This window comes from Rhinolophus hipposideros, assembly GCF_964194185.1.
Source record: "Rhinolophus hipposideros genome assembly, chromosome: 24".
Taxonomy (NCBI): Eukaryota; Metazoa; Chordata; class Mammalia; order Chiroptera; family Rhinolophidae; genus Rhinolophus; species Rhinolophus hipposideros.
Window position 1 is genome coordinate 13,108,322 of NC_138070.1, and position 63,326 is coordinate 13,171,647.

The 63,326-nt window shown below is 48.3% G+C and overlaps 3 protein-coding genes across 7 annotated transcripts; all 3 read left to right on the plus strand.

Moving 5' to 3' along the window:
* Positions 1-12,047: 12,047 nt before the first annotated feature.
* Positions 12,048-25,935, plus strand: MLEC (malectin). 2 transcript variants are annotated; one of them, XM_081037609.1, is made up of 5 exons: positions 12,048-12,460; positions 18,208-18,386; positions 18,961-19,137; positions 19,243-19,300; positions 20,463-25,935. In XM_081037609.1, exons 1-5 carry the CDS (start codon positions 12,235-12,237, stop codon positions 20,690-20,692), a joined length of 870 nt encoding a protein of 289 aa, XP_080893735.1. In that variant the 5' UTR covers positions 12,048-12,234; the 3' UTR covers positions 20,693-25,935. The 2 variants fall into 2 exon arrangements, with proteins under 2 accessions (XP_080893735.1, XP_080893736.1); XM_081037610.1 differs by lacking the exons at positions 18,961-19,137; positions 19,243-19,300 and having other exon boundaries at positions 12,086-12,460; positions 20,463-25,928.
* Positions 25,936-31,018: 5,083 nt separating this feature from the next.
* On the plus strand, positions 31,019-42,266 carry UNC119B (unc-119 lipid binding chaperone B). Its single transcript, XM_081037665.1, has 5 exons — positions 31,019-31,291; positions 33,934-34,047; positions 36,207-36,315; positions 36,419-36,591; positions 38,470-42,266. The coding sequence occupies exons 1-5, from the start codon at positions 31,048-31,050 to the stop codon at positions 38,580-38,582; spliced, it is 753 nt and encodes a 250-aa protein (XP_080893791.1). The 5' UTR covers positions 31,019-31,047; the 3' UTR covers positions 38,583-42,266.
* Positions 42,267-44,136: 1,870 nt separating this feature from the next.
* Positions 44,137-58,086, plus strand: ACADS (acyl-CoA dehydrogenase short chain). Of its 4 annotated transcripts, none has more exons than XM_081037704.1 (10): positions 44,137-44,284; positions 45,397-45,548; positions 54,667-54,816; positions 55,063-55,174; positions 55,642-55,793; positions 56,052-56,222; positions 56,293-56,430; positions 56,570-56,665; positions 56,872-56,928; positions 57,095-58,086. In XM_081037704.1, exons 1-10 carry the CDS (start codon positions 44,236-44,238, stop codon positions 57,245-57,247), a joined length of 1,230 nt encoding a protein of 409 aa, XP_080893830.1. In that variant the 5' UTR covers positions 44,137-44,235; the 3' UTR covers positions 57,248-58,086. The 4 variants fall into 4 exon arrangements, with proteins under 4 accessions (XP_080893830.1, XP_080893831.1, XP_080893832.1 ...); XM_081037705.1 differs by having other exon boundaries at positions 44,144-44,284; positions 56,332-56,430; XM_081037706.1 differs by lacking the exon at positions 44,137-44,284 and adding an exon at positions 44,784-45,038.
* The last annotated feature ends 5,240 nt before the right edge of the window (positions 58,087-63,326 follow it).

Sequence of the window (63,326 nt, forward strand, 5' to 3'; positions counted from 1 at the left end):
GGAGCAATCTGTGGAAAGAAGGCTTTTTTGGGCATCTCTGTCAGCTGACAGAATGAACCCCTGGGGGTACCCCAGGGAGAGGGTGGAGTTGGGGTTTAGCTAAGATGCTTCTGTCCCCAGTGTCATGGCCTTCTAACATCAGAGACGCAATGGCTGTGATAAAGTCACTTGGCAATATAGCCAGGCCACTGTTCAGAGGAGCCCTCACGCTGGACCAGGGGAGGCCCATGGGCTGGACTTCTGCCTCCTCCAATGCTAAAACTAGAACTCCTCCTCTTGCACTTGTCTTATATTTAGGGATGCCTGGTAAGATCGTTGGAAGAAAGGATTCTGTTACTTTCCAAGGCTGAGACTCATTTTCATAGGTGGACCCTATCGCAGGCAGGAAGTTTCTCTGTGATCTGCAAGCACAACTGCTTTAATACCTCCCTTAGTGGGGAGCTCAGCGTGTGTCGTCTTAGAAGACCTCTCATTGTCTGAAAGGGCTTAAACTGAGCCTGGATTTGCCTCCCCGTGACTTGTAAAGTATAATTCATTCATGCATGCATTCAACTGATATTTATTGAGCACTTACTATGTGCCAGGTCCTGGGCCAGGTTCCCTATATTCAAGAAGCTCAGACTCTAGGAAGGAAAATGAATGAGAACACAGATAAGTATAATGTAGTGATGGAAGCACTACTTACTAGGTTAGTTAGGAGGTTGGCCTAGGAGAAGTGAGGGTACATTAAAGGCACCCAGTGCAATCTGGCTGGGTGGGGGTGGGTGGAAGGGACAGATTTGCTAGGACCTGAAAGATCTGTTCTGTTTAGTCAGAGGAAATGAGGGGAAGAGTGTTTCTGGTTGACAGAACAGCACAAGCAAAAGACCCGAGGTAAGGGAGAGCATGGCTCCTTTGGGAAATGAAGCAGAACGCCATCTGCCTGGTTTACTGGCCTGGAGGACGGAGCAGAGAGAGATGACACTCATCAGAGAGGCAGGGCCTGATCCCACTGCAGACCATAGTGTGTAGAGAGGCTCAGATGGGATCTCTGAGGGGCTGCCTTCTTGTGTGAGCCAGGCCCACGGCTGCAGAAGCCATGATGCCTATAACAAACTCCCCTTGGGGGCAGATCGGTCCAGAGAGTGGAGCAAATCACAGAGCAGCTGAGGGCAGCCAGGAAGCGTCCCTGTAGCAATGTGGTTAAGAGCATGACTCTGATCCTCTGATCAAAAGACAGAGAGAAACAGGCATTCTGTGTCCTTGATAGAACACACCCCTCTGAGTCTTGCCAAAAGGATCCGATTTGAGTCTCATTACGCCTCTAGTTCCAGGGGGCATTTGGCAGGAAATTCAGAGGACAGAGCATCATGTTGAGTTGTTTTGTGAGTATTTCATTAGCAAAAGCCAGACTGGGAAACTCCACAGGTCAAACAGCTCAAGTTCTTCAACAGATAGATTACAAGAAAAAGAAATAGATGGAGGGAAGACTCGCAGATTAAAAGAGACTTAAAAGGTATTGAGTTAAAAAAAAAAAGTCTAGGGATGTGTGCTCAGGTGAAAAATACCATAAACACAAGGAAATTATTCCTATAAAAGTCCAAATAGCAGTTGCTTTTAGAGAGCTGGAGGGCAGAAGCTGTGATTGGAAGGGAGAACAGAGAGGAGCTTCTGGGGTGTCAGGCAAAATTCTACTTCTTGACTCGTGTGGTGGTTACAAAGGTGTTTGCCTTATAATAATTCACCAAGTTGTACATTTGTTCTACATGTTTTTCTGTTTGTCTTATTTTACAATAAAAAGGCTTTGTGTTTTTTTTTAAAAGCGTAAGTTCAGGAGTCTGCTACCTGGATTCCAATCCCAGTGCTGTCAGTTATTAGTTGTGTCATTTTGGGTAAGTTTTAAAACCCCCTGAGCCTCAGTTTCCTCATCTGTAAAATGGGGATGATTTTATAGGCTGTTTTGAAGATAACACAAGTTAGTGTGCTCAAAGCCTTTAGAACATTGCCTGGCACACAATAAGCGTTTTAAAAATGTTTGCAAGTATTATTATTGCATTGTTATCCCCTATTCTTCTCTCTCGTGCTTCTGTTATCCCCTCTCAAAGAAAGGGGAACGGAGAGCCAGCCATGGCATTCTTAATGGCTGTTTTAAGTGACTAGATAATCATAGCTTAAATCTGGGATCTGGCTCCATGACCACGGAGTAACTGTCTGCACAGAATGGTTCTGCAAGGTGGCCCCGATACTGGTGGCTGTGCTGGTGGCTCAGGTGGCAGGGCCAGAATATCCTTTCGCACTTCTGGAGGTGCCTGCCACCTGCTCTTGTCCTCTTGCTGATGCCTGTCTAGAGAGAGAACAAGGGGGCTGAGTATCATGATTGAGGCACAGGCTTCGGTGGTAACATGAACCTGAGTTCTAACCCCAGCTCTGCCACTTAAGGGAGTAAAGGGATATATGTGTTAAGGGATTTCCTCTTCCTTTTTGAGCCTTGTTATCCATTATTAATGATAAAAATTGTACCTCCCGGTGGGGTGGTTGCGAAGAAATAATCCATGCATAATGCTTAGTAGAGGGCCTGGCTCAAGGCCTTCACACATCCTGTTCCCTCTGCCTGGAATGCTTTTCCCTGCATTCTTTGGATAGCTGGATCCTTCTCATTTCTTGGGGCTGGGCTTACATGTCTCTCTGACTTCCTTATTGAAGGAAGAAAAGAAGCCACTGCAACATGTCATTTATATTCTTTAGAACATATACGAAAGTTATGGTCTGACATATTTATGATATATTTTCATTGATCTGCTTATTGTTTGATGCCCCCTGCCTTCACTGGAATATAAGCTCTGTGTTGGCAGAGACCATTTCTACCTTGTTCACTGCAGTATATCTCCAGTGTCTAGTAGCTACTCAGCAATTATTTATTGAATAAATGAACAAAACCCATTAATATATAAATGAATATATTTGTTCACTTCTCTATCGTGTGTCTTCCTTGACTGGCTTATGAGGGACGTAAGTGCAGGAATCTTGTTTGACTTATTCTCTGCTGTGTCTCCTGAAACCCTTGTTCTTGGCCAGGGGTGTACTGCGTGCTCAGCAAGTAACTTAGCAGATATGAGCCTGGGGGTGCAGACATTGGTAGCCATTTGTGACTGCTGCCCTCAGGTGCAGGAAGAGCTCCAGGACCCGTCCCTAGTGGCTTTCTGACCTCAGGTCTCACTCCGCTCGAATGTCCGGTCTTTTGGGACCATTTCCCTTTGGGGACCTCAAGGTCACTGGCAGTGCCATGGAATGGGAAAGAAAGGATTGCAAGCTGGACAGACCTAGATTCTGGTCCCTGATCAGTCATTTACAATCTCTGGGACCTTGAGTCAGTTGGTGCAGCTTCAGTTTTTTCATCGGTTCAAAGGAGATGATAGCCACCACAATAAAAAACAACAACATATCTACCTGGAAGGGATACAGTAATCAGATCAGGTAACAGACATGAAAGCTCAATATGGGTTGAAAAGTCCTATACACACATGTGTTGTCACTGGTATTTGTAGCTACAAATATCTGGTTTTTTGTTCTGTTTTGTTTTATTTGGCTTAAAATAACAGAAATTTATTCTCTCGTAGTCCTGAGGCCGGAAGTCTGGAATCAAGGAGTTGGCAGGGCCATGCTCTCTTTGAAGTCTCTAGAGAATAATCCTTCCTTACTTCTGGTGGCTCTTGGCAATGCTTGGTATTCCTTGGTTTGTAGCTGTGTCCGTCCAATCTCTGCCTGTCTTCACATGGTGTTCTTCTCTCCGTGTTGTAGCTACAAATATAGAGGGTGCCAAAAAATGTATACACATTTTAAGAAAGGAAAAATCTGTATTAAAATTGTAATACTCAATATATACCAATAACAGAAGATGAATACAAGTCACATGTATACATTTTTTTGGCACCACTGGTATTTGAAATGGCCACTGAGAACCAAGTCCTAGGGTGAAAGAGTTCTGGGGAGAGACTGCTGGGTTTCTGTTAACATTCATTCTCCCCATTTTCCTTAGTAGTGATCAAGTGAAACTCTTGATTTCCATGACATTTAGAATCAAGACTACATTTCACAGCCTCCCTTGCAGCTAGCTGTAGCCTTGCGCCCAAGTTTTGGCTAACAAATAGAAGCAGGTGTATATAATTTCTGGTAAGTGTCCTTAAAAGGAGAGACCTGCCTTCTTTTGCCTTATTCCTCTTTCTTGCTGGCTGGAACGTGGCCTTGAGGCTTGGAGCTTGAGTAGCCATCTTGGACCCTGAGGAAGAAGTCAGTACTGAGGATGGGAGAACAACCAACAGAGGGAGCCTGGGTCCCTAACACTTTCTGGAAGTCACCCCCAAAGCCCTGGAATGCCTCACTTCGGACTCCTTCACAGGAGAGAGAGAAAGAAACCTTCTGTGTCCTTAAAGCCATTATTACCTTGAAGTTTTCCCTCAACCAAATTTAAATATAACCGATATACTCTCCAAAAATGAAAAGTTCACACAGACTAGATGAGTTTATTTTTAATTAACAAACACTTGTAACAAGCTATGTTGCTGGCATTCTATAAGCCCTTTCCAAATATGAACTTGTTATTCTCATTATAACTCTAGGAGTAGGAACTACTATTATTCCCATTTTACAGGGAAGTCTTGGAAACTTCATAGCATACACCTCTTTTTCAGTTCCTGCCTCTGTTCTTTCATTCAATAAATATTAACTGAACACTGACTATATACTAGGTCCCTCCGCTGGGTGTTAGGGATATAGGGTAGGGACAAAAAGACAGATTTGATGGCTGGCCTCATGAAGCTTACAATCTAAGCTGTGCTGTCCAATATGGTGGCCATTAGCTACATGTGGCTAAGTTTAAATTCATTAAAATTAAATAAAAATTTAGTTCCCTAAACATACCAGCCATATTTCACATATTCATTAGACACAGGTGGCTGGTGGTTACTGTACTAGATGGTGCAGATATGATGTGTTCCATCATAGTAGAATGTTCTGGTCTAAAGGGACAGCTTACAAGTAAACTAGCCATTCACTCTCCACTGGGCAAGCACTGGCTATCCTATTTCTTCTTGTTGCATCCCTAATTTGTCCAGCTCTAGGGATGAGAACAGGGAAAAAAAGCAGCTGCTTTATTTATGAGGTATTGTTGGTTCTGTGTTAAGTCCTTTTTATTCATCATCTCACCCCATCTTTGCAAGCACCCTATTTTACAGATGAGGAGACTGAGGTTCAGTGAGGAGATGTGACTTACCAAGCTTACCCCTATCATGGATAATAAAGTCTGGTCCTTGGTGCTCCTGGTCTCATAAATTGTGTCCTTAACACAATGAAAAGTCTGGGAGATAATAAGAACAGATGATATACGTGGAGCACTTACAATGGCCGTGTGAGGTAGTCTCTGGAAGTTTGCTTTATATAACTTTCATCTCAACACTAGGAGGCTGAAGGTTCTCATCACCTCATTTACAGGTGAGGAAACTGCAGAAGGGAAGTGACTTTCCCAAGGCCATCCAGATGGGAAGGCACTTGGTTTTCCTATCCTTGTTCTAGGCAACCCTAGGCCTGGCTGGTTTCTTCTCTGTGACTCATATCCTCTTGGGGGAAGTGAAGAAATGCCAAGTCCATTTTCCCTCCGGTGAAGTTGGAGACTCAGCTAGGCTTCTGTTGATTCAGATTGCCCACTTGGGGCCAGGACCAGGCTATACTGTGGGGGGCTGATTCCCTGCCTCTCTGGGTGGTTCTGGTCCCCTAACCCCTAGAGGCCTTGGGCAAGGAAACTTGGCTTTAAGACCAAACCACCTACTTTTGAATCTAAGGGCTGGCAGGGAGGGCTGAGCAGAAGGCAGAGCTGGCCTCCACCCCCTCTCTGTGTTTACCTTTTGAACTTTTATTGTGAGCTTATCTTTAAGGGGGAAATATATTCCATAAACTTAAAATAGGCAAGACTTAATTAATAGCTTGCTTTGTTCTTCTGATCTTTATCTGTACAGGAAGATACACCCCTTTTCAATGTGTGGGTCAAGGTGAAACTACCTCTGGGGGCTCAACAGCTGCTCATTTTCTACTTTTGAACTCTGTTTCCCTTTGGCTTTTCCCTCTCCGGGGTGGAAGGGTTTTCCCCTATCCCTCAGCCTGAGCACTTCACCAAGGTCTTTGCTATTTACATGTTATAATTATTTCTGCTTAGATAATTAATAGCCACTGTGCACTGAGGACCTGCTATGGGCTCCTAACACCCTTATCTGGTGGATCTTCTCATTATTTTCATTTTATAGATGAGAAAACTAAGGCCCAAAGAGGAGAAATTACTTTCCCACGGCCACACAGCTCTGAAAAGTGGAGCTAGGCTTTGAATCACTTCACTGTGGACTCAAGAGTCCCACAATGCTGGCTTTTAAAACATGTCATTTTAATTTTCCTTGTTGAAAATATATCTTTTTATTTTTCACAATCCTCTGAGGTACGTACAATTATTCTATACATTTCGTAAATGAGGAAACCAAGACTCAGAGAGGTGAATTCATTTATCCAAAGTCACACAGTGATTAATGGTGGAGCTGGGATTTGCACCAAGCCCTGTCTGACAGAGAGCCTGGCTCAGAGGAAAAGTAGTAGATTAGAAGCCAAACAGATTTTGGCTCCACATTGTGTGAGCAAATCACTTAACCCTTCTGAACTTTAGCTTCTCATCTACAACTTATGGAAGTGGTTGTGAGAATCAAATGGCTGGGAACCAGTGGTTATTGAGAACCTGTCCATCAGGGCCTGAATTTACACGCCTTATCCCAGTATGTACGGAATTCTGTTGAACTTTATCTCTTAAAAAGTCTCTTCTGGGGTGGCTGGTTAGCTCAACTGGTTAGATCATGGTGCTAATAACACCAAGGTTGCTGGTTCGATCCCCACATGGGCCACTGTGAGCTGCACCCTCCTTAAAAAAAAAAAAAAATCCCTTCTGAGTTTTCTACAAAATGTCTTTCTTCCATAAACAGAAAAAAATATCTATTTTGAAACTATCTCATTTAATCCTTACAACTATGAGGTGGATGATCTTTTTAAATTAAAAAATTTTTTTTAAATTAATTTATTGTAAATTATAATTGACATACAAAATTATATTAGCTTCAGGTGTACAACAATGTGATTCAACATTTGTATATAAAGTACCTTATAAAGTGATCACCACGATAAATCTAGTAACCATCTGTCACGGTTTATAGTTATTACAATATTATTGACTCTATCCCCTATGCTGTACATTACATCCCCGTGACTTATTTTATAACTGAAAGTTTGTATTTCTTAATCGTCTTCCCCTTTTCTGTCCAACCCCGCTCTACCCTCTGGCAACTATCAGTTTGTTCTCTATATCTAAGATTGGGTGGATGATCTTATTTGCATGTTAGGACAGAAGTGACTAGAGAGTCACTTAGCTGGGAAGCCACTGAGAAAGGAACTAAACCCAGTTTTGTCTGATCCCCAAATCTCTGTTCCTGTCATTCCATGGAGGGCAAATCCTCCATCCTGAGTGGGTACTGAAGGGTTTGAAGTATATTTTTAAAATAGATTTTATTTTTTAGAGCAGGTTTAGGTTCATAGCAAAACTGAGTGGAAGGCAATGTAGGAAGTGTTCCCATATTCCCCCACCACACACACCCACTGTCCCCCCATCTACGTCCCCTACTAGAGTGAGACATTTGTTACAATCAACGGACCTACACGGACACATCATTGTCATCCAAAGTCCATAGGTGACATTAGGGTTCACTCTTGGTGTTGCACATTCTATGGATTTGGACAAATGTATAATGACATGTAGCCAGCATTGTGGTATCACACAGAGTAGTGTCCCAGCCCTAAAAATCCCCTGATCTCTGCCTATTCCTCCCTCCCTCGCTCCATAACCCCTGGCAACCACTGATCTTACTGTCCCCACTGTTTTGCCTTTTCCAGAATGTCATGGAGTTGGAATCATACAGTATGCAGCTTTTTCAAATTGGCTTCTTTCACTTCGTAATATGCAATTCTCCATGTCTTTTCATGGCTTGATAGCTCATTTCTTTTTTAGCACTAAATAATAGTCCAATGTCTAGAATGTACCACTATTTATCATTTATCCATTCACTTACTAAAGGGCATCTTGGTTACTTTCAAGTTTTGGCAAATAGGAATAAATCTGCTGTCAGTATCTGGGTGCAGGTTTTTGTGTTGACACAAGTGTTCGACTCCTTTGGGTAAATACCAAAGAGTTTGATTGCTGGATCTCAAGGTAAGAGTATGCTTAGTTTTGTAAGCAGCTGCCAAACAGTCTTCCAAAGTCGGGGTACCATTCCCACCAATAAATGAGAGTTCCTGTTGCCCCACAGATTTGAAGTCATTTTTGCATAAAACCAAACCCAGCTGAAAGGTAGAAATGTCGCTGCTGAAAGTGTCTTGGGTTCTCAGATAAAGACGCCGTTCCACAACAGGCAGAAGAAATCGGAGGCTGGAACCCATTGTAGAGAAGTGGCCTGGGCTGGGGGGCTGACACCCTTCTCAGCCTTCCCAGAGCTCAGACTCTCTGCCTTGTGGTCAGCGAGCCCCAGAGTAGGCCTGAGGCTAGCTGGGGACTCCTGTAGGTCAGTGTCTTTGGATATCATCTTGCCTTGGGGACAGGCCCATCAGGTTGCCTTGGAACCTGGAACCCTAACCCCTTTGTCTCTTGCCTTCATCCCCATGCCAGGCCTGAGTCCTGCTCCTGATATTCCTGCATCTGCTGAAGAAACTTGACTCCCCACAACCCTAGTCACCCCTTCCCCCCAGGAGACTGCCCATGAGACCTACCTTTCAGATGAGTCCCTATTCTGTAGGCACTAACTTCTGCTTGCAGGAGCAATGCCCGCCGTTTGAAAACTGCTGGCTCTTATCTCCCTGGGCTTCAGTATTCTCAATTACAAATGGAAAGAGAAAGTTATGGGGCTTTCATATGGTGTAAGAATCTCATGAGATGAGGCAAGAGAAAGAGCTTGATGAACTAAGGGGCCCAATGCTTCTGTTAGGAAATCCCCTATTAAATGATACCACCAATTTCCCTAGCCCCGGGTGATGGGGTACAAAGGGCATTGTCCCCCTCAAGGGTTACACAGTCCTTCAGTTAGAAAGGAGTTTGAGGAGACTGCAACTTCATGATTTTACTTATTACAAGCTCTGAGCATTCATAAAAGTATAGCTCTGGCAAAGTTTCACAGGGCAGGGTGGTGGTACGAATTGCAGAAAGCAAAAACTCAGGGGACCCTTTCATTCCAGGATAACAATCAGGTGAGTGTTTGGCTTGGGCTAGGCGCTATTCTAATGACTATTGTTTTCTAACGTACATTGAAGTCATCTCCTCCCCCTCTGCCTCCCATGCCTCCTCCCTCTTCCTTTTGGAAACAGCATTATTTGGATATAATTCATATACAATATAATTCACCCACTTAACATGTACAATTCAATGGTTTTTAGTATATGCACAGAGTTGTGTAACTCTTGCCGCAATTTTAGATATTTTCGTCACCCCAAAAGGAAACCCCATGTCTTTTAGTTATCATCCCCTTATCTACCTGTTCTCTAATTTACTTTCTGTCTATATATATTTGCCTATTCTGGACATTTTATATAAATGCAGTGTCGTACAATTTGTGGCCTTTTGTATCTGGATTCTTTCACTCAGCATAATGTTTTAAAGGTTTATCAGTTTTGTAGCATGTATCAGTAATGCATTACTATTTCTGGTTGAATAATAGTCTATTGTATTAGATATTAGATAGATAAAGTACATTTTAAAAATCCATTCATTAGCTGATGGATGTTTGGGTTGCTTCTACTTTTTGACTGTTATGAATAATGCTGCTATGAACATTTGTATACAAGTCTTTGTGTGAATGTTTTCATTTCTCTAGGGTGAAACGGAAATTACTGGGTCAGATGGTTGCATTATCTTCTTTAATCCTCACATCTAGTGTTTGAAGGAGGAACTATTATGTCTTTCACAGTTGAGGAAACTGAAATTCAAAGAGGTATATTACTTGCCCAAGGCCACACAGTGAGGAAAGGGTGGAGCAGGGCTTGGAACCTAGGCAGTCTAACTCAGATCCCAGGCTCTCAGAACTTTCGTGTTACCTAAGAGGTATCCTTATTGACAAGTACCTGAATCTCAAAACTGGGGCAAATCTTCTCCATGCAAGGGTAGCCCAGGTAGGAATGGAACCTGAAGAGCCCAGATGGGGCTAGCCAGGAATCTTGTTCACTTCCTTCAATGACCAAGGACCTGGCAGACTTAGAGAAGTCTTAAGGCCAACCCATAGATTTACCCCATTTTTGTGACAATTTTCTCCTGGACTAGGCTGCCTTGAGGATAAAACAAACATGAGTTCCTGGAGGTAGTGTAGTATGTGGCTAGAACATAGGCTCCGCAGGTTACTTGCTGCCTGGGTGGGTGGGTGTGGGAAGCCCCCATCACCTCTGCTCTGAGGGCTATGCAAGCTGACTTGTCAGGTTCCTCCAAAAAAGATGGTTTTCACAGAGAAAAAAGTAGGATTAGAAACCCCTGTGCAGGGCCACAGAAAGGCACTGGGAGAAGAAACATGGCTGTGGGGGAAAGTAAGTCCAGATCCTTGCAAAATAGGGGGGAAAAAGTGGGACCAGGAGGGGATAGTCCAAAAGTTACTGTCATGAGGTCTTCACATGGGAGCTGGGGAAGGAGGTCTGGTGCACTGAAACCTCCTGCCAATATTCTCCGTTTCGGTACCCCATTTTGTTCCTTTATAGCAATCATTCCTGTTCTGACTAAATAATTTGAGTCATGGGACTGTGATTCTCATGCAGGGTGCCTGGTGTGTTTTTGTTCACTGCTGCAGAAAGCTCATTGCTTGGCACCTAGCAGGGAGGGTTTTCAGAAAAAATGCAAAACGCCCAGTTAAATTTGAATTTTAGACAATGAATTATTTTTTAGTATAAGTATGTTCCATTTGTTTACCTGAAATTCAACTTAATTAGCCTTCCTGTATTTTGTCTGTTAAATTTGACAACCCTGGTAATAGGAGCTTTGTAAATATTTGTAGAACAAACAGATAAATGGGTTTTTGCCTTGGCTGTTCCTAAACTTGCAGTATGACCTTTGAGGCAACACTCCGTCCTTCTCTGGACCTTAGTTTCTCTATCTGAAAAGTGGGAGTTCTGGCAGAGACCACAGCGCAGGGATCGCCACTGTAAGAGAACGCTGCATCGATGATCTGTCACAGAGCAGACAGGGAGGCGGGATTGTGTCTGGGCTGAACAGACTGGACCTCCAGACTGGGCACCGCCCACAACTCCCCTAACCCGGGCGGGGGAAGCCCGGGTTCCGCCCCCTCCTCCGCTGGGGCCAACACGAGGCCGTCGCCATGGAGACATGGGTAGCCTTGAGCCCCTCCCCCACAAGGCCACGCGTTTCCGCTGCGTTGGAGCCTTCTGATTGGACGGCTGTCTGGACGCTACCACCAGCCCCGAGCCCGCTAAGGAGTGGGGGCGGGGGTCTTGTCCTCGTAGGACTATTGCCCTGGCCTCTCTAGGGGACGATGGGTTCTCTGCCTCACGCCGGTAAAAAGACTAAATCTCAGGTCAGAAGAGTGTCCACTGCATCTCTAACCTTACGTTCATGCCTCTCCCAGTGAAAGGAAGAGGGGGCGGGAAAATCGGCCACGCCCCCTCCGGAGCCCATTTGGTCCCAGGATCTGGAGCACCGGAAGTGCTGGCGACGTGTCGGTGCGCCCTACCCTAAACGTTCCTCCCTAGGCCACCTTCCTATTCAGCTGCGGGATTCTGGGGCCGGCTGGGCGCTGCACCCCGGCACTTCCGCATTGAATCGCCGCTTCAACCGAACTCCTAACCTCTGCGCGCGCTCCCTCTCGTACGGGACGGTTGGGCCGGCGCCTGTTAGTAGTCACGCCCTCTCCGCGCCTGGCAGCCAATGGGCAGACGTCTCCCGGCAGGGTGTTGGGTAATTAATGAGGGCCGGGCACTGATTGGCTGCAGGGTCGTGGGCGGGAGCTGGGCGGCGGGATAGGTTGTTCCAGAGGTGGGAGGCGGCACCCGTGGCTGAGAAGGAGGCCTGAGAGCGACATGTCCCCGGCAGCTGAGGCAGAGCGGCCGGTGGCGCTGTTTCTCTGAGTCCGGGGCGGCCTGGAGGCCGGCTGAGGACGAGGGTCGGCGGAGGCTGCCCCCGCTGTGGTGGCCGCCATGCTGGGGGCCCGGGCGGTTGAGGGAGCTGCCGTGGAGCTCCTGCGACTGCTGCTGCTGCTGCTACTGCCGGCGCTCCCGGGGCCGGGGCTCGGCGTGGTCGGCTCTGTGGGGGCCGGGCTGCCCGAGAGCGTAATTTGGGCCGTCAACGCGGGCGGCGAGGCGCATGTGGACGTGCACGGGATCCACTTTCGCAAGGACCCTTTGGAAGGCCGGGTGGGCCGAGGTGAGAGCCCCTCACGGGGCCGCGGGGTACGGGGCCTGCCGTGCCGGGCGCAGCCGGCCGACGGCCGCGGGCCCCGAGCCCCTTCCGCGCCCCGGGGGCCACGTCTCTGGAGAGAAGTTTCTCTCCGCAGTTTCCTCGGGGAATCCGGTCACAGCTCAGAGCCTGGCACTGACTGGCACCAAGAGCCATGGAGGCAGAGAGTTGGCGAGAAGTTATATTTAGACCTCGCACCCTGCGTCTTCTGAACCCCTCGCCTCCACCGCGGCTGGAAAAAAGTAACGACGGGGGTGGCCTGTGGCCACCACGAGGCCTCACGGTTGTAGGACGTCGGTGTCCCTGGCCCAAGGCAGTTCCTGGTCGATGCCTGCCGACCCAGACATCGGCCGCTTCCCTCACTCCTGCCGGATTGGGGCTTGGTTCTTGGCCAGAATAGAAAGGCATCTTCGAAGAGAATGGGCCAGGAAAGTTTGATTGCAGCCTTCTCCCCCGCCCCGCTTTGGAGCGAGGAGTATGTGTGCTTAAAAGTGGAAGCTGCAGGCCGCCCCCGGCGGACGGGTCTGTGGAAGCCGCGTCCGGTGCTGGAGGCCGGTGGTGTGTCAGCCGGGCCGGCCAGGGTGTGCGATGTGAATATGCCGAGTGTGTGCAGAAGCTACCCCGACTGGTCCGGGGAGCTGTGAGTCCAGCTCATGGGAAAAACGGGTTTGGCTTCACTGATGGAGCAACGGTAGTTTTCACAGAGCTGCACGGTTCTCCGAGTTAGTGGAAGACTTGCCAGAGTTGCTGGTTAAAAAATGCAAAACCCCAGACCCGAGACATGAAACGCAGGTTTCTGCAGCAGGGGCTTCTGATGGGGGTCACCCCCCAGAGCACGGGGAAAATCCGCTCTAGACTGTTTCTTCTGTAAGTAAGATTGGAAAACAGGTTTAAGAAGGAGTGTTTTGCTTCATGTGTTGGAAAGAGATTTATGCTGTGTGCTGGGTCCAGAGGCGGCCCAACTGGCAAACTGCCATCTCCAGGGAAACTAGGAGACAGACACGTTCCGCACTCTTTTCATGATGCCCAGATTTGGCTCTTGCCTTGACTAAAGGGTTGAACTTAATTCTTCGAAGTGAATTGCAACGTCCTGGAGTTTGTTGTACGAGGGGAATTTATGGCTTCCATACATGTGAGGGTGCTGGGACACAGGGCTGTTTTCTGTAGTTCTATGTTTGCCTTGGAATTTATTTAGCCCTGGCATGTAGGTCTCTAGCCTGGGTTCAGCTGAGTCAGGGCCCCCGGCTTTAGCAGCTGGAACAGCCGCCAAAGCCAGACTTCATAGCAGGAGGTCACTGCTATCTCCATCCTGGACCCTTCCTCTTTCTTCACAGGCATGGGGGTGGGGGAAGCCCTTGAGGAAACTAGAGACGGTTTGTGGACTTTGCCTCATGAGATAGCTGTGGTGAGGACCGTGCAGATGGCTCCTTTCATTTAATAGAGACCAGGCTTTACATAGGTTACGTTATCCTTTTAGATCCATTGTGCAGAGACGGAAGCTGAGACCACACAGGTTTAATCCCCAGCTACTCATTTTCAGAAATCCTGGTTTGAATTTGCTGGTGTAGGTTTGTTTTTCTTGGCCTGGTCACCGCTTAGCCAGGCTCCCTGTCCGTAGGTTATTGGCTCATGGTGGCAGTTCTCTTGGAGTTTATCGTAGCAGGTAGAAAAATGGCATGAGACCTACCAAAAGCTCGTGTGTGCTGGAGTCCGTTCTCAGACCCTGGCCTTGGGGACACTCTAACAATGGAGGTTCCCTGCTCCACACTGTCCTACTGGGATGGCAGCAGTATTAAGGCAAGGATCAAGAATGGAAGATGGTGGTTCACTTGCAGCTTGCACTAGCCTGTTGCAACATTGCTCTTTTGGGTGCCTGCGAGTAGCATTTTGTTGGCATTAGGACTGGGGCTAAGATGTGATTAAGCGTCGACTCTCAGGAGGCAGCGCTCTAGTTTCTTCTGTGCTAAGGATTGGCACCAGCCAGGGGAGCACAGCTGTTCACGCTGCCGGCCCTTCTCTGGCACTGTTTGGATAAGGCTGTGCCAGCTATTTGGAGACCCTTGCCTCATGTAGCTGTTCACACTGATTGCCGTAGGGAGCTGTGTGTCTTCGAATGAATTCAGGTATTTGTTACCAAGTTAATCCAGATAAGGGTTTGGCTTGCTTTTGAACTTGCTATTTCTCTATGGCGTCTTTGTAGTTCAGCATTTGCGTAACTGTGAGTGGCCCAGGGCATTTAGTGGCTTTTGCTTTCAGAGGCACTTTATAATGTTTATTGAATTTCATTTTCTGCCTTGAGAATAGTGAGTGTTCATAGGAGATACTGACGATCCGGGAAAGGCCTTTTCAACCTGTGTGCTTCAACAGATGGAAGTACCATTACAGAAAAGGCTGCAGAAGCTCTCAATTGGGGATTTTGGCATGCTTGTCATTCCGGGTTCTTTCTAACTTGCTCATTCTAGGTTCCTCTTGACTCTGAAGAGGAAAAGGTCTGGTTATTTGGCCTGAGGGCATAGCACTTGGCTTGAGTTTAGGAGAGGCTATTTCCTCTTCATAGAAAGATACCTGCTAATCATTTGTATTACCTTTAAGAACTGGCTTTATCTCTCTGAGCCTTGCTTTCTTTCTTAATAAACTTCTCATGCTTTAGAAATCAGTGACAGGAATCTGAACACGCTCCTCTCCAGAGTAGGTTAAAGTGTCTCTATCTTTTTCTTTTTTTTTTTTACATTTTTTTTTTTTTACATTTTTTTTTTTTTACATTTTTTTTGCCTTTGTGTGTGTGTGTGTGTGTGTGTGTATGTGTGTGTTGAGAGCCCACTGGCCCATGTGGGAATCGAACCGGCAGCCTTCGGAGTTAGGAGCATGGAGCTCTAACCGCCTGAGCCACCGGGCCGGCCCTCTATCTTTTTCTTTGCTTGATGACCTTTTACATGGAATTAAAAGTAGGTCAGAACATGGCTCCGGAGGGGGAAAAAGCTGGCTAGGGGCCTGAGCCTATCAGATTACTAATTCTTTAGGCCTAAGGAAGATCCTTTTGGGGCAGCCTTCCTTTTGGCTAGGGAAGGATTTGGCCTTGGTGAGATAAAATCTTGAAAGCTGGGAGGCCTCTGCTTTGCTTAAGGCCCCGGGATTTGTTTAGAATTCAGCCCCCATACTGTCACCTGTAGTGCTGTAACCTAAGATGCAGGCTTTATTTGTAGGCCCTCCAAGTAGCAGAAGTTCTCAGAGAATTTAGGTAGATGATATCCCCATTTTACAGGTGGGAAAACACTTAAGAGAAAATAACTTGTTCTGAATCGCATAGTAGGTGGCAGAGCCAGGATTCAGATCCACGCCCATCTTACTCTAAAACCTGGGCTGACTTTTCCAAGTAGCCTGGCTACTCGAGTGTCTAGGGCTGGGAAACAGTGGACATAATGTAGGCCTTTTGGCCCCCTTCCTTTCTGGCTTACTGTCTTAGCTATATTGTGCCAACTTCAGCAGTGTGTTGCGTACACCTCACTGTACTTGAGAGAAATCTGGTTAGCTGTGAATACATAAAGGCAAAAGGGAGGAAAAATCCCTTTTGCTGCTGGATCTCTTGGGACTTAGGAAAATTCAGCTTGCATGCAGCAAATCTCTTGGGAAAGCCACTTGGGTTTTAAAGGGAAAATATTTAAAGGTAATTCCAAGGTTGTTAAGTACTTTTTGTTCACATGGCTGAGTTTTCTTAGTTGTGGGACTGAGAGTGCCAGAGATTACATTACTGTCAATTTCTCACTTTTTCCACTCGGCAAGAAAAAAAAACAGATTCCCCACACAAGCACAAAATTTTCTGTGCATTTAAAAAACAAAGGTAGTTAATGTTCCAAATTTGTAAGGATCACGGTCCTCATGGAAGAAGGAAATTCTTAGAACTCAGTTGGAAAAAAAATAGCAGTCTTTTAATCTTTATAGATTTATGCCCCAGTGTAATGGTGTGAGCCTGGGAAAGAGCCGGGGTGTGTTAGCGTACATCCTTTGTAGTGCTACTCAGCTACCCTTTGATTTCTTGAGGAGAAATAGGAAGAAAAAAAGTCTGAAGACAAAAGTGCAATGAGTTTCCTGTTGCATTGTCTCGTCAGTCCATCTGATCTCCTGGCTACTGTTCCCTTACAGGAACTGTTAACAGTTATGCTTATTTTTCTGAGGGCTGACCTTAGCCTCTGAGTCTCTCAGTTACTCTTTTATCTCCCTTGGAGATCAAAGATCTTCCCGCTTGGAGTTTTGGTGATTCAGAAGATAAAGCTCCAGGGATGGCTGCTCTTGGACATCTATCTCCCTTGGACATCTCCCAAAGGACCTAGGTGCCACATGTCTTCAGCATCACAGATGGGATGTCCCCTTGTTCAGGCAGATGGGAAGGTGGTCTGGAAATCTTCATTCCAGGCTGGAGGAGAGACTGGGCCTGTGTACTGAGATCACTGTGAAATCTATAGTTTGGAAAGTAGATTTATGGCGCACTGGAAAGCCTCTTATTTACAGAATAAAGGGGTCAGAGATGCTACTCTTCAAAGGATGAAGCATAACTGTTCATCTCGGGGGCTGGAGTTTGGTATCTCATATTTGACGAAAGACCCCGGCTTAGTTTGTTATGTGGCGGGAAGAAAAACCTAGTGTCTCATCTCCTAGCAAGGTTGGGGGAGGGCTGGGGGCAGTAGAGGTTTTCAGCTGTTCTGATACTGACCCAAGGTTAGTATCTTTTTACTATCCCCTGCCTTATTCCATGTCAGTCTGTGAGATGGGAAAGGTGGCTCCCCCAGGACTAGGGCATCTGGAGCCAGAGGTGTCAATAGGCCCTTGGTAGATTTTCTTACCCTCCTGGGATGGGTCTAGCTCTGGAGAGAAGAGCATGGCTTCACTGCTTCACGGGCACCTCCTTTGTTTGTCTGCCATTTGTCTGGTTCAGGAAGTCATATTGAGTGCCTACTTATGTACCAGGGACCGTGTTAGGTGCTGGTGACACAGTAAGAACTTTTCTTCTTTTGGTTTAACTGTGGGAATGTTCAAGAGAGTAGGTGAGGTTGAGTTTTGTGGGTCTGTGAAAAGGTGCTTGGACCTAAAGGAAATTAGCATCGTGTCCTTCTTTTTACGAGCGTGTTTCTCTTTACTAGCCTTGAAACTTTTTGAATGAAAAATTACAAAAAGCAACTAAAGCTGGTATCTTATTTGTGGTAAAGACAATGAAGAAGGACTTTCCTAACAGATATCCTGTTTTTTAGACTCTGAACTTTTCTGAATGAGAAAAAAACATTCTTTGAACTTAATTGTCTAGTAGAGTTCCTGGCCATCCCCCTGGTTTTATGAGGTTTCTCTGAAGCTCTCCCTCACAGGGAACCAGGCAGCTGTAACGCAGCGCTTTGTTCTAATAATGAGTTAGACTTGTTCTCTTCCCATCACTCTCCATACAGTTGAGAAAAAGTCATTTTAATGTGCTTTCAAAAAGTTCCGCTATGAGGGTTATGGGAGCTGTTGGGGTGATGAGTGTTTGGTTTCTTTCATTTTACTCTGGCTTGGTAATGGCTGTCGGATTCTTGCCTTTGTGTCTGGTCTATTTGGGGCCAGGTGCAGAGGTGGTGACCCTTTCCACGGGAGGGTTATTAGCATTGCCCTGGAAATGCCTCTGGCAGCTCAGGGGTCTCTGCTCGTATGTTTTGCTTCTGATGTGGTTTCTCTTTGTCTTTTGTCCCCAGCCTCTGACTATGGCATGAAACTACCAATCCTGCGTTCCAACCCCGAGGACCAGATCCTCTATCAGACAGAGCGGTACAATGAGGAGACCTTTGGCTATGAAGTGCCCATTAGGGAGGAGGGCGACTACGTGCTGGTGTTGAAATTCGCTGAGGTCTACTTTGCACAGTCCCAGCAGAAGGTGAGGCTGGGTCAGCCTGGCGCTTGACTGGTGGGCCATCGTCACTCTTGGCTTGTCCTCTGCTATGGGCCAGAGAGTGTACGAGCCTCCTCAGAGGGAGGAACAGATGGGCTTTGAGGAAAAGCCGGATTCCTCTTGCCCCCAGGGAAGCAATGTCCCCTTGCTCAGGAGGCTGCACTTGCCATGGGATTGGTGACAGAAGACAGTACCAGGACACCCTAGTTTTTGGCAAATTGCTGATCCTGTTAAGGTCCCCTTGGTTGTCCCTCTCTTCTCGGTTGTCAGCACCTTCTTGTTTTTAGCCGTGTTCTTTTCCTGTCTCCTCCTGTGAATTTCCTCCTTTCCACGTTGCGCTTTTTGTTCGTCTTCTTTGTTCCCTAAGGCCAGTATGAGGCCTTCTTGCCAGTGAAGAAATGGGCTTTGATTTGGCTCAGGTAAAGGACTCTACCCCCCTGGAATATATCCAGCCCTGTCATTTCTTAAGGCATTTTTGAACTTGAAGGCCAGGCAGGTAGGTGCTAAAGGGGTGTGTGAGGCCGATGGTTTCAGCAGTCTCCTTTTTGCATCTTGGCAGGTATTTGATGTGCGACTGAATGGCCACATCGTGGTGAAGGACTTGGATATCTTCGATCGCGTTGGGCACAGCACAGCTCATGACGAAATCATTCCTATGAGCATCAGGAAGGGGAAGCTGAGCGTCCAGGGGGAGGTGTCCACCTTCACAGGGAAACTCTACATCGAGTTTGTCAAGGTAACGCTCCTCCTTTGCTCTCACAGCGGGGGCAGAGCTCACAAGAATGGGTGCGGGGGCAATGCGTGCTGCGCGTGGGGCTGACAGCTGTCTCCCATTCCCTAGGGGTACTATGACAATCCCAAAGTCTGCGCACTCTACATCATGGCTGGGACGGTGGATGGTAAGTTGCTTTTGATCTGCTTTTTGACTTGGGCTGAAGGGTGTGGTTGAGGAAACCCTTGGGGGGATCATTTAGCTGCTCACTGTTTTGAAAACACTATTACTTAAAACCAAACTGGAATCCAGAGTCAGATGGCCGGGAATGAGTGTGGTGGGATGCTAGCCCGAAGCTTTGGAGCAAGATCTGTGTTTAAATCTTGCTGCTGCTATATAATTAGCTGTTTGGTGTGGGGCAAATTCCTTTCACTTCACTGTAAACTGCAAGTAATAGTGGTGCCTATTGGTGAGCCTTGGCCCTTGTAGTCATTAGGAATTGCCTCAACCTTGACCTGGATTCTGTTTCTTTGACATCTGTTTCCTGGGGGCAAAAAAAGAAAAAGGCAAGAGGAGGGGGAGTCCTTTGGTGTTTTGGTAGCTCCGAGAGAAGCCAGCATTGCCAGACTACACTGGACAAAAGTGCAGTATGGTGCATTTATGAATGTCTCCTGGTCCTTGAGATCCAGCTTCAGGCTGTGTCTCTTTCTCAAGGTTGAGATGATCCTGGCTGCCAGCTTCCCGGGCTGGTTTTTGTGGAGAAAGCTTGTGTCTTTTCTCCCCCGGTCCACCTCTGCCTTTTCCCACCTCATCCTGAATGCATTGAGGATCTCTTCCTGTTGTCTTGATGTCCCCCACATGCTCGTGTGATGGCATCCAGGAGAATGTCTTGTCACCAAACAGATTTATAGCTCGGTCCCTAAAAAGGAGACAGAGCAGAGAGGTGGTGTGTGCTGAGAACCCTCTGGATCAGCTTTTCCTCAGCTGCCCTGTGAATCAGAGGGGATGTGGGATTCCGGGAGGGAGGAGGGGGGATTTGAAAGGGTAAGTTTTGGGTGTCAGGTCACTGTCCCTGTGTAATCTGTCCTCTTGGGGATCTGAAGAAGTGGGACAGGAAGGGGAGATAGCGGCCGTCTGTGCACAGGGCTTTTACTACTTTTTAGTGTAAAGAAGTCTAGAGTTTGCAGGAATCTGCTGTTTTCTAGGCCAGGAGCTATTTCTGCTACAACTGCTGCTTCCTTTGGACCCTGGTTAGGTCACAGCGTCTCTTTAGTGTGGCTCATTTACTACTCTTACGGGTCTCACTTAAATGCTGTGGCTCTTCAAAGATGTCCTCTTTCTTGTGTCAGATGTACCAAAGCTGCAGCCTCATCCAGGACTGGAGAAGAAAGAAGAGGAGGAGGAAGAAGAAGAATACGAGGAAGGGTCTAATCTCAAAAGACAGACCAATAAGAACCGGGTGCAGTCGGGCCCTCGGACGCCCAACCCCTACGCCTCGGACAACAGCAGCCTCATGTTCCCCATCCTGGTGGCCTTTGGAGTCTTCATCCCAACCCTCTTCTGCCTCTGCCGGCTGTGAGAACAAACTACCATCCTGCACAGGGTGGAGGGGTGTGGGAAAGAAACTGAACGTGTTGGTTTGGTTTCTGTAGTTTTCACGGTGATTCACAAAAGCAAACAAACAAACAAAGCCACAAAATAATTAAAGGAGATCCAAAGAGGCAGAGTGAGTAGAGAGCAGCCCTCGTCCACAGACCTGCTTCAGTCCTAGTCCTCTCTTTGTGGCTGGCCCCCAGCCATCTCCTTCCTCTCTAGGGTACGGAGGGTAAACGGGGTCCTTCGTGCTCAAGGATCCTCGTCTGTATACCTAGTGGAAAGGACTCGGACCTCGGAGCAGATACCTTTTTTTAGGTTAGAAATTAACAGTGGAGAAATGTCATCTTACTACCTGAGAAGACCAGCGCTGGGAGTTGGGTGTGTGCTGAGGTTCTATGTCCAGATACATTTCCAGATGTCCTGGGATTGAGAATATGTGTGAAGATGTATAATTTGTATGATAAAGATGAAAACGTAAGGGGGATTTAGAAAAAGAAAGAAAAGTAGATACTTCCTTACTTGGAAGCCTTTCTGGTTTTGGCCCAATGATGTTCCACCTTAAGTGTTTGAGCTTTGTCATCGCTTGTCTCCCTGACATGTGCCAGTTAGAGGACTGTCTGGTATCCAAGACGATTAGTTTATGTCAGGTCCTCAAGTTGCCTCTGACTTGTTACCACAACAAATCATTTTGATTTCAGTGCCTGTTGGGGACTTGATTTCCTCTCACTCACTCCCTGTCCCCCCCCCCCCCCGCCCTTAATCTGGCTCATTTGAAATCTGTTCTGTCTCTCAACCATCCCACTCAGTTATTGCCAAGAAGGGAAGGAAATGTGAGGACATGGGGTTCCCTCTGCTTGAATGTCTTATCGTCTACCACCTCACATTGATGGTACCTCCCTCCCTGGATCTGTGAGCCAGCAGCCAGGAGGACCTGACCCAGCAGTTCTTTTACTGGCCCCTTTGTAGGGTCCTGCTGCCAGGGGACAGGGATGCTTTCCAGCCTGAAGCAACGGAACACTTGACCTTAAGAGTCTCTTCTGGTCTTTGGATTGGAAAAGGCTTATGTTAGCATAACTTAAGAGCAACCTCAGAGACTTGAGCCCCACTAAGTGACTGACCACTGTTTAGAGTGTCTAGTATCTGATGTTCCTTTATTCCTATGTCCTTTTATGTCACAGTTCAGCCGGTTTTGGGTTATGCCTAGAACCGCCCCAAGGAACTAGACTGATTGTATCTGGCCCAGTGACATTGCTCCCTGATCTTCTTGAGTATGTCTCTCTGTCCTTTCATTTTCCTATCCAAGTAGCAGTCGGGTTCTTGGCCGAAAGATTTCCAGTCAGCCCAGTCCTGGCAGCGCTGAAGCCAACCTTAGCGTCTAAGTGTCTGTCCTGAATTCCCTGGAACATTTTCTGCAGGAAATGAAGCTTCCCTGTTCCTCTCCTTTCTGGTCACTGTCATCCTTTTCCCAGCTACAAGGAACTTGGTAGACGGAAGACAGCAGGATTGGCTTCTGCTTGGGCTGGAGCAGGATAAAATCTCAGGCAAGGCCCATTATTTTTAGAATGTTTAATTTAGAATTTGTCTTTGGATATGTTTTATAGAGCTCCATATATTTGAACTGCTTATTAAATGACAAAGTAAGTAGCCCTTGGACTCAGGTCCTTTTGGCTTTTAAAGAGTTCCTCCAGGCCAGCGTTTCTTCCTTTGAGAGTTGTAGCCCTTTATTTTTGCTGTGACATAGGCCTCAGTACTAGGGTATTGAGTCAGGCAACTGGACAGCTGCAGCCTGAGGCTGCAATCAAGGAACTTTCTGGAGTGCTACACAAAGTTCCCTGCTTTAAAAGAGGACGTCCTGTAGCCTTGATCCTGGGACCACCGGCCTGGGGTAGTGGACATCCTGACTATTAATTGGGCTTCTGACAGTGGCTTCGGTTCCCATTCCATCACAACTCCCCAAAGCCGTAGGCCACTGCCAATACAGTTGACAAGACGAGGAAGGAAGACTTGCTGCCCCCATTCTGCCTTGTTTGTTAGTTTGCTTGGGTCTAAGGAAGGAGGCGTCCTCACTTCCTCACCTCACCCCATCCCTTCAGTGACTCAGTCTCAGAAGGAAACTGTGGCTCCTGGGGCCATTTCCTAATGGTACTGTAAAGCCAAGCGGCTTTGCTTCTGCTGCTGTTTCCAAGCCCACCCTTTTCCCCGGAGCTCAGGGCTAGGGATGGGCACTTTCCTCTTTGGTTATGTCCCAAAGGAAGGAACATCTTTCTATGGCTCACAAAAACTGAAGGGGAAATGAGGAAACAGGAAGAAGTATGGTGAGGGCTGGGGTAGAGTCCCCTGGAGCCAAGCCCACCCAGCCCACGAGCTGCCCGGGGCTGGTCACAGTTGGCTCATGATGCTGAACTTGAAAGCTTTTGTGTGTGTGTGTGTGGGGGGGGCCGGGGAGGCTCCTCCCAGATGATATAGGTACATGAACTTTAGGTGTAAGGGGTGGGAGGGGGCACTCTTTATTTTTATTTTTGTATTGTGTGCGTCAAGAATGACTCTGTAGTTCATCTTTGCTTTTTGCACTGTTCGTTCCCATGCCTGTATTTCGAGCTAGTGCTAGGACAGCGAGACTGCACTGTAGGGAGTCGGACTGGGGTTGGGGAGGTGAAGGGTGATGCCAGCTGGTAGGGGGGAAGGAGAGGCCTGGGCTCTCCTACTGGATCCATGCTTTGTCCTAGGGTTTCTAGATCCCCCTGAGCCCAGCCAGCCAAAGCCAAACCTGATGGCTGAGGTGAAACTCCTTGTGCCAGAAGTGTGGCTTCGGTTGCTGCTGGGTAGACCACACAAAGGTGTGTGCTGCAGAGGAACTAAGGGCCAGCTGGGATGTTTTCGGGCTTCACTCATGCTGACTGAAACATTGTACCAGGAAATAACCTGTGGGACCCGTGTGCCCTATACCAGATCCAATTTTTTCTGAAACATCTCTGCTGAGGAGAAGCTGCTCAGGGGATACCTTGAGTTCTGGTGACTTGAAAGATGGTCCTCTCCAAGTGTCAGTGGTGTTCAACTCTCAGAAGAACCCCAGGCCCTGCAGGGCCACCTGTCTGTTTGAGAGAGCGTGATCTTACTCTCGTGTTCTCCTTGTTTGCCTAAGAGATACTGGCCTGAGATTGGGGATCACAGGAGAGTTCACTTTAAAAAGGTGGGGTAAAGTTTGAGTTAAGTTTACCTTCCCCTTTCTGTGCCTGCAGAAAAAATCCAGTTTCAGATTGTGATTTGACTTCTTTATCTTTTTGGAGAAGCTTCTGTTTTAAGGAATTTCTCTTCCTTCTTATCCCGCTTCTACCCTCTCCTGGGAAGTCCTGGCCATGGCTTCTAGAATCTCAGTTGAACGTTAGAAAACGGCAGCAGTATTTTCCCTTTCCTAGCACTTATATTCCTTTCCCTAGAAAACGGCTCACCTTGGGAAGCCCAGGGAAAGAATCAGCAGGTTCTCTACCCTCCCTGGGGTTTGGGGAAGGACCCACCCCGGTCAGCACAGTGCCTTTTCCTCTCCTGCTCTGAGCCAGGGTGGGCATTCCCTCTAGATTCAGGTCTGCACAGGGGTCTCTCAGTCCCTTCCACGGGGCTGCTTTCCCATCCCTTCTTCCCCCTCCCCTTGGCTGGCCGGCTCCGACCTAATTCAAGTGTCTTGCCTTGAGGAGCCTTAATGGCATCAAGTGGCAACATGTAATATTGTCCTCCATGCCTTTCCACGAGTACTGAGGAGAGCAGGTGAGCTTTCCGAGAGAAATAGATGCTCCTGTTTAAAAGAAGGGGGGTGGGGCGATATTCTTTGGGCCTCCTACTGTGGCCCTGGGGGAAGAAGCCTGGGATAAGGCTAAGTGACAGTGTAGCAGCAGAACCAGAAACACCCAGGATATGTTCAGACATCTCTGAAGAAATCTGCTTCTCTTCTATGGAAAGATATAATTAGGTATCAAAGAGCTCTAAGAAAATTGCAAAGAAGCCTTAAAATGTTCAAGCTTCAGAGAGCTCAGAGTAATTTTTCCCTTTCAGTCCGAGCTAGGGCTCTTTCGGTATTGAGACCTCTCCTGGGGCAAGAGGGCTAGATTTCCTCGTAGGTTACAAGACTAGATTGGCACCTGTGGGTCAGCTGCCCAGTGAGGGCGGGGTTCTTTGTACATGAGCCGCTTGCTGCTGCTGATCTGTTTGTCCCTCCTCAGCTGCCTTTTGGCTAGCCTGCTTTTAGGTCTCCAAATCATTTTGATAAGAGCAGATGACATGGGGACTGGCTGGGTTGGCAGGAAAAGAGCCGGATAGATCTCCTGCGATGGGTCTCCCCTCAGGAGTACAAAAGCAAGGAGCCAGGATTGTGCTGGCAGCCAGGGAAACAGTAGTGCCTGTTACAGTTGGCAGAGAGGGCCTTGGCACTTCTTGCATCCCGCCAGTCTTGTGAGATCGGGGGCACGTAGCACCAGGCAAAGCAGAACTCCATTCTCAGCCCGATTTTGAGCGTTAGAGCTTTTCTTTAGTATGAGAAAAAAACAACAAACTGAAGTGTGCTTTCCGTCCTTTCAAAGGACAGCTGTCGGGAAAGGAGAGCTGAGGTGCCAGGTGGGAGGGGAGAATTGGCAGGGAGAGATGGTACGGCAAAACCAGGAATGAGACATTCTTGATTCCTCTCTTCTAGCCTAGTGTGTCAGGATCCAGGGAATGAAAAGAAATTTGACCCTGGGTGAGTTTCCTCCTCGGATTTCTCTTCCACCAAGTTCTCCCACACTAGGACCAGCTAGCTGCCTGTTCTGAGGAGCTCAGGGCAGCCTCTTTGACCATTAACCTGGCTTGTCAGGGAGCCAAACCCGCCCCTCCACAGTGGGCTGGCTGCTCTATTCTGTACCAAGTACTGGAGAATAGTGTCAACTTCTTAGTAGCCCTTTGTAGCTCCTACTCTAGATTCCCATCCTCTCCCTGCGGAGGTGAAACCAACTCTATGTTTGTAGCCACAACATGCATTTACAGCGGCGCAGCGAGATGTGATTGAGGGGCTTTGAACCTGGCTGGCCCGGGAAAGCAGTAGGGGTGGATAGAGCTGTCTTTCTTTCTGGGCTGTCTCCACCTGTCCCTACCCCTTCCATGCCCCACCCTACTCCCACCAAAAAAAAAAGAAAAAAAGAAAAAAAAATATGTTTTTCACTGTCCATTGCTTTGTGTTTTAATAAACAATTTGCAGTGACACTCTGTGTTGGGATTGAGTTTGAACTTGGTTGCAAAAAGGTGAAGTGATGGGGTGGGAAAAGGGAGACCCAGGGGTTCACTTGGCTGCACAAGGTTCTCCTGTGACGAGTCTAGGAGCTTTTGTCCATTTCGTCATGTGTCTCTTGCTTTACTGTTCTCCGGGATGTTTGATTAAGGGAATGAAATTCTGTAACCAGCAGCACACTCAAGGAAAAATAAACAGTTATTTTGTTTTGCTTCTACTTTCACTAGAACACCAGGCCATGACTGTCTCACCACTCCCCAGGCACACTGAGCCTGTAGCTGCCTCTGCTCTCATCTTTCCCTCAGCTTCCACCATAGCTTGTGGACAAACTAAGCCATGGAAGTTTTCTCTGCTTTTTCCTTTTCTGGTGTGTTGTCATTGATGAGTATACATTGGAAGGGGCAGAAAGTGCAGGAAGGATTCCCCCCCCCGTCATTTATCTGCCACGTTTTACAGCTGAGGAACATGAAACTAAAAAAGCTTCAGTAATCTATCCCATGCTGGTCAGTAAATGGTCAAGCCAGGACTCAAACCCAGTCTATCTGCCTACAAAACCCGTGTTCTTTCTAAGGCTGCAAGAATAATGATTATAGATACCCTTTATTGAGCCCTTGAAATGGGTAGGCAATGTGCTGAGCACTTTTACAGATGTTATCTGTTTAATCTTCAACAAGCCAGTTGGTATTAACCTTTAAGAGGTGAAGTGACTTGCCCAAGGCCACACAACTAGCAAAAGGTGGAGCTGGGATTGTATATGAGGACTCTGGCTCTCTACTGCCTTCCGTTTCCCCATGATGCTCTGTGACATGGTTCCTGAGCCTACCTGCTGTATTCCTCTAAGCAGAAATGGAGGCTGCTGGTTTTGGGAGAGGGAGGGAGAGTTTGGCCTACCTCCCTTAGTGATCCCTTGAAGGGCAGGATTCAGCACTGAGCTGTAAGAATGAAGCCAGTGTTAATGGAGTCCGTTCTCAGGGCCCAAATAAGCCAGGAGGCCCACAGAGCCTCTTTCTTAGCTTGAGCCCACCCATAATTGGAGTTCTTTACTAATTCAGATTTAGCTGTTACTATTTCAAGTAGCTTTGCATGAGCTGCCAGCTGGGGAAGAGACCTGAAGAAGCCCTGCTCTAGGGAGTTGCACGGAGGGAAATTGTCTGACAGAAGATCTTGGGCTAAGTGCCGGGGGTTGGGAAAAACCACTCCTTGGATCCAGATCTTAATCTTGCTAAGGAAATCAGGCTCCGGGTTGGCTGGAGCCGGTGTGTCGGACCTTTCTTCATACTTAGTCCCCCACCCCCCTGCATCCCCCATAGAGGGAGATGAGTTTTTCCAACGTTTACTGGAAAGCCTGTTGCTATAGCAGTGGTGGCGGTCAAGGCAGAAAGGAGGAGAAGCAGGAAAGTTCTGGAGTGGGCTTGCCTCTGCTCTCTGGCAACCTGAGATGGTAGACATCTCACTACGGTACTCTGCCGCAAGAGTTCAATGAGTTTTGTTTGTTGCTAGCCACTTACAATAGTAAAAATAACTCCACTTGCTTTTTGGCTTGGGCCTTGTACTAAGACTTGCTCTCCTGGGTTTCCTCACTGCTTCCACTTGAATCCATTTGCAGCTTCCTCAAGGCTGGTCCCCAGCTCCTTTCCTCTCAGCTCCGACCCGAGTATTCTTTTCGGTCACTGCACTTTCCAGCCTAGCTCCATGGCTTTACCCTGCTCTCAGCCCAGGGGTCCTGGAGAAAGAGGCCATGAAATACACTGCCTTGGCCACCTTTCCTGTGAGACGCTGCCCCTGGCACTGGCATAATGCTTTTTGTTGCTGTTTGCATCTCTTCTTCACAACAACCCTAGGAAAGACGTGTGACTAGCCTGATTTATAAATGAGAAGCCAAGGGCTCAAAGGGGATAAAGAACCTGCCCAAAGTCACATAACTGGTAAGTGGCAGAGTGAGGACCGGAACTCAGTTCGGTCTAACCTCAAATCCCGTGCTCTTAATGGTATGATGTACTGTTTTAAAAACGGAAGCTTTTGAATGTACATAACTGATGAAGCTGGGTGATGGTTACATGGAGGTTTTTGATATACTTCCTTCTCTGAAAAAGAAAGTAACCTATTAAGACTTAGTGATATAAAATGTATAAGTACTTTTAAAAAAATTATATGGGGTGCTGCAAAATATGAAAACTCATTCCTATCCCTCTAATCCCTAGAGAATAATGCAGATGAGTTTGGTGTCTATCATATACATTGCATATATAACATATTTATATAGTTAAACATTTATTGTGCACATGTGCAAGTATTTCTTTAGAATTCCATTAAGGAATTACTAGATCAAACAGTATATGCATTTAAAATTTTGCAAGTACTGCCCTCCACAAGGCTACATGAATTTTCACTTGCCTGAAATTCTCTTTGAAAACAGGTAGGATATAAATAATAAATTCATGTCTTTTAAAAAAAGCCCTCAGTCAGGGAAAGAAGTGACTTGGGTGCTAGAGAAATTGTTAGTGCTCTGTCCCGGACCGTAAGGCATGCCTGCAATCCAGCCAAAACTCGCTGACTCGATGCCTGCCACCTATAAGGAGGGCTGAACTTGCCGGTGTCGGCAGGAAAAGCCCTCATGCTTACCTTGGCTGCACCAGCTCCGGGCCCCACCTGCCTGGCCTGATCTGAGGCAGACTGCCTGGCTACTCTGGGACTGGCCTGGAACACAGCCACTGTCACACCTCTTACAGTGAGGGAAACGAGCAGCAGAAGGAGAGGGACTCGCAGAGCACTGAACTGGGGTAAAAGGGAGGCCTTTCTACTCGTTTCCTGGGCTCTAACACAGGGAAACCTTGGGGTTACTATTTAATGCAGTAAATCTCTTATTTTCCTTTTAACCTCAAACGGGTTTAGTATATGCACTTTTCAAAAAACTTTTAAAAGAGCGTTTTGACCTACCTTAGGGAGATTGGAGGTTACAGTCCTATTTTTTCCTACTCCTTTTTAAAAAGGGATATATATATATATATATATATATATATATATATATATATTCTTTTTTGTATTTTCTCTTCTCCTAAAGACATAATCTTTTCCTTTTAACCACAATTCATAGGTGGTGACTAGAGAGAGTTCCTTATGTGGTAGTATTTATTTAATTTTTTTCAATAGAAAAAAGTGATTGAGTTTGCTTTTAATTTTATGAGAAAATAAGGCTACTTTGGCTTAGTGTCTACCTTCCAGAAATAGATCCTAAGATTTTTATAAGTACACAAGCAGCCCATGATCATAGGTTTGTTGTGATAAAGTAGCACAGAGCAGCTCTGAATAGTGTCACCACTGAATATATCCCCATTTAGTCCCTTCAACACTTTTCCCCCCGAGGGAACCACCATTAATACTTTAGTGTATATCCAAACCCTTTCCTTTGCATCTACAAATACACTTCTATGTATTCATATACTTTTTATTTTAAACAAATGGGATTCTGATTTTTCCCTTCACTGAATATAGCTTTGAGATGTCTCCATACTAGTACATGTAGGTGGATCTCATTCTTTTAAACAGCTGCATAACATGAGTGCAACTATAATGTATTGTAATTTTGCAGTGTTACAAATGGTCCTGCAGTAAATACCTTTGTGCTTACATGTAGGCTAAGTTCCTGGATGTGGAATTGCAGGTAAAGGGGTTAATACATTTGTGATCCTTAGCAAGAGAAAAGCTGGGGTCCACATAACTCTAGTCCTGGTGCTCCTGAAAACAAAGGTTCAGTGAGCAAGTGGGTGTGGGAAGTGGCTGCACGCTAAACCCCCCTATTGGTGATTCACAATCAAGTAGCATATTAAAAGTTCTGGAAATTCATCGCTAACCACTCACTGCTGAATGGTTTAAAAAGTCATTTGCAATGGGGAAGACTTCAATTCTTTGTACACATCTATTGAAATTTCCCTGAACAGTTGGTAAGTGCCACCCAGTGGTAATTTCTCAAACACAGGACGGACAGCACTTAGCTAGGAACTTGGCCACATACTGTTCCACCTGGCTGGGCAACTGGGGTGGAGTCAGGTTTGGATTTTGTCCAGGAATGAGGCTAGGCTTGTCAACCCCTCCCCAACCCCTCCCATCAGGTGAGAGGGACCCAGCAAGGCCTGGCATAAATGAAGTCTTGAGGCTGACCACGTGGAGAGGGGAGAGTTTCATTCTGCCCTGTCTGGCTGAGAGGTGAAATCAGACTTAGCAGACACACTTTTCATTAGTCAGGCCCAGGCCTCCAAAGCAGAGGTCACTTGGGGTATAAGAGGGCAGCCTTCCCTCACCCCCCACCCATCTTGTCCAATTGGTGAAATCATGGTTAACTACCAAGGTTCAGTAGAGAGGTCACCGCTATGAAGCCTCTCCCCTATCCCCCAGACCAGTGCTGTATACTCTGATAGCACCTTTGCTGTACCTCTGTCACAGCAGTCAGCACTCTGGTTTGTCCTCTAGTTGGTTCATTATATTATTGGGCTCATTCATTCAATCAATCATTATTGAGCACCCACCACGTGTCAGGCATTAACTAGACTGCCCAGTACAATGGTGAATAAGGCAGACCCAGTTCCTAACCTCATTCATATTCTTATATTCCCTGTAGCTCGGCCCAGTGTCTAGTCCAAAGCCTGGCACAGTAGGGTTTAGGAATGATAATCTAATTGGAAAGCTGCCTTTGCATAACAAGCACTATTTTAACTTACCTTCTGTGCTACAGATTTAAAAACATTTTCTCCAACAGCTTATTTTTTTAAAAACATTTTCTCAAGATGCCTTGACTACAATTTATATGACGAGTCACTTGACCGTACAAGATCTTTTTTAAAACATTTGGGGTGACTTTTGGGGCCTGATGCAGTGTCTGGGGGGGTAGAAAGTTCTAAGACACCCTAGGGCCCATTACCTGGCTGTAACAAAGCTGGTGAAAGGGCGGCCTGACGCGGCCCCGCAGGCCCCGCCCCTCCAGGCCCCGCCCCTCCCTGCCCCCGCCCCTCCCCAGGTGCCATCCCGGGCCACGCCCCCGCTCTCCATAGTTACGGCGCTGTGGAGGCGGCGGCCATCTTGGCGGCGGAGCGATGAGCGGGTCGAACCCGAAGGCGGCGGCCGCTGGGCCGACGGCTGGGCCCCGGGGGCTGGTGACTAGCAAGGAGGAGAAAAAAAAGGCAGGCGGCGGCGTCTTGAACCGGCTCAAAGCGCGGCGGCAGGCACCCCACCACGCGGCCGACGACGGCATCGGGGCAGCGGTCACGGAACAGGAGCTACTGGCTCTGGACACCATCCGGCCCGAGCACGTCCTGCGCCTCAGCCGGGTCACCGAGAGTGAGTGCGGGGCCGGCCGCGCCCTCCCCTCGCGCCGGGGCCCGGGCTCCTTGCAGCCTTCAGCGGAGCTGGCTGCTCGGGGTCCACCTTTTCCTGTCCGGCCGGCCAGGCCACGCTGCCCACCGCTCCGCCGTGCGGGGCCTGCGCTCCCCACCCTCACCTACGCCTTGTTGGGAAGCGGTTCCTCTCGAGCTTGGCTGCATTTTCCTGGGTCCGGCCACACCGGCCTCTCCTTGGCCGGCCCCAGATGAGCCGTTCCCCTCCTCAGCTGGACTTCCTTGTAGGAGGCCTCTTAGCTTAACCGGGTCCTCCTGAGCCTGGTAACTGGGCCCCCCACCCATCAGTGAAGTTCCGGCTCAGCCAGGTCCCTTTCCCTGTCTACTCCCAGCTTCTGCAGCCTTCTGCCAGCCCAGAACCTTACCTGCTTTCTCTGCGTTTCCCTCCATTCCGGCTCCCGACAGCCTCTCCCCTCCTTGCAGCCTACCCTGGCCCCTACCCCTTTTGGCCCCAAGCATTGCCCCCTTGTGTGCAGGTGTGTGCTTCCTCAAACTCATTGTCATGGCATTTCATGCAAATTTAAACCTCTGCCACGTTAAAAAAAAAATTCTTAAAGTTTCCGTGTATGTACAAAATCCGAAATGGGAATCGTGCCTTTGACATTTGTTCTAGTGAATTAAGAATTATGTCAGGATTTCAGAAATGAGTTTCTGGCAGAAAATGCAACCATCCTACTACAGCTTTTCATTGGTAACGTGTTTCCACAAAAATAAGACCTAACCGGAAATAAGTTCTAGCATGATTTTTCAGGACAGTCCCCTGAACATAAGCCCTAATGCGTCTTTTGGAGCAAAAATTAATATAACACTATGGGTGGGAAGGAATATATTGCCCACCCACTACTCTGTATCTCCTCTCTTTTTCAGTTCTCTTCCTAGCTAAGCCCTGACGTTTTTTTCTCTTGCTGCTATTTCCCCTAAGAGTTTGCCGTCACCTGGTTAGGCCCAGACTTCTAACTCTGCAGTACCAGGACTCCTTTGATGTCTGTAGTGTTACCGGCTGAGTTGCTTGCATGATCAGCTCAGGGCTGCTCAGGTGTACCTCAGGGAGCTGGTGGCACCTCCAGGGATTTGGGGATGGGAATTTGTGGGAAAGGCCTTGGTCCAGACTGAATCAAAGGGAATTTCCATCTCCTAAAATAGTTTTAATTTGATTCTGGATATTTTGATGTCCCCATTTTCCACCACTGTTTGGGTTGGGACTGTCCTCTGCCTCCCTGAGTATATCTTTAGAAAGTCTTGCTATTCAGTTTCATTGAAACATTGTGAAAAAGCAGCTTTTGTTCTGACCCAGTTTTCATTTGGGGCTCTGAAGGTACACAAATGCTTATCAGCTGGTCTTCCTAACCTCATGCTTTCTTCTGGTACCAGGGCTGAATTAGGCCATTCTAATGCCTGGCGCTAAGCAGCATTGTTTGTGGACACTCAGGCCCTGTGTAGGAGCTTGGGATTGATGCTCTGCAGCTTTTGGAGAAAGCCACAGGTCAGGGCTTGGTGACCTCTAGATTTTATTACTCTTCTTAAACTCTATTCCTTTCCGCAAGCTATCTGTTGAGTACCCTCGAAAGGTGCAGAACCAATTTCAGCCTTTTTGGGAGTTACAAAATAATCAGTAGCTCTCAAATTTGCCATCTTACTGGAGAGACAGCTTGTAAAACATGAAACAACTAACACAAGCAGGCAAGATAAGATGAAAGTGCTAGAATGAGTTGTGGAGAAGATGCTGTCAGGAGTCATCCAGAAAGAAATCAGTGAAATTTGCTCTGATCAGTATTTTGATTAGCTGCTCAGGTTGTTGTGGGCTCTATTTCACTTTGGCCTGATGCCCTCTCTCACTGGCAGATTGTTCTGCCTCCTGTGTAAGTATGGCCCACCACCTGATTTTGTACAGCCCCAAGCTAAAAATGGTTCTAACATTTTTAAATAGTTGGGACGGTGGTGGGGGGGAAGGAATACTGTCTTGCAACTCATGGTTATATAAAATTCATATTTCAGTGTCCATAAATAGTTATATTAGAATACAGCCATGGCCATTCATTGATGTGTTGTCTGGCTGCTTTTGCATTACAGTGACAGACTTGAGTAGTTGTGACAGAGACTGAGTGGCCGCAGAGCCTAAATTATTTATGATCTGGTCCTTTACAGAATAAGTTTGCCGATCTCTGCTTGGTGATACCCAAGTTTGGTAAACAAGCACTGTATTAGCCATTAGATCAGTATAAGTGTTTAAAAATGGATTTCTAAAAAAATTCTGCCCTTTTGTGACATCCCTTTTGTTGACAGTTTATGAAAGGTTTGTAGGCCATTTTTGAGGTGTTTCCAAAGAAATCTTTTTTTAAAATCCCTGTTTCTAAACGTGTGATGATAATCTTTCATCCAAGCCAAGTCCGTGCTCTTTTTTTCTTTCTTGGATCCCCTCGTACTCTACACAGCACTTTTGCTTATAACATAAGAGGAAGTTTTTGTGTTTGTTTTAAGTGCACTGGGTAAGGAAGAAACCTGAGTTTGCTTAAAAACTTGAGAGGAACATGAACGGTAGTTTTGGAGGGTTATTTAATGGCATTGTTCCCTCGCTCTCATTTTCAGATTATTTATGTAAACCCGAAGACAACATCTACAGTATTGATTTCACCCGCTTCAAAATTCGCGATTTGGAGACAGGGACGGTGCTCTTTGAGATTGCCAAACCTTGTGTTTCAGGTAAGCCTCTATATCATAGCAGTCACTTGATAGTTGGAGCAACAGGCCTTTGAAGCTTGAATTTTTGTGTGCCATTGCATCCTGTGTCATGGACGCCGGTGTGTCCCATTTCCATCACTCCCTGAAGCCCGGCCTGCCAGTCGTGCTGGTTTGAAACTGTGTTGAGAGGCTGGTGTTTGTTGAGTAGCTGCTCTGTGCTGGTCACTGTGTTCCACAGCTTTTTGTTTACATCAGCTCATGTAATCCTCATACGTCTGGGAGGAGTTAGTATCCCCATTTTACAGATAAGGAAACTGAGGCCCAGAATTTCCCAGTGACTTTCCTAAAGTCCTGTGCTCTTTCATCTTACCATATTGCCTCCACTTAGGAAAGGAGTCTTTGAAATGAAGCTGTCATGAGCTTTGATTCCTGGGGACACTCTGGAAGGTGACGCTGAGGATTCCAGTACAGACCATGAGACAGTGTCACCTCTCTTCTCCTTCTCTTTCTTTTAAATAGTGTCTCGTAGTTTCCAGTAGGTCCTAGTTTGGATTTTAATCTCCATCATTTTCTGGATGAACAGAAAGCCCAGGCATAAGAACTCATCTAGTTAGGATTCCTTAAATTAGCCTTGAATAGGTGTTTCCTGTGCTTGTGATGCAGTTCCAGGGTGATTCATTTCTGGTTGGGGAACCACACTGTCTTTGGAGTCCATCACTGAACAGTTAGCACCCCCTGGAGTTAGTTACTAGAACACCAGTAGAGATAACCCATCAGAGTATCAACTGGCATCTGTATTAGTAACTTTTTTTGCAAAGTTTTTCCCATCTGATTGCTACTCAGAAAGAGCCTGTAAATTTGGTAAGGCAGGTATTAGTACCCCAGGTAAGTCAAAAGACTTTCCTGAGAAAGTCTCAGCTCTGGATAATTGCACAGCCACGGCCAGAGCCCTGGTCTAGTGATCCCACCCAGTAGTCTTTACGCTGCTATAATCTAGTACTGAGCAAGGTGCCTGAAGGCTTCAGCTTGGGGGCCCTAAGCTTGATTTGGGAGGGTCAGGGCCAGCTGGCTTCCTGGGTCTGTGGAGTTCACATCTGTAAGCCACGTGTTCCAGTACTTAGGATGTTTCACGGATCCCGGGACTACTTCCAGGTATGTGGCTTTGAACTCACCTGCAGAGACTCTCAAAATACTTTGCTTTTCAACCTCTCCAGGACCTTTTCAACCTTTAAGGACCTTGATTCACTTGGAACATGCTCACACCAAATCATACCCTTCAGCAGCACTTGTTCTGATGAGCTGTTCTGAGAAGATTGGCCTGCCTCTCTTTGAATCATATTGTTGGAGCCAGGGCTCCAGAGTCTTTGGGTACGAACCCTACTCAGTCTGGTTGCCCAGTTGCTCTTGGCTTGTCACAGGCAGAGACGTTTGATGCTGAAAAAGACTTCTCTTGTGTTGCACCCACGTTCAGCGTAGACCTAGAGAAAATATCCTTGCTGGACACTGGGTGGCTACTTGAGGGAGATAGCTCTTTGTTCTCATTAGAACGGTTCTGCGATTCATTTTACAAATCTTTCATTTCCTGGGTTCAAGAATGGACTAAACCAAGGACCATCATCACCCTCGTGGACCCTCATTCAGGTCCCACATACTCGTTCACTGCCCATCTGCTTCACCCTTTTCCGGGTGGGCAGTGTTGGGCTGGTGTGACCTGGCATAGGCATTCATCCAAGGAAGTACAGTACCCCAAGGCTGTAGGTCAGTGTCTGCCATTTAAATAACACAATCCTTTCTCGGGGTTTGTCTTTGCTGCGTGTCAGAAAGGTTTACGTTCTCTGAAGGAGGCTTCTGACTAGCTGCAGCTTTCGTAGTCTCATTCTTTTGGTGAGTGACTGGCACGTGAACTTGGTCATCAGGCCCTCAGTGAGATGCACCAGGATTCAAATCCCTGCCCCCCCGCACTTACTGTTTGGGAGACTTTGGACATGTGACTTAACCTCTCTGAGCTTGAGCTTCCTGATGTGTAAAATGGAGAGAACAGGCACACCTCACAGTGTGGTTCTAGCTCAGCACAGTGCCCATCAGCCATCCTACTGTTCGTGCCGGTGCTGCTCAGGGGTTGTGCTGTTTGGGTTGGTGGTGCCGACATGGTGCGCTCCAGATTCTGTGTGCACTTGCAGGCCAAGAGGAAGAAGAGGAGGAAGGTGGAGATGTGGACCTCAGCGCAGGACGTTTCGTCCGCTATCAGTTCACACCAGCATTTCTCCGCCTCCGGACAGTCGGGGCGACGTGAGTACCAGTATTCTCTGAGGGGAGAACATCCTGCTGTTTACAGGTTGTCTTTCGGGGCAGGAGGCGGCAAAGTAGGGCTCACAGAGGTTTATTTTTTCAGGGTGGAGTTCACCGTGGGAGACAAACCTGTGTCAAACTTCCGGATGATCGAGCGGCACTACTTCCGGGAACGCTTGCTGAAAAACTTTGACTTTGATTTTGGTTTCTGTATCCCCAGCAGCAGGAACACTTGTGAACACATCTATGAGTTTCCCCAGCTTTCTGAGGATGTCAGTACGTACACCCCGACTCAGGCAGCGTGCTAGTTTCTTAGGGCGACAGGAACGAGCCCTGAGACCCATCTGGTCCAACGCCCTCGTTTGGCTGAGGCGGGAATCGGGACCTGACGCATCTCTAGTCGTTTGCCCTAGGCTCCTCATTTCTCATTGTTCCCGCCTAATGTTTCCAACGTGGGCACTTCCTGTAAGGCGCAGGGAAGATGTGAATACCAGCCGTCCCTTTTAGGTGCCGGCTATGGGAAAGGGCGGGACTGAGGGCGATAAGAGCAGGCACATCCTGCAGCCCGAGGAGATAAGCACCTCTTCTCTCCGCGGTTAGGCAGTTTCCCACTGTGTTGGAGCCTTCAGCTCCTTGCTCGGCACTCTGTTAACCCTTCACATTTTCCTTAATCACAGCTAGATGTGAAACGGGCTACGTAGAATCGTAGGTCTGAGGACCTCCTCTGGCTCATTCTCTGCAAGTAGAAGGGGGATTAGATAAACTGTTAGAATAGGTCCACCAGGAAGTAGGGGGCTCTTACAGGTTTTGGAGCAGCGCCAGTGACATGATGCAACACTGTCTTAGAAGAGCAGTCCTGTCCTGCGGTGGAAGAACTGGGGAACGCGCCAGAGGGAGAAGGCGAGGCAAGGGAAGATAGGGACTTCATTAAAGAGCAAGAACAGGCTTTTGCAGTTTCAGTGACTTTGGTCTAGCTATCTCAGGGCTGCAGCCTACATTGGGAATTAGGGAAACTGATCCCGAACAATGGGGATATGAGCGGGATCCTATGGGTAGCGGTGGGATTTATTTAGTTGGGTTGTGAGGAAGGATCTACATATAATGACTGGTTTTCTCAGAATCCCAGGTCCTTAAAATTGTCATATTCTCACAACCAGGTATTCTACTTGTGTGGCAATGCTGTCCCCAGGTAAAATGAGGATTGCGAAGATGTGGGACAAGTGTTCATGACAGCAGCTGGGCCTGGTTTGAACTCAGCTCTCAAGCTGGGCTGGGCTGTGTAGATACTTGAAAGAAAAGATTATACCATTTCAAATTTTTACCTAGGGCAATATAACTTCTTGAAACCAGACAAGCTAAACACGCAGTGAAGGTCACATTCTGGATTTAGACCAAACCACTTTGGCCTGGGTGGGTTCAAAGGACTTGAACAATGTTTCACCTTTTTAGAACTGGTGAAAAATAGCATTTCCTCCCGAGGACTCAAAATAGCATGTAATTATTAACTCAAGACTGACCGGAGGTAGTGACTGTTTAATTCTCTGGACTCTCCAGCCTAGTTAAAGAGGTCTGGGTAATGGCCTGAACAAACAGGAGGTTTAAATCTGGATGCCAAGACAGGCAGGCCTTTTGCTGAATCATTTCCAAGTTAATACCCTGATCCATCTCTGGAGAAGTCTCCTTACGCTTTGTCCCTCTGTACTCATGTACACCTCGAATTCCTTTGGTTGCCAGGGGTGTCTGTGGGCAGTGGCACAGTGAGGCACAGCTTTCTGAATTTGGACCAGAATGTCTAGGGGAACAGACTGGAAGCCCTGAGAAAATAAGCTGCTCTGGGCCATGTTGGTAAAAGGGTAAGCCCATTCTCTGGGGGTGCTGACCCGGAGTCCAGGCTGGGGATCACCAAGGAGGGACTGTCAGAGAGTTGTTTGCATCGTGGTCTTGAAGTAGGTACCATGTTCAGTGTGGGGACCGCTGTGGTAACCGGTTCTCCGCAGCTCTCAAAAGCTGGCTCCCTCTGTTCTGACTTCATTCTTCTGGGAGAGTGTCCTCACATTTTCCAGAAGGCCCAGCGTCTGAATTTTAGAGAGGATGCTAAGTTCCCGCCTAGCCCATGGGGCAGACTTACACTTTTTTTATTTCCCTGGTTTGCAGTTCGTCTGATGATTGAAAATCCCTACGAGACCCGTTCTGACAGCTTCTACTTTGTTGAGAACAAGCTGATAATGCACAACAAAGCTGATTATGCCTATAATGGAGGCCAGTAACTGCTGCAGGACCGAACAGAGGAGGTGCTTTGCTGTGGCCCGAGGTCCTGGCACATGAAGGTGGCTGAAGCTGCTGTTAGTCAACACACATCTGGAACCTCGCCCCAGGAAGCCGAGGGTGGGGTGGCAGTTTCCTGTGCTCCAAGAGAGGTGCCAAGCAGTGCTGTGTTTCCTTTCCCAGTATTTTTTCTTCCCTTTCTATCCCAGCCCTTAGGTCACAGAGGTACTATAGTAAAAGTATAAGATTAGGAAAGGCTCTTGGAATCCAGATAAAAAAGAGTTTATTTTCATGTAGTCATTGCTGCCTATTGGTTGACCTGACGAGCCCGGGTCTCTGTGGCAGAGCTGTGCCCGGGTGAGAAAGTTCTGGCCGGCCCGTCTGCCGGTTAGCAGCTCTTCTGTAGGTTCCTAGGTGCTGTGGGAAGCTGCAAGGCCAGCCTCTTCAGGCATTTCTTATCACTTCCGGTGTTGCCATCAGCACAATCTGACCTTACCCTGTGCATAGTTGTAAACCAACTGGAAAGAAACTTGAAAGGGGGTGGAGTGGGGGAGTGGTGCCAAGAGTTGAGGCACTAGGGATGGGTAAGGCTGCCAAGCCGAATGATCCATTTTAGGGAGAGGCCTGCTTACCTGTCTGGCTTCCAGGATCCTCAGCCAGTCCTGGGGATCCAGCAAGGTGTCAGCCTGGCAGTGCCTTCTTGTTCTCATTTTGGAGGAAAGATGACCTCGCTCTGCATCTCCCAACTCCTCACTTTTGAGTATCTCCTGAAATAGAATGTGTCAGTTTTGCTCTTGGAACAATGGTCTCTCTCGAGGCCGGAGCAGGCCTCATTGTGTGTGTGTGTGGTTTTGTTTTGCTTTCTAGGCTTCTTTTTGGGAGGTTTTATAAAATGTCAGTGGTGTTCCTAGAGTATGTGATGTGCAGTTAGACTTCTGATCGTACTAATAAGGCTCCCGGGGCGCATCTGGCTCGCGTTGGGGCCAGGATGAACCAGCAGATCCTAAAGGAGGCATTTGGTTTTTCTTACACAGCATGGCCTGGAGGACTGGCTCTTGATGGGGCTTTGCCTCCGAAACCCTGTAGATTTCTTATTCAGGATTTTCCTCTCTGCCTTTCTACTGAAGTAGTTTCTGGAACCATCCTGGCGGGTCAGATCTAAGTAATGTATATCTAGCTGATCCTTCAGATGCTAGTTGGAATTGTTTTGGGTGGTAGGCCCCTCAGCCTGTTTCACCTGTTCCAGTCAGAGAGGTGGGTTCTCAGAAACGCTTCCTTGCACGTCCTGCTACTTCTGTCCGCAGGCCTTTATTGGATAGACTTCCATCTCCTTTGCTCCCTGCGGTCTGACTGTGTGGGTAGCCTTAGGTGCTCCACCCGAACTCCGTAAGACTGTTGTTGCCAGGATTTAGCCTTGATAGGAAAGGGGCAGTAGGAAGGACTCAGGTCTGTGGTAATAGTCACTGTGCGTGCGGCGTCACAGCCACTGTGACAGGGGAGTTGTTTCCCAGGGCGCTTGGGAGGAAGGCCATGTGGGGCCAGGGAAAGAAGGGCCAGCACTTGGCCACAGAAGCCCCTGTGCATTCACTGACCAGTGTTGCTCCCAGTTTGGATTCTAGAGCGTGAGTGGCCTTGAACCTTGGCCCAGTGCTTTGTGCCAGGCCAGAGTCTGGGCTGTGCCAGATGCCGACAGCTTTCTCACTGAGCAAACCCTGGCTCAGCCCTGTGTGCCAGCACTGGATCTAGTCACTGAGGGAAGGAAGAGACCGGGCACCTGCAGACCGGGGAATCTCAGACCTGGAGCCGACTACAAACCAGGTGCCTTACATGGGGCCCTGCCCCATACGCTGCTGGGGAAGTTGCCTCATCCTCATTCCCTCCCCGTCTGCAGACACACAGCACTGCCTCCGGTCCTGTTTCTCTTCGTGCCTCCTCTGACACATCTGTGTGTCCGGTCGAGCTTCAGAATCACCCCTTCTCTCTGTGACAAGCTGCTGGGGAGAGTTTCTACCTTTGGTATTTATCATCTAGGAGGTGGTCTCTGGAGCTGCCCAGAACCCTGCTCAGTAGAGTGTGTGTTGGAAATGTGTGCCAGGGCAGACTGTGTCTTGTCCACTGTGGGCTCCGAGCTGCCGTGTTAGCTTTTGCTAGCAGGAGGACCCAGAGGGCAGAAGAGGGAGGCACTCTGGCGCGAATAGTGATAAGTCCTCTTCCCCGTTAGTTTGCCTTACTTAGTCTCACTGGAGACCATTTTGAGACCAAGTGTTCAAACTGCCTGGCAGGACAGGATTTGCCATCTTTTACGATGGAAGGTCTGGTGTTCTCTACCTGAGACTCTGGATTCTTGTGTCTAGCTACTCAGGAAATCTTGAGAAGCATTGCTACTCTGGGGTGTTCACCAGGGTGAAGTTGAAATTCAAGCTTTTGTACTTGAATTGGAGAGAGACTTGGAAGTCATACTTTCTCTGAAAGTAGCTGAACCAATCAGAAGTTGAATCAGGAGGCCGTTATTAAGGAATCTGGACTGTTTGTTGATAGCCATTAACTTTTGGGTGATACAATGGGAGGAAAAAAACCTCGCTGTGTGGGAGGCTGTGCCGTTGTTCAGAGCTAGCATCTGAGAGGCAGCTCCTGGAGGGAGTGCATTCCAGTGGATGCCGGCCCACCTGGTACCATGGGGCCCGCCGCCTGCTCCCCTCCCTTCCTCTCCTGTCTTGCTCTCGTCCCTCTGCCTTGGAATCTCCTGGGAGAGAGCCTCTTTTCCTGTGAAGCCTTTGGGCTAAGATACCCTTCTAGCTTCTCCAAAGAAAATCCTGGTTTATTTAATTCTATGTTCTACAGAGTAAACAGAAGAAATAACAACTAACTAGTTCTGGGTTAAAGGAGGCTCTCCTTATGTATTAGCTCAAAGCTGCCTTGTGCAGGCAGTTTTCAGGGGCGTGTAGGACTTCCTGAAGACACCCAGAGTCTGGGCCATCTGATTCCCAAATAGCGGTGGTGATTTGGGGAGGTTCGGGCTAACTAACCATAGCCTGGCGATTCTTGCAATGGCAGTGAGTGGGGAATCCTCCCCTTATTTTTTCAGTTGAAGTGAACTCCTTTGTGGAGTGGGTTTAATAGGCTGTGTCTAATGTACAAATAGGAGGAGTCTTGCCTTGGTGTGTCCTGCCACCCTGGTAGGCTCCCAGGGTACTCTTTTTCTTCTGTAAAGTCACTTTCTCTAGTGGCCATTGTCACTATGATGTCAGTGAGGTTTGGGGAATGGGGACAGTCCTAAAAATTCCAGCAGACTCCTTGCTGGTGCACGAATATCCCTGATACATGTAGAGGGTGCTGCTGTACCTGGTGTGGAAGCCTACTTATCAGATATCCTGTTACGCACATTCTGTTACAGAACATCTTAGCCGCAGGAAGGAGCTGGGGGAGGCGATTTACCCCTTGTTTTACAAAGGATCATGTAAAGTCATTGAAGTTTTGAAAGTCTATTTTTCCCTGTAAATCTATTTTTCACAGAATATAAGAAACATCAATGACCTGATCTGCCCTTCCTCCTCTTTCCCCTTCGCCTAACCCTTATTCCAGTTTGTATTGTCTTTGGGTCCAAAGTAAACTGGGTGATTTATTTGTATAAAATGTTATTTTGCCACAAGAGACAAATAAAAGATTTTCACAGTATGTGTACCCTCTCTTGTCTCCTGACTGGGCCCCTTATGTTACTGGGGGGAGAGGGCGAAAAGTATGGGATGGAGGAGGCCTTTCTGTAAATAGTTTGAACATAGCTGGTTTCTAGGATGATTGGGGAACAGTATTGGGCTTTGGGTTTAACATTTTCGCTTTATTTTGCTGGAGGGCTTTGAGAATTAAAAATTTATGTATATATTTAAAAAGGTTTATTAGGTGTACTTTAGAAAAATTCAACTTGTTTAAGAATATAGTTTAGGGGTAGCCTGGTGGCTCAGTTGTTTAGAGCACGAGCTGTGAACAAGAGGGTTGTCGGTTCCATTCCCACATAGGCCAGTGAGCTGCGCCTTCCACAACTAGATTGAAAACGACTTGACTTGGAGCTGATGGATCCTGGAAAAACACACTGTTCCTCAATATTACCCAATTAAAAAAAAGTATAGTTTAATGTGTTGACAAATGTATCCAGTCTTAATACCCCATCACAATCACACAGAGCATTTCCATGGCCCCAAAAAGTTCCCTCCAGTTCCTGGTGTGTGGGCCAGTTCCCTCCTTTCACCCCAGCCCCTTGTCACTGCTTTCTGTCTCTGTTGGAGAGCTTGCACACCTTTAATATGAAACATCCATGTTTAAGGTTACAAACAATATAATTTTATAAGTCTGGTTTAGATGGTCTGGGGCACCTGAAGCAATTATTGACCTCTGCCCAAAAACTCCACTCAGCATTTCCCCTTCTTTCTTCTACTTTTCCGTTTTTCCCTCTACCCAGGGCTGGTGACCGGGTGGGGGTGATGGAAAGGTGAGAAAGACCTCAGAGCATTTGCCAATGACAGTGATTCGTTTGGCTTTAAAGTACCATGGATTAGAGGCTTTCTTTTAAATTGAAGCATTTCTTTTAAAGAAAAGGTAACATGTTAAAGACCTCGGTGCATGTTTTGATTGATCTCCAGGAAGGAGAGCAAGATCATGGCAGAAGACAATTTTTGGCGCGTGGGTCAGTGTTAAGGACAGATACCTGGCTGAATTATTGGTGGGGAAAGGCAGCTGGAGGGATGTGTGGGTGCCTGGGAAGGTGTGGAAGTCTGACTTGCCCTTGTGCTGAGGGAAGACTTGCCAGGTTACGTGAAATCACCATAGCTTCTTGAGCAGGGTGAAAGCGTCCTGAGGAGGATGCTAAGGACCAAATGCATGGCATTAGAGGGCAGTGCCCCCTGCTTCCACGGGGCTCTGCCCCACAATCGGGGGTCAGACAGGACTACAGTGGCACAGGGAAGTAGCAGCACTCCCCCACCTTCACAAACCTCTGGGGGAAAGAAATCTCCCTCCCAGCAATCCAATTCCCTAGGCCTAAATATTAAGCACCAGAGCAAGACAAGGCCCTTTTCCACTCGTGGAATTTACAGACTACCTAGTGGGGTTCTCCATAAGATTTCAGATGCTAAGTGCCACAAGTAAATAAACCATGGGATGGAGCGTAGGTGGAGAAACACTGGCCTTCTGGGGTCAGGGTAGGCCTCAGTGAAATCTGAATGAAAAGGAGCATTCCAGCTGAGGGAACAGTGATTGCAAAATGCTAGTGGCTGGAACAAGCTAGGGGTGTTAGAGAAAAGCTGCCTTGTGTGGCTGGAGTGAAGACAGTAAAGGAATGGTGAACATGAGGTAGGGGGAGGTCATATAGAGCTTTTTAAGCTACGAAATTGTATTTCAGGAGAGAGGAGCCCACCATCGAAGAGCTTTAAGAACGGATGGAGACCGACTTCGGAGACCACGAACCAGGGAGACTTTGGTTTTATCTCCAAGAAGTGAGGCGGGGTGTGGGAGGAGCCGCGGCAGGCCCCGCCCCCAGGCTGAGCGCGTGACGGCCCCGCCCCCGAGGCGTGAGGGGCGGGGCCTGTGACCCACGCAGAGTGCCCTGTCGAACTCCAACGCTAGCTCGAGTGGGAGCGGAGGAGAATCCCGCCACTGTCCTTCATGGCCGCCGCCGCGCTCCTCGCTCGGGCCTGCGGCCCCATCCGTGGAGGTGAGTGCGCTCCGGTTCCGCATCCGGGGCTGGCCGCGCAGGCGGGAGTGCCCGCGGCTGGGTCTCCTCCGCCGCAGGCGGGCGGCGCCCCTTCCGAGAGCGCGAGCGACCTTTGCCCTAGTTGGGTCGCTCCTCGCGCCTGCGCGGCCCGACCTGCACGAACCCCTCCGACTCCTGCTCTGACCCCCGCACCCCCAGCCCAGTTCACAGGGCTGCATTCACATCACCCCCCCTCACTTCACCCCCAGCGGAGCTTCAGGGTGCGCCCTTCCTCCGGAGCCAGGCCTGCCACACTCGCTCTGTGCCCGTGGTTGGGCAAGGCACTCGCCTCCCGCCAGCCTCAGTTGGCCGCCGTGTAAAATGGCCTCAGTAATATATTACTGTTCCAATGGGATCCTAAGGAGTAAATCACAGGGCGTGTAAAACGCTTAGGGCAGTGCCTGGCAGGTAACAGGTGCTCGGGAAATGGTAGCTCTCTTCCCATCTTCCTTCTCTCCAGCTGGAGCAGCAGTGACGCCCGTGGCCCCGGCTTTGTTTGCCTGGTGAGACCCACTCACTCCGAATGACAATAAAGGGAACTTCCTGGAGAGCAGTCTCTGCCGGGCCGTGTGCTAAGCGCTACGGCTGGTAGCTGTCCAATCCTCCCACCCCCAGACACTTAATGCTGTTGTGTCCTCCACGTTTTGTGTTTAGCTGAGGCCCAGTGAAGTTAAGATCCTTGCCTGAGGTCACAGCTGTGATGGAAACAAGCACCGTAAGCATTTAGTGGGAGGGCTCTCAACAACAGCACTGTTGACATTTTGGGCCCATCATCCTTTTGTTGTGGGGTCTGTCCTGTGCTTTGTGGGATGTTTAGCAGCATCCCTGGTCTCTACCCACTCCATACCAATAGCATTCCCCCCCTTCAGGTGTGACGACCAAAAATGTCTATGGCAAAAAAAAAAATAATAAAAAAAAATGTCTGTGGCTAGTGCCAAATGCCCTTCGTGGGGCAAAATCATCCCCCATGGAGAACGACTGAGTGAGTGGATCACCCCGTTAACATTTTATTATTCATTACGCAAGACCTCTTGCGTCCCCCTTCCCCTAACTCCCGCTCTTCTTGCTGGCAGCCCTGTGTCGTCAGTTACATACTATCTACCAGTCTGTGGAGCTGCCCGAGACGCACCAGATGCTGCGTCAGACATGCCGGGACTTTGCCGAGAAGGAGCTGGTTCCCATCGCAGCCCAGGTGGACAAGGAACACCGCTTCCCAGGGCCTCAGGTGAGAAGGGCAACCTCGGAAGCCCATGATGGTGATCAGCCCTCAGCTCCTGGTTGCGTGGTGACAGTGACAGCCAGAGACGCCCTGAGACTCCAGTCAGAAAACCCTAAGGCAGATCCTGGGACCCAGAAAATGCTTTGGAGGTGTCCCTTGTCCAGCACAAGGCCTATAGCCAGGATGTAACTTTTGGAATGACAGTAGTGATGGTGGATGGTTGACATGCTTACTGTGTGCCAGGCATTAGGCTAATGATATTATAGTAGTCAGCGCTGATAGCGTGCCTACCACGTGCTAAGCACTGTTCTCAGCGCTTGAGAGGTATTAGCTTATCTGTTCCCCTTAACAGCCCTGTGTTGTGAAGGTACCGTTCTATACCCTTTTGTAGAATTGAGGAAACTCAAATTGGTGAGGGTTAAATAATGTGCCCCAGATCGTGGAGTCAGTGAACTGCTGAGTTAGGGCGTGAACCCACGTCTGTCTGCTCTGCCATCATGTTCTTCGATTTGCATCAGAACACGTGTAATGACAAGTTCCTGCCGTATCCCCTGGCCTGGCAAGACGTCTGGCAAATGGTGTAAATACTCAATAAATATTTGCTAAATAAGTAACTGGTGACAGAGTAAACCTTTCTGGCCTCTTCGTACCTGTTTTTTAGTCTGAGGAATTTGAGTGTGGTCACCATTCACATGTCTTCTAGGCTCTGGAGCCACTTTTCCAGCTTAGTAAGTGTCGTGTGTTCACAGTGTGTTGGGTTCTGTGCCTGGACTGTGGGAATACCCAAGGAGCTGAAAATGGAGCATGCAAATGGCTTTCTGGGCACCAAAACTAGTTGGGCCGAGAAAGCCATTTTAGGTGTTAAGCATTGGACATGTGTCATTTCTTTTAATCCTAAGGACACTCCCACCTGCAAATGTCATCTCCATTTTGGAATGCTTGCAAGTGAGGTAATGTATGTCAAATCCATGGTGCCTGGAGCTAGGAATACTATTGCTGTTTTCATTAGAGTTGAGAAAATTGAGGCACAGAGAGGTTACGTGATTTTCCCAGGTTTACTGGCCTGTGGAGCTAGAATTCACGCGGAAAGTCTGGCGGCTCCAAAACCCTTCTCCATCCACTATCCACGTGATTATCCCAGCAGCCCATTTGGCAGGCAGGGAAGGCCCCCCCCCACACACACACACACTGCTCTAGGTAACTTCCTGTGGCATTGCCCTTGTCATTCAGTGCCATCAGTGTGAAAAAACTCAAAATTAAGCAAATAGGCCATTGAAAAGCAGGAATAGTTTAGAGGTGCTGCCTCCAGAGCATTTGTCCCAGACATAGCTGTGTGTTGGGGCTTTTCCTGCCATACGACAAACTACTTACTTGTCCTATATGAGTCCTATATTTTCTCAAATCATTAATATTACAGACAGAGATTTGTTCTAAACAAGAAAGCTGGCAGTAGGAGTAGACTTTTTTTTTAAATTAAACTTTTTGGGGTAACATTGGTTAATAATATACACATTTCAGGTGTACAACTTTATATTACAAAATCTGTATGTTCCATTGTGTACTCACCACCCAGAGTCTAGTCTTCTTTCATCACCATGTATTTGACCCCCTTTACTCTCTTGTCCTCGCCCAGCACCCCTTCTCCTCTGGTAACCACCACGCTGTTGTCTACATTTATGAGTTTGTTTTGTTTGTTCATTTGTTGCCTTCTTGTTTTATCCCACATATGAGTGAAATCATACGGTTCGTGTCCTTTTCCATCTGACTTAGTTTGCTTAGCATGATACTCTCAAGATCTGCGTTGTCCCAAATGGCACTATTCCATCTTTTCTTATGGCCGAGTACTATTCCATTATATATATATCTCCTCTTTTTTATCCAATCATCTATGGAAGGGCACTGGGGTTGTTTCCACGTATTGGCCACCGTGAATAATGCTGCAGTGAACCTAGAGGTACATATATCTTTACAAATAAATATTTTCAAATTTTTCAGGTAGATACACAGAAGAGGGATTGCTGGGTCCTGTGGTAGCTCCGTTCTTAACTTTTTGAGGAACCTCCATACTGTTTTCCACAGTGCCTGCACCAATTGACATTCTCACCAGCAGTGTGCAAGGGTTCCCTCGTCTCCACATCTTCTCCAACATGTATTTCTTGTCTTATTGATACTACCTACTCTGAACAGGTGTGAGCTGGTATCTCATGGAGGTTTAGATTCGCGTTTCTGTTATAACTAGTGACCGTGAGTGTCTTTTCATACATCTGTTGGTTATCTCTATGTCATCCTTGGAAAAGTGTCTGTTCAGGTCCTCTGCCCATTTTTAAATTGGATTATTTGTTTTTTCCTTGTTGAGTTGTATGAGTTCTTTATATTGGATACTGGCCCCTTATCAGAGGTATCATTTGCAAATGTCTCGTTTGGTTGGCTTTGTTGATGGTCTCTTGCTGTGCAGAAGCTTTTCAGTTTGATGTAGTCTCCTTTATTTATTTTTGCTTTCACTTCTCTTGCCTTTGGGATCAAGTTCACAAAAACCTCTCCGAGACAAAGGTCCATAAGTTTAGTGCCTATGTTTTCTTCCATGTATTTTATTGGTTTAGGTCTTATATTCAAGTCTTTCATCCATTTTGAGTTAATTTTTGTATGGTGTCAGCAGTCTAGTTTCATTCTTTTGCACGTGGCTTTGCAATTTTCCCAACATCATTTGTTGAAGAGGCCTTCCTTTCTCCATTGTATGTTTTTGGTTCCTTTGTCAAAAATTAGTTGCCCATCTACGTGTGGATTTATTTCTGTGCTCTCAGTTCTGTTCCGTTGGTCTGTGTGTGTATTTTTCCACTAATACCATACTGTTTTGATTACTGTAGCTCCGTAGTTTAGTTTGAAGTCAGGGAGTGTGATGCCTCTGACCTTGCAGAAGCAGACTTGCTACCAGCCTACTCTTAACTAGTCTTCTGGTTTTATAATCTCCTACTTGCTTCATGGGGTTGGGGAATTTGCAAGTTAATCCACCTAAATATTGGCAGAAATGAGTGTGGAAGGAAAAGGTCATGGACATCAGCCTCTTTCCCTTCTGACAAGGTCGGGCTGCTCAGTCAGGGTTTGCCGATACACGACTGTTTAGAGCAGTGATAAGCACGTCTGTATTTTGTTTTATCTTGGACAAGGTGTTTTCACTTCAGTAATCTCATTAGATTATCAGGAGTCTTGCTGTTATTAACTCCCTTTTTGTAGATGCAGGCTCTGATCTTGTCACTGTCCCACAGGAACTGGGCTCTCGTGGTTGATTTAATACAGAGGTTACTCAGTGTTTGTTTCCCTTTGCCAAGGATTGAAGCCTGTTGGTGCTAAGTTCCCAGTTACCAAAGAGAATCCAGGGCTTAAGCACGCAGAAGGATCAAAGAAGTAGACACACAGATAATATGGCAGGTTGCAAAATTCAAAATAACACCGTGAATATTTTAAAATAATAATAGTATAATAAAAACAGGAATAGCTGACATTTGAGGGTTACTATATTCCAGGCACTTAATACAATACAGTAAATCTTCAACACAATACTCTGAGACAATTACCCAAATTATCCAGTTTTCAGACAGGGAAACTGAAGCCAGAGGTTGTTTCTTTTTTCTTTCTTTCTTTTTTATAAATTTTATTGGGGAACAGTGTGTCTCTCCAGGGCCCATCAGCTCCAAATTGTTGCCCTTCAATCTAGTTGTGGAGGGCGCAGCTGAGCTCCCAAGTCCAGTCGCTGTTTTCAATCTTTAGTTGCAGGGGGTGCAGCCCACCCTCCCATGCAGGAATTAATACAGCAAAGAGGTTAAGTTTCTTGTTCAACAGTCACACTGCTGGAATTGGAGGAGCCAGATAGCCACCCCTGAGCCACTCCCTGGCTTCTAATAGGTGCTTAATTAGTGATTTCTAATATTTTTTCCTGAAGAATTTTCCCCAAAAAAGTGGGTTTATGGGGGAAGGATCAAGGGGAGAAGATTGAGAGGAGGGCGGGCAAAGAATTAGGTGGCAGCCCAGTGCCACTTGCTGTTTACTTGGGTGGTTTCATAACCTAAATTGAACTTTAGTCTTCTTGGACCGAACCGAAAAATGAAAGGAACGATTATGAATTTTTGATGCTATTTTGCTATAAAGGAAAATAGGAAATAGCATGGTGTTTCCAACCAATTTTGGACTCCCCAGCCTGGAATACGTGTATATTTATATGTATGAAACAGAACCCAGTTTCTTCTTCACTCAAAGAATATTTTTTGCGTAACTTGAATATATCAGGTGCAAAACCTGCTTGTCTTCCCCTTGCCCTGCCTCAGATGATGCATGGTGCTAACACTGACCTAGTTAGCCACCTAAAAACGTCTAGAAGCCTACCCCATTTTTCTTCGTCATACCCTCTGACTCTTGTTAATTCCACCCTGGAAATGTCTCCTGAATGCCACTTCCTCTCATTTCTCCCTGTCAGAGCTCATCTCTCTGTGTTCCAGGAGCAATTCCATCCACAGTCTATAACTCTCCAGCAGCGCTTCTTGCAGTGTCGTGTCTGTCTTATAGTACAGTTACTTCAGACGGTCACTTCCTGGAGGCAGGGCCGGGGTCTTGTTCACACTCGCGTCTCCCTGTCCAGCCCGTCACCTGGCACTCCGGAAGTGCTTGACAGTTAACAAACGTTTGCTGGATTTGATTGCATTGAACCAGACGGTCCGCCCATCAAGTCACCCCAAATGTCCTTATCATCCCAGCACGTAGCACGCACTCCAGCGCAAAGTGCGGACTGGAAGAGGTGGCTAGCGGGTCCTCTTTCCCTGACTAAGATCGTCAGCAAGGTACGAAAGGTCTTTAAAGGGCTTAGTTTGACTCTAGTGAGCATAGGCATACTCGGGATAGATTTATTTTGATTTTTTTTCAATTTTTATGAGTTTATTTGAGCCGAACGGACTAACAATTGCTGGGACGCAAAATCTCAAAGGATTTGAGAACATGCTCCTGATTTGATTTTTGTTTTACACCTGAGCTTTAGAAGTGACTTGAAGTATTGTTTTTATACAAAGGACCCTCTAAATGTTTCCCAAACATGAAGGCAGCCAGTGCTGAGGACTTGTTCTGTACGTCACAGCGAGGAAAGGGGTCCAGCCCTTTCTCACATTTTCTCTGTGGGAAATGTGAGAGGTGGGAGATTCCTAGCCTTGGCCTAGTCAGTGATTTGCCTCTTTTTAAGATGCAAGTCTGGGTTCTTGCTTCATAGACACAGGGGACCAAGAATGACCATTGTGAGTAGTTCTAAGAGGTGCCCCTGGAGCTAACTCTCAAGGTCAGGCTTTTCTGCTAAAATATTAGGGAGCCTGGTTATTGTTACTAGCCAGTTACCATCAACATGCTCAGATCAGAAATGTTGTATTCAACTGGACATCTTTTTCCCCCACTGCTTTTCATTTTGTTTTTGGTGTCTCCTTTTTGATTCTCCTCTGCTCTCCACTGCCACCTTTGTTCTTCCCATGCTGCAGGATACACTGCAGAGAGTATACTTTGCCTCTATTATTGCTTCTGTCTCCAGTTTTTTTCTAGAATGTTCCTGGGGCTGGCCGTGCCATATTGCCAGAAATACGGAGATCTATTTCAGAATGAAAAAGGTTCAGAATGAGAGAAACAGCCCCAGTCATCACTGGTGAACTGGGATGGGCCTTGATTGTATATACTGTGTTTCCCCGAAAATAGGATCGGGTCTTATACCGTATTTCCCCGAAAATAAGACTGGGTCTTATATTAATTTTTGCTCCAAAAGACACATTAGGGCTTATTTTCAGGGGATGTCTTATTTTTTCATGTACAACAATCTACATGTATTCAAATACATTCGTGTCATCTTCTGGAACTTTGTCATAACGTACTAAATGCATCCATCTAGCTGATGATCTTAATGGGGCTTATTTTCGGGGTAGGGCTTATTTTCGGGGAAACACGGTAGGCCCAGGGATGGGAGGGATGAGTTGGTGCTCAAGCCGACCAGCCCCTGTATTTGAGGGCGGCACCCCATCTAATTGAAATTTGCTGGCTCAACTCCAGAGTGATTGTGAGTGGTAATGCTGTTCCTGTCACTGATGGAGGTAGATGTTTTAAAAGAAAACACTGATGGCGAGGAAAAAAGAGGGAGGGGAAGGGGGAATGGTGCATGCTAGTGAAGTCACATGGGTGCCGTAATTGTGAACTACAACTTTTTATTTAGTACAGAGAAAACTATCAAGAGAGCCAGAGGCAAATGGTGTCCCCCTCTGGAGAGGAGAGTGCTGAGACTTTGGCCTTCCTGTGGCCTGGACTTGGCCTGACTCGGGGCAGGGTGGGGGTGGGGGTGGAGGGGGGGTTCCTGGTGATAGCGCATCTCCACGTGAGTTCCCGCACCTGCAAAAGGAAGATGGCTCATCCTTGTTCTGCCCACACTCTTCCTGGGAATTTTGGTTTTCATTTTGTTTCTTGGGATGAAATGGAGTCATGGGGCGATTGACTAATCACTTATACCAGGGTTGGTTACTGAAGAGCGGTAAGATGAAGAAGAGCGTGTCTTTGTCCAGGGAAGTCTGGTGACGTTTGTAGGGGGAGATAATTGGAGGGTTTTTGGCCCAGTCTTTTGCTGGTAAGACAGAGAAAGGCTTTCAGTGAGGTCCTGTCTGGGCCTGAGCGTGAATCTTGGGAGACCTGTGTATTTCTAGCACCTGGGGGAATATGGCCCAGGCTCCTAACCAGCCCCAGCATTCTCTATTAAAACTCTGTTTGCACCCTGGAACAGGTGTGTTAGGTGCCCTAAGCATGGCTTCAAAAGGGGTTCTGTCGTGAGGCCACACTCGTGCTGGCACAGGGCTCTGTGAGTCCCCAGATCCCATTCAGAGCTCTGCATACACTCCCCACCCTTAGTTGATTCCTGCCTGCTGAGGGGATGCAGCATTTCTGAGCAGGGTCACCTCCACTTCTTCCAGGTGTGTGGTGACTACAAAATGTTTGTCTTCTTAGCGGTTCTCAAAATGACACATCTCTGGCAGCCCTGAGTCCCATGTAGTGCTGTATTTGTGAACCTGTACCTCAAACAGTATAGCTTTGTTATCTGACCATTTCTGGAGGTCAGAAATCCATAGTGGGTCTTGCTGAGCTAGAATCCAGGTGTTGGCAGGGCTGCGTTCCTCCTGCAGGTGCTGGGGGAATCCATTTCCGGCTTCCAGAGGCTGCCAGCGTTCCTTGGCTCGTGAACCCCCTTCCGGCCAGCGTTCGTGTCCCTCTCACCTCTGCTTCCATCGTCACATTTTCCTCTCTGACTCTGCTGTCTTCCCTCATAAGGACCCTTGTGATGACATTGGGCCCCCTAGATAATCCAGGGTAATCCCCACGTGTCAAGTCCTTACTGTCATCTGCAAAGTCCCTTTTGCCACTTGAGGAGACGTATTCACAGGCCCCGGGGATTAGGATGCAGACATCTTTGGGGGCCTGTCATCCTGCGTCCCACATGGTGGCTGTCTCCTTCCCCTCTGAACTGCGGCCCAGTGTCGGCCTTGGGGCCTGTGGAGTTTGATCATCACTTTTGGGGTCAGTAGGTCAATGCCACTCCACAGACACTGTCCCCATTTGTGTTATACACGGGAGACCCTGAGGTGAGTAAGGCCTGGGCCCCAAGAGTAGGGTCTTACAAGACAGTTTCCCATGGGAACATTTCAAGGCAGAATCTCATAAGCAGTTTCCTAGAGGGGCACACAACTCGTAACGGAAGTGCTGCAGGTCCGTAGGCACCACCTTTCTCCCATACGTTACTGTCCAGAGAAGCTCTTGTCAGCCGCTTCATCATAATAAATGCTGTGCAGGCAGTGGGCTCAGTATTTTATCTGTATTGTCTCAGTCCTTCATTCTGTGAGGTAGGTACTATTTGGGGAAAGGGTATAAGACTTTTTAAATCACAGAAGTAATACTAATTAGAGAAAATACTGGAAACATTCTTATTAGCTGGCTCTTTTAAGTCAAAAGAGTATAAGAACATGTTTGCTGGAATCAAATGCTTCAAAAGGGATAATGAAAACCAATGGCCTCTTCTCCCCTCGGCCCTGCTCCCCAGAGGCAGTTGTTTTAGTTGTTTCTCCTTGAAGCTAGGTCGGTTCTGTTGTGGGCCATATTTCTCAGGTGGAAAGCAGACTTACAGAGGCTAAGGAATTGGTCCTAGTTCAGAAGGGCAGAGCTGGGCCGTATGCTGAGCTGGTTACAACCCAGACAGAAGTCAGTGCTTGATTTCAGTCCCAGCAGCACTACTGATAAGCTCTGAGCTCCGGTTTCCCCACCTGTGGCGTCATGATGACTCCTAGCATTGTTCTCATAGGGAGACGCAAACGAAAGAGCACACACAAAGCACTCATGCAGAGTTTAGCATATCGTAGGCGCTTGGTAATTCACCATTACTATTACTGTTATTCCAAATCAAAAATCCCAAGCCCTTACCATTCATTCATTCACTCCCTGGCACTGGGGATTTAGCAATGAGCAGAAACACAGCCTTTGCCCTTGTGGTCAGGGAGAAAGCCCTCAATCAAAACAAGCACAGTATTAGGTGTGACAGTCCCGCTGCACAAGCACTGCAGAGAAGCACAGGGGCTGCAAGAGCGTGTGATCACAGGGTTTGACTTAGTGAGGGCAGAGGTGGCAGCCCCTGGAAGCCATGCTTGAGCTGAGATCCGAAGGGGAGGAGGAAATAATAGATTGCTGACAGGAAACGGCATGTGCAAAAGCCCTGTGGTGGTGGGGGGTATGTGTGTGGTGTGCTTACGGGCCTGAAAGAAGGTCAGTATGGCACTGTGCACCTTACCTCAAGGCCCCGGAAGGCTTCCTGTGCCTTCTGCCTGCTCACTGGTTGTGGCTGCGGACAGAGGTGAGCCAGTGTCGAGTATGGGGGCAGGATGGCTTGAATGAATGGTGCTGTCGCGCACACGTCAGCTGAGGCTGGGTCTTCAGCGTCTGGACTCGGGGATCAGGGTGTGGGGCGGGGGGGCACAGGAACTGAGATTTTGTGGACACGGGTTCAGGATCAGGAGGTTTAGGGGCTGGGGAGGCTGGGCACTGTCTCCCAGCTGCTGTTGTGACATCCTTCCTGGGCCAGGTGAAGAAGATGGGCGAGCTTGGGCTTCTGGCTATGGATGTGCCCGAAGAGTTGGGTGGTGCTGGCCTCGATTACCTGGCCTATGCCATCGCTATGGAGGAGATCAGCCGGGGCTGTGCCTCCACCGGAGTCATCATGAGTGTCAACAACGTAAGTGCCCCCCCGGGACCCTGGGACACACAGGTAGAGCGGAGGCTCCTGTGGGTGGGCCGGCACTCGGCCGTGTGGCCCAACATCCGGGGCATAGCCAGGCCTTGGCTCCCAGCCCCTGACCTCCTCTGGACTTGGCCCTGCACGTAGGGCTCTGGAGAGAACAGAGCTTGGGGTGGGGTCCACCCCCAGGGGGGCAGGTGTGCCTGGGCTTGAAGGCCTCTGACGACTCCCCTCTGTCCCCAGTCCCTCTACTTGGGGCCCATCCTGAAGTTTGGCTCCAAGGAGCAGAAGCAGCAGTGGATCACGCCTTTTACCAAGGGTGACAAAATTGGCTGCTTTGCCCTCAGTGAACCAGGTACCACGGTGGGTCAGCGGTCTCCCTGTCCCCCCACCTCAGAGTCAGGGTGACAGGCTCAGACGAGCTAGGCTGTCCCGGGGACAGGCAGGAGCTGGGGCCTCTGCTGACTTGGGTCACTTGTTCATCGCTCCGGGCTTTCAGTGTGAGCCACTGGTGGTTGGGTTCTGGCTGCCTGGGATCAGCCGAGGAGCACATGGTCACTTCAGCTGAGCTGGGAGGGACGCTTAGCACTGAGGTCCCTTTGGCCTGAAGCTGCCCAGCTGCTGCGCAGCCTGCTTTGCTCTGAAAGCTTTGGGAGCCGGCGTGACCCTGGAGCTTTCTCTCAGGGCCCAGCCCCTGACTCTTTGGAACCTGGTCATGCTCACCAGCTGGGGGATGAGGCTGGGCTCCCTAACCTGCTGAGTTGGCAGCAGTATTTGGGGGGTGGGGGGTGGAGGTGAATTCTGAGTCTGTGTGTGGAACAGGGAATGGCAGCGATGCGGGAGCCGCTTCCACCACTGCCCAGGCAGAGGGTGACTCATGGGTCCTGAATGGCACCAAAGCCTGGATCACCAATTGCTGGGAGGCCTCAGCCACCGTGGTGTTTGCCAGCACCGACAGATCCTTGCAAAACAAGGTGGGGACCCCAGAGAGAGGGCTGGTGAGACCTCTGGGCTACAGTCATTTCGTCATTTCTAGAATCTCCTTGGCCTGATGGATCTGTTTCTGCTCTGGGGCACGTTGGGACTGTCCTTTTTCCTCCCAGGCCTGAGGAGCCGGCAGAGGGTGTCCCTGCCCAAGGTCCTGAGGGGGGTGTAGGGAGGACTGGTTTGTGTGGGGCGTGGCCGAGGGTGGCCTCTGGGAAAGTCTCCGACGGGGTTTGTCTGCCTTTCAGGGCATCAGTGCCTTCCTGGTTCCCATGCCGACACCCGGGCTCTCGTTGGGGAAGAAGGAAGACAAGCTGGGCATCCGGGCCTCATCCACGGGCAACCTCATCTTTGAGGACTGTCGCATCCCCAAGGACAATATGCTGGGGGAGCCGGGCATGGGCTTCAGGATAGCCATGGTGAGCCCGGCAGTGGGGGTGGGGACCCTGCGGCCCCGCTGGCCAGCCGCTGACGCGGGTGTCCCCACAGCAAACCCTGGACATGGGCCGTATTGGCATTGCCTCCCAGGCTCTGGGCATTGCCCAGGCCGCCCTCGACTGTGCTGTGAACTACGCCGAGAATCGCAGGGCCTTTGGGGGGCCCCTTACCAAGCTCCAGGGCATCCAGGTAAGGGAGGGGAGACTTCCGGAACCCAGCCTGGATGCCAGAGGGGGGCAAGCTTTCCCCTGCTCCGTGGCCCCTGCTCTTCCCTCCTGTGCTTGGCGGGGAGGTGGCGTCTGGTGACTGGTGGGCCTGGTTGTTGCAGTTCAAGTTGGCGGACATGGCCCTGGCCCTGGAGAGTGCCCGGCTGCTGACGTGGCGCGCTGCCATGTTGAAGGATAATAAGAAGCCTTTCACCAAGGTGCCTGTGGGGAAGGGGTCTCCCCAGGACTTGGCCCTTTGGTGGGCGGAGGGCCTGAGGGAGAAGTCCAAGTGGGGTCCCAGTTCTTCAGGCCTGTGGGCCTGTTGCTCCAAGGGAAGCCTCGTCAGGCCCTTCCCTGCTGAGGGGCCATGTGCTAGGGGCTCCCCGCAAAGCAAAGTTTCTGACCCCTCCCCCCCTGTGGTTAGGAGGCAGCGATGGCCAAGCTGGCTGCATCAGAGGCCGCAACTGCCATCAGCCACCAGGTGAGTTCCCCGCCCGGATCGGATGTGCTGGGGGGTTGTGTAGCCCCGTGTGTGCCAGCTGCCCCTCCCCCAGCTGGTCCTTTTGTGAGGCTGATCCTGCCCCCCGTCTTTCCCCACAGTGGGGGCGGGGGTCTCCTCCCTCCTGAACCCCTGCTTTCCACCTCAGGCCATTCAGATCCTGGGTGGCATGGGCTATGTGACAGAGATGCCGGCTGAGCGGCACTACCGTGATGCCCGCATCACCGAGATTTATGAAGGCACCAGTGAGATCCAGAGGCTGGTCATCGCCGGGCACCTGCTCAAGAGCTACCGGAGCTGAGCCCCGCCTTCGGGCCGAGCACCACACCACCCGGAGCCGGGCGGGCCTGAGGACCTTGGGAAAGGGAGTGGGAGCCACGTGGCCATGACTCTGACGCCCAGAGACCGTGGGGCAGATAGCAGGGGCCAAGCTTCCTCTAGCGTGGGGCCCCCAGCCCCAGCCCTTCTGGTGTGGGCTGGTTGGAAGTGGCTCTCCTACCACCTTCACCTCTACCCACCCCAGACCAAAATGCCTAGGGGGCAAGTCTTGGAGAAAGGACAGGTGAAGAGGACACCCATCTTCAGCCCAATTTCTTGGCTTTGCTCCCCTTTCACGACCGTGCCTTATTTTCTTCATCCGAGAGGATGTGGTCTCCTGAAGGCAGGGCCGTGGGAAGGGCTGTTACCACTTCAGGGCTCCCTGTTCTGTTCCCGTGGGGCCTGGTGCTTAGCAGAACATCAGGTGAGACTCCATCTTGATAGTGTCTGCTCTTTTCAGTCCCCACCAGGTGAGGGGTCAGGAGGAGTGGGTGGGGGCCAGAATGACCAGGCCTCAGAGTACTGTTTCCCCGAAAATAAGACGCGGTCTTAAATTAATTTTTGCTCCAAGAGACACATTAGGGCTTATGTTCAGAGGATGTCATCCTGAAAAGCATGCTGGGGCTGATTTTTGGGGGAATCACGGTAGCAGCAGTTGTACTGTTTCAGGCCCCAGGGCGGTCTTGGGAAGGCTGTGGGGCTGGGTCATTATTAGAAGCACCATTAACCTGTTCTTTGTAGAAATGAGTATAGGAGGGTGGTCTGATTCTACTTTGAGACAGTCAGATGTGGGAACTGACTAATAAAGCCTACCTGTCCCCCAATCTCGTGTCCTTACCTGAGTGCTGCTGGGGGGAGGGGTTGTTCTTTAGTCTGCTTTCTGACAAACCCCACCCTGTGAGGGGAAGTGGGGGGCGGGAGAGAGAGAGAGAGAGAGAGAGAGAGAGAGAGAGAGAGAGTGTGTGTGTGTGTGTGTGTGTGTCTGTGTCTGTGTCTGACTGTAGGGTGGGTCTGTCTGTCCTGGGAGAGCTCCAGAGCAGGAGGAGCTGGGTCGAGTGGGCCTGGGTGAGTGACCACTGAGTCTCCAGATGGGTGAAGTGGGGGTGCGATGGGGAGGGGGAAGGAGCAAAGCTGTGGAGGCCCTGGTGTGAGGAAACGGAGACTTTTTAAAATTTTTTTGAGAATTTTTTATTGGGGAAGGGGAACAGGACTTTATTGGGAACAGTGTGTACTTCCAGGATTTTTTCCAAGTCAAGTTGGCCTTTAATCGTAGTTGTGGAGGGCGCAGTTCAGCTCTAGGTCCAGTTGCCCTTGTTGCAGGGGGCCCAGCCCACCATCCCTTGCCTTAATCCAACCAGTTGAGAGCCCACTGGCCCATGTGGGAATCCAACCGGCAGCTTTTGGCGTTAGGGGCACGGAGCTCCAACCGCCTGGGCCGGCTGGGAAGGGAGACTTTTAAAGCATCTTTTTCGCTTACTATTGGAGTGCTCACAGTGGGCCAGCACTGAGCCCGCGACGGAGAGGGTACTGGTCCCCAGAGGCTGGCTTTGGGGCAAGGTTCCTGGAGTCGGAGCCCACGCTTGTCACTCTGGCCCAGTGAGGTGAGTGAAGCTGCTGGAAGAGAAAACAAAAAGGATAAAAAGCAAAGAGATTTCAAAAGAGATGGGGACAGCCCTCTGCAGAGCAGAAAGGGCAGGGAAGCTGACTTGTCATTGCTGTGAGGTCTCTGGGGAGCAGGGGACAAAGATGACCCATTTGGAGCCACCATTAAATGGGCACGGGACAACACGGGCCATCGCAGCGTGTGGATTTCAGTTCTAGACCGGCATTGCACCCCCTTCTCCCCCAAGGAAGCAGCCTCGAGCCGCCCACTCCAAGGGACAGCCTCGTTCTGGCTTATCTGCGTCCCTGTGGCCACTACCCGTCATTGGGTGTCCTGGAGGGGAGCATGGAGGGCAAAGGGCCCCGCAGGGCAAGAGCGGTGTTACTGGCGCTAATTACAATTACGGCTGATTTCCACCACCTGCGGGCAGATGGGCGCCCACGCGAGAGGGCGGGGCGGGGCGGGGCTCACGGGTGAGCTCCTTCAGTTAAGAGACCGCTGGAGGCGGAGCGGGCTTCCTGCTGGGCTTCTGAGGTCGGCGGCCGAAGACGGGGAGCCGTGCCTCCTGCTTCAGGTAAGCTCCTGTCAGATGCCCTGTCAGTGTGGCTCCTGGGGGCCCCTGAGCCTGCCCGACCAGCGTTTAGGGGTCGCAAGCCAGCGTTTAGGGGGTCTGGTGGGGTTCAGGGCTTCTCCCCAGAAGCAGCCTAGTTTCACCCACCTGTCGTTTGGGGGACCCTGCTCGCTGCGCCATGTGTCGTTCAGGGTGGCCTACGGGGTCTCTCCTCCCGCTTCCCACATAAGAACGCAGGATATGGTGAGGCCAAAAGGGAACACCCAAGGAGCCATAAGTAGGGGAGTCAAACCAACATATTCTCGCTGGCGGCATCCACCTCTCTGCAATCCGCTTTTGCTAGCCCAGCCACCATCCTCTTGCTAGCCCCCCACTTTCTGCTAGCATAGGCACGGCAGCCATATTTGTGGCCAGTGGCTCACTGGCTGCAGCTGACGGCCAACTAGCCACAGCTGATGGCCATCCAATCACAGCTGATGGCCATTTACTATCCGAGCCAGCACCTTTCTATGTGAGGCCGAGAGCCTGGAAACTGCTCTCTGGGGCTCTGTCCGCACACCACCCCACCTGGGGCAAGTGAAGGTCTGTCACTGCGTCACTGACCCCCATGAACAGCAGAGAAGGGATGTTCAGGTGGCTCCATGACCCCTCCTGGCCCACAGGAAGTTGAGGAGCAGGCATGTGGTTGAAGTTGTCTTTGGGCCATTCCTCCAGGTAGTGTGGAGGGGAACAGAGAGAGCCCAAACGGGGGACAGCCAGGCTGGGAACCCAGCTCTCCCTGCTCAGGGCCTTGGCCTCTCCTGGCTTGGAGTTCAGGCCCACCTGTCTTACCTGCTGAAAAGCACCTTGAAGGGCCAATGGCAGCCAGCTGGAGCCACTCTGTTCCTCCACAGCAAATGCCGGGTACAGGGGAGTGCCCAGGCCAAGGAACAGCCCTGTTTTCCAAGTGGCTTCCCAGCTGGGCTTCCACTTCTCAGGTGGGCCCCGCTCAGCCGCCTGGAAAGAACCTCACAGCCTGGGACCAGACTGTCCTCCATTTCATAGTGAGGGGCTCCAGGCTCTGAGCCAAGGGCCTGTGGACTTGGCTTCAAGGAGCACTTGGGCTGGAAGTCTGACCCACGCAGGAGAAAGTCAAGACAAACCCTTGGTTTTGGGCCTCTGGGAGGTGAGGCTCCTCCAGCTAGAGCTACAGTGTTTCCCCCAAAATAAGACCCAGTCGGACCATCAGCTCGAATGGGTCTTTTGGAACAAAAATTAATATAAGACTGGTGGGTCTTATAGTAAAATAAGACTGGGTCTTAATTTTTGCTCTAAAAGACGCATTCGAGCTGATTGTCCGGCTAGGTCTTATTTTCGGGGAAATACGGTAAATACCCTGGGGTCCATTTGAACCTGAACTATTTGAATAGGTGGCAGACATCACGTCTCTGCAACCGGTATGTATTTCCTTAAGACCAAGGGCAGTCACACAACAACAGGAGTTACCCAATTGGGAAGCTTACCCAGGGTAAGCTCAGACAAGATGCCAGTGGCCTCAAGGTCTTTCATAGCAATTTTTTCATGGTCCGGGATCACGCATTGTCTTTCATTGAGAGGTCTCTGTCTCCTTTCCTTGAAGACAGTTTCTCAGACTGAATTTGTTTGTGATAACATTGGCCTTTTGAAGCGTCCAGGCCGGTTATTTTGTAGACTGTCCCTCAGTCTAGATTAATCTGATGGTTTCTTTATGATTAGGTTCATGGCGTGTATTTTGGGCAGTGATAGTGCAATGAAGGCCCTAGTTTATTCCTGACTTCAATTATTAGTATTTGATCTTTTTCTTAGTTAATCTGAGGGTTATCAATTATTTTCGGCTTTCTCACGAACCAACTTTTGGCTTTATTGACATTCAGCATTGTTTTTATATTTTTAAATTGAGGTGTAATTGACATACAACATATTAGTTTCAGGTGTACAGCGTAGTGATTCGATAAAGGCATACCTCTCTTTATTGCGCTTCACAGATGTTGCGTTTTTTATGAATTGAAGACACGACCCTCTCTACTAGCAAAAAGATCACCACTGGTTTTATTGGCGTAGTATCGTGAAATAATCACCACAATAAGTCTAGTTAACATCCTTTACCATACATGGTTACAGATTTTTTTTTCTTGTGATAATTTTTAAGATCTACTCTCTTAGCAACTTTCAAATATCAATACAGAATTATAGTCGCCATGCTGTACAATTACATCCCCAGTATTGTGTTCAAATTAATTTTATTTGGTAGTTGTATTGTTTCCTTCTACTTTTTGGGATTCAATGCGCTGTTCTTTTTCTAATTTCCTGGGATGAATATTCATTGATTTTTTTCCCCAGTCTTTTTTCTCATAAATGAATTTGAAGTTATACATTTCCTTCCAAGCATGGCTTTAGCTTTATTTCATAAATTTTGATATGTTGTATTTTCATTATCACTCAGTTTTCTGAGTTCTTTTGTGCTTTCTCCTTTGACTTAATCAGTCATTGAGAAGAGTATTATTTTATTAACATGGGGTTTCCTCGGTATTTTTTGCTATTGAGTTTTTAAAAATTGTAAAATACACATAAAAACCATAAAATTTGCCATTTTAACTATTTTTAAAATGTACAATTCTGTGGCATTTAGTACATTTACAGTGCTGTACAACTACCACCTCTGTCTAGTTCCAGAACATTTTCATCACCCGAAAAGGGACCTCCTTTTCCATTGTTACTGATTTTCACCTTAATTGCACTGTCATCTCAAAACCTTGTCTGCATTATTTAAATCCTTGGAAATTTGTTGAGACTACCTTCATCGTCCCACGTTACTTTTTGTAACAGATTTTTCTCACATGTAGAATTTCATTCTTTTTTTTCACTATCTTTTTGCTGTAAGTATGTTTCTTTAGGAAGACATATCATTGGCTCTCCTCTTCACCCTTACCCAAATCCAAGAGTCTTAACTTTGGAGAGTTTAACATATTTGTATCTATTGTAGTTATTTTATATTTGGACATATTTCTGCCATCTTGTTTTATACTTTCCACCTTCCATTTTCTTTGGCTTTTCTTTTTCTCCCATTTCTGCCTTTAATTGCATACATTGAATTTTGTTTTTTTAAGTTCATGCATTCGAATTTTATTCTTCTGCTGGTTGCCTCTAACTTAGACCAGGGCTTATGTTTGATTTTTTTCTATCAGTTTATTTAACTTATATCTATATCTTTTCCAAAGGCAGGAAAAGAACCCTTGTGCATTCTCTCTTCTTCTTCTGGTCTCCCCTCCCTGCCCTATTCTTCCATCTCCTGCTCTCCAGCCATGTTTATTTCCAGTGTTTTGGTTCAAGGTTGTTACAGATATATGCCCCCCCCCGCCTTCTTTTCCTTTCTCTCAGTCACAGAGCCTACCCAGGTATTTTCTTTTTCTTTTTATAAATTTTATTGGGAAATATTGGGGAACAGTGTGTTTCTCCAGGGCCCATCAGCTCCAAGTCGTTGTCCTTCAATCTAGTTGTGGAGGACGCAGCTCAGCTCCAAGTCCAGTCGCCGCTTTCAATTGCAGGGGGCACAGCCCACCATCTCATGCGGGGGGACTTGAACTGGCAACCTTTTGAGAGCTCTTGTTATTGAGAGCTCGCATTCTAACCAACTGAGCCATCCGGTCTCTGAACCCAGGTATTTTCTCAAACTGTTTCCCATATAGCTCCACATTCTCCTGGATTGAAGTACTTCCTTACTGAAGTACTTTATCCAACATTGTTTCATTGAGGTCCTTTGCATAGGAAATATTCTGAGAGCTCAGAATATCTTTGTCTTCTTGCTTCTGGTGTCGCTGTTGAGAAGTCTGATGTTGACCCTACTTTCTCCTTTTCAATTGTAGGTAAACT

Bases quoted from the DNA above. Each gene is read 5' to 3' on its own strand.
- MLEC (XM_081037609.1), top strand. From the start codon at position 12,235: ATGCTGGGGGCCCGGGCGGTTGAGGGAGCTGCCGTGGAGCTCCTGCGA. The intron at 18,387-18,960 runs GTGAGGCTGGGT...GCATCTTGGCAG, and splicing joins TTGCACAGTCCCAGCAGAAG to GTATTTGATGTGCGACTGAA. The intron at 19,301-20,462 runs GTAAGTTGCTTT...TTCTTGTGTCAG, and splicing joins CATGGCTGGGACGGTGGATG to ATGTACCAAAGCTGCAGCCT.
- UNC119B (XM_081037665.1), top strand. From the start codon at position 31,048: ATGAGCGGGTCGAACCCGAAGGCGGCGGCCGCTGGGCCGACGGCTGGG. The intron at 31,292-33,933 runs GTGAGTGCGGGG...TCTCATTTTCAG, and splicing joins CCTCAGCCGGGTCACCGAGA to ATTATTTATGTAAACCCGAA. The intron at 36,592-38,469 runs GTACGTACACCC...CCTGGTTTGCAG, and splicing joins CCAGCTTTCTGAGGATGTCA to TTCGTCTGATGATTGAAAAT.
- ACADS (XM_081037704.1), top strand. From the start codon at position 44,236: ATGGCCGCCGCCGCGCTCCTCGCTCGGGCCTGCGGCCCCATCCGTGGA. The intron at 55,794-56,051 runs GTGGGGACCCCA...TCTGCCTTTCAG, and splicing joins ACAGATCCTTGCAAAACAAG to GGCATCAGTGCCTTCCTGGT. The intron at 56,223-56,292 runs GTGAGCCCGGCA...GTGTCCCCACAG, and splicing joins TGGGCTTCAGGATAGCCATG to CAAACCCTGGACATGGGCCG.